At 34.0% G+C, this 72089-nt stretch overlaps 3 protein-coding genes and 1 pseudogene across 4 annotated transcripts; 3 read left to right on the forward strand and 1 right to left on the reverse strand.

Annotated features, from left to right (window-relative positions):
* Window positions 1-9710: 9710 nt before the first annotated feature.
* On the forward strand, window positions 9711-16350 carry LOC125840884 (uncharacterized). 2 transcript variants are annotated; one of them, XM_049519859.1, is made up of 8 exons: window positions 9711-9785; window positions 10454-11319; window positions 12789-12977; window positions 13173-13264; window positions 14721-14780; window positions 14877-14946; window positions 15420-15623; window positions 15766-16350. In XM_049519859.1, exons 2-8 carry the CDS (start codon window positions 10603-10605, stop codon window positions 16147-16149), a joined length of 1716 nt encoding a protein of 571 aa, XP_049375816.1. In that variant the 5' UTR covers window positions 9711-9785; window positions 10454-10602; the 3' UTR covers window positions 16150-16350. The 2 variants fall into 2 exon arrangements, with proteins under 2 accessions (XP_049375816.1, XP_049375817.1); XM_049519860.1 differs by lacking the exon at window positions 12789-12977 and having other exon boundaries at window positions 9747-9785.
* A 1455-nt stretch (window positions 16351-17805) lies between these two features.
* LOC125840849 (serine/threonine-protein phosphatase 7 long form homolog) lies at window positions 17806-19298 on the forward strand. The gene is made up of 4 exons (XM_049519816.1): window positions 17806-18586; window positions 18656-18850; window positions 18922-19206; window positions 19272-19298. Exons 1-4 carry the CDS (start codon window positions 17807-17809, stop codon window positions 19296-19298), a joined length of 1287 nt encoding a protein of 428 aa, XP_049375773.1. The 5' UTR covers window position 17806.
* Window positions 19148-20518, forward strand: LOC125840901 (uncharacterized). Its single transcript, XM_049519876.1, has 3 exons — window positions 19148-19362; window positions 19723-20332; window positions 20415-20518. Exons 1-3 carry the CDS (start codon window positions 19360-19362, stop codon window positions 20501-20503), a joined length of 702 nt encoding a protein of 233 aa, XP_049375833.1. The 5' UTR covers window positions 19148-19359; the 3' UTR covers window positions 20504-20518.
* A 10723-nt stretch (window positions 20519-31241) lies between these two features.
* LOC125840850 (cationic amino acid transporter 1-like) lies at window positions 31242-36134 on the reverse strand (annotated as a pseudogene).
* Between the last annotated feature and the right edge of the window lie 35955 nt (window positions 36135-72089).

A 72089-nucleotide genomic window follows, 5' to 3' on the forward strand; every position in this document is an offset into this window, starting at 1 on the left:
CTAGATATAACATATCTTCGGTTCTTTGGTACATATATAAATTTTCCTCCATTAATTGTTCTAATAGTTTTATATCTTCCATAGATTTTATCCAATATTGTAAATATTCGTAGTTCATTTTAATCTGAATTTATTTTTAAATCATACCATTCTATTCTTTCGAAGTCTAAATCATGTAGGTCTATTTCATACCATTCTTGATTTAATATATCTTCTGATTCGTAATCAATAAATATTTTTTCCCATATTATTCTTCTTAATTCGATTATTTCTATATTTTTAAGTACATATAAGATTAAAGTTTCGTATTTTTTTATCATTTCATCATGCATGTATGTAGTCATGTTCTTTATTATGCAGGTTTTTTATTTCAAATTATTCCTTCCTATCATATTCATAATTGATTAAATTCATATTAGATCATTATGAACTAGATTATATTTATCATGTTTTCCTGTCACTACTAGCATCGTACTTTAGCAGATACTTCCTTCTTATCAGCGCCTCAACTTTGTTTACTCCCCTAAACGGCTTTCCTCGCCTACCGATTTCAACATTAGGATGGCATAGTATAGAAGTTTTCTCCCTGTTTCCAGTGTGCTAATAAACTAGAAATCATGATTCAAATAATTCTAATACATAATAACTAACATAAATTTATTCAATCATATATATGATATTCAGGAATATATGAAATTAGTTCTGCATATTTTTTGAACAATATACCTTTGCCTCTTGCTTAGCCATGCTATCTGAAATATCTGATTGGATTTCAGATTTCTCCATATTAACTTTTAAGTATTTTTATAACTTAGGAGAGAGAGTGTTTTCAAGAAAATGTTTATTACGTTAGGCATTGCCTATCTTCTTATTTACATATATCCTCCCTTATATAGAGAGGAATTCTCACGTTCTACACTACTTACAATAATGTGCTACTTTTACAACATTTTACAATACTCCACGTATACACTACTTAATAATGTACCTATATAGTATAATAATGTGCCTAATAATATAGTATGACACACCATACCTACTACTTATGACACACCATACACTTGTCCACTTACTACACTTATACAATTACTACACTTTACAATGATTTACACAATAAGTAAAAAAACTTTGTCTTTACTTTATCTTTCCACTATTTACTTTAAGACTTTTCATGACTATGTCTTCTTCCTTATCTCTTTTATCTACTACTTTATCTTCTTCTTCTTCTTCTTATCTTCTTCCGTCTCTATCTCATTTAATCATTCCAGCTGGACATCTGGAATTATATTATCTTCTTCGTTGCATTTTGAACATATATGGTTCGGGTATTTATGACCAATTAGCTTACAATATCTGGTTAATAATTCTACTGAAATAAATCCTTCTTTTAGTGCTCGTGTCGTAGGTCGTTCTTCTGGCTTAAGTAGTGATAAAATCCATCTTTGGACTTCATCCATATCTGTTTTCCTTAGCTCCCTTGAATTGGAATAAATCATTAGCTGGTCTCTTGCATAGTAGCTGCATATAGCGTTTCCATTTAAATAATTATTTGCTAGCTCTTGTATAATCGTTGATATACCAATTATCCTTTTGTTGGCATAAAAACTTGGTATCTCTATTTTGCATATCTCTTCTTGTTGTCCGATGTCCTCGGGTATAATCATATCTTTAGTTAGTCCTATCTTGATAACCTGTATTGGAGGTTTTATTTCCTCGTATAATATCTCCGCTGGTACTGTATAGAATTTTATATAAAATAAATTTCCTTTTGTAACTCTTTTGTATGTGACGAATGCTTTGTGTAGCTCCGGTATTCCACTAACCTCTTCTCCGTCGTATGTGTATACGGTATTTAACAGTCCGTAGTTGTAACATGTTCTTACTAAATTAGCGTTAGTTTTTGGTCGTGCAATTAACTTGTTATATCCTTGTAACTTTTGCGTCAAATAATCTTGGTTTGGTTCTTTTGTAGTTGATATGGGGTTGCGGTTTAAATAAGTTTGGATTTTGTGTATATTTTCGATATAGGTCCGTGTGATGTAGTTATATGTCTTTTTCTCATTTTGGTTTTGCAAACTATCTGCGTATGTAGATGTTTGTGGTTCTATGGACATATGTCTAGGTGTCCTTTGGGTAAATGGTTTTATGAATAGCTGGTTTAAGTTCGCATTTTTATGTTGTTTATCACTAACTTGTTTGCTTGTACCTGCAGCTGTATTTAAACAAACATTATGGGTTTTAAGGAGTTTCCCATCGTCTCCTTTTAGCTCTGGATTTTTTCCGTCTTCCGATCGACATAGCTCCGCATTTTTATAGTCATGCTGCTGACTAGCTTTAGACTTCAGATTATCTTCATCAGTCTTTAGCTTTGGTATCTCGTTGTCCATACTATCCACTTTTGTACAAAGTGTAGTAATGGCTTTGAGTATCTTTTCAATTGTATCTTCTTCCTCAGTCTCAGTCTAAGTAGTTTTGTCGTGATAGGTAATCTGCAATAACATTCTTATCAGTTTTCATTACTTCAATTGTAAATGTAAAATTTAATATATTTAATACCAATTTCCTTATTTCTTTTATTGTTACCGAATCTTGTATTTTTCTTGTTAGCCACCATTTTACTTGTGTATTATCTGTTCTTATAATAAATTCGTTATATACAATATATGGTTCAAATGATAATAAACACTTATACACTGAATATAGTTCTTTTCTATTTATTTCCCATTTTATTTTTGTATTATTAAATGTTCCTGAATAATACCTACAATGGTGTTCTATCGTATTGCCATAATATCTGTATTTTAATATTCCTCCATAACTTTTTTCACTCGCATCTGATTCTACTATATAAGTAATTTTTTGTTTTCATCCGGAAAATATAGTTTAGGTAAGTTTTTACATAATAATTTTACATTTTGTATTTGTATTTGGTCTTTTTTATCAAACTGATATTCTATATCTTTCTTTAATTTTTGTTGTAATGGTTTTAAATTCTCTGCTAATTTTGGTATGTATTCTCTTACTTGATTTACTAGTCCTAAGAATAATTGTAATTTCTTTTTTGTGTCTAGTTGTTCATTTGAGTTAATTATTTTTTGTACTATATGTGTTTGCATTTTTATTCCGTTTTTATCAATTTGTATTCCTAAGAATTATATTTGATTTTTCATTATATCAGCTTTCTTTTTACTTAGACTTATACCTGAATATTCTATGATGTGTATAAATTTTTCTAATAATCTTATATGTACATCTTGTGTTTTGGAATGTAATAATATATCATCAATGTACACTACACAATTTTCTATTTGTTTAAAGTAATTCGTCCATAAAGTGTTGATATCTACCTGGCGTTTTTATATCCAAATGGTAATACATTCCATTCATAAAATCCTTGTGGTACAGTGAATGTTGTTAGTTTTTTAGATTCTTCTTCTAGTTTTAAGTGATAAAATCCTGATTTACAATCAAATTTGCTAAAATAATTATATCCTTGTATTTATCTTATCTTTAGTATTTTATTTGGTATCGGATAATTATATGTTTTAGTTTTTGCATTTAAATTTCTATAATCAATAACCATTCTGCTTTTTCCTCTTTTTTGTTCCCTATGTTTATTTACGATAAATGCCGGGCTTGTATGCTTACTATTGCTTTCTTGTATATATCTTTTTTCTAGTAATTCATCTATATGTATCTTAAATTCGATTAAATCATTAAAATTATACTTTAATGGTTTTTGGGTTATTATACTATTATTATCAATTAGCTCAATTTTTATTTTTGTTTTATGTTTCTCCCATCCTTGTAAAGGATCCTCACTATATAATAATTCTAACTTATCTTGAATTATTTTTACTTTATCTATAGAGAATATAATTAATTCTATTTTAGGGTCTTCTTCTTTTATATTTTCTAATTTTTGTGTAATTTTTCACTTCCTTTTATCCATTCTGTTGTTTTTCGTTTTTTATTATTTACTCTTTTTGCTCCTATTTTTTGTTTACACGGTGTTGTGAACACCAGTGTGTTTTTGTTATTATATGTGGGTATAATTTTTCTAAAAATGGCATTCCTAATAGCATATATTTTGTAGTTAATTCAAAGTTATATATTTCTTCTATAGTTAATATCTTATCCCATATTTGTATTTTTATATTTTTTGCCTTATATGTGATCATGCTTCCTTCATTATTAAATCATGTTACTACTATCGGTGTTTTTAATTTTTTCCACTTATTTTCTAGTAAACAATTGTATTTACATATATTAGTTTTTGTGCCCGTATCTATCGTTGGTGTATAATATCGGTTGTAATATCCTTCTATTATTATCTTTGCAAGTATATATATTTTCATATTTTTATTATACTAAAGTCCTTTTTATTATTACTCTTTTATTTTCGTAATTTATTGTTAATTGTTTTTCTTCTAGATTATATGGTTTTACTTGTTCTAGCCATTTTATTCCTAAAATGATATTTTCATTTCCTTGATATATTTTGAATTTTATCACTATTGGTACTCCTCCAATGATTATTTTCTTTTCTGTTGTTTCTTCGGTATACATTAATGCTTTTGGTAGTTCGGGGCATGATTGTTCAATAGTTATTATTTCATCTTCCGTCACTAATTCTCTTGTAATATAGTTTTCTTCTCGTCCTGTATCTATTAATATTAAATATTTTCGTTGTTCCATTATTCCCGTTATGTAGTAATGATGTGGTTTTATATCTTCTTCCATTGATTTTTGTGGGGTTTTATCTATTCTCCTTGAGGTACTCATTTTTTATGATATTTGGGGTATCTCATTGTTTATTCTTTTCGATGTGCTTAGTCTTTCTTTTACTATTTCTAAATCTTCTTCTATATCAATTTCATTATAACTATAATCGTTTTTATCTATGACTGTAACTATTCTTTCAAAGGGATCTTCTATTTTTATTTTATCTATTTTATTTTTTGCTGTTATTTTATGTTTTGTTGTTAGAACATATAAGTTTTTACATCTAGCTGTAAATATTTTACTTCCTGGGGCTAGTTCTATCCCTGACATTCGCCAGTATAATACTAGTGATTTATATATATTTCTGTCATTTATTGCTACTGAGTAGTTAACACTTATTATAAACTTAAATTTTTGTATATGAGGTTACCTCTTACTGCACTTATTATACTTTTTTCTATGGGTTGTATAATTTTATCATCCGCTAAGTATATTTCTATGGGTGTATCTATTCCTTCTCTAAAACATGCTTTTATTAATATTTCTGTTCCTCCTAAATGTATATATTTAATTGGATTTTTAGCCTTAATATCTTGTATTTCTTTATTTATTATTCGTTTATTTATTATTGGTATTTTGGCCTTTCCTTTAGTATATTTGCAATCTATGATATGTTCTCTTTGACTTACTACATAATATTCTTCTTTTTGTCATTTAAACCAGTTTCTTATTGTTCGTATTTCGAATATTTTTGCTACGCTTAGGTCTAATTCTTTTCCTTTTATTTGTTCAAATATACTATTATCAAATATTATTTTCTGTTCTAAAGATTCTTCGTCTTGATGTTCTTCTTTATTTATTATTTGTATGTCTGCTTCAGTCATTTGTTATATTATAGAATTCATTATCTGATTCTATTTCTATGTTACTATCTATTTCATTTTCTGATATTTCATATATGCTATCTTCACTTTCTAATTCATAATCTATGTACTCTATTTGTGTATATTTTTCATCGTCTATTATTATTTCTGATATTTGTTTTTCTTTGGATTTTTAGGTAATTTACAATCTATAGCTATATGTCCTAATTTTCCACAATTATAACAAGTACATTCCGTTAGTTTTCTTTTTGGTCTATATGGTCTTTTGGTTTTGTAGTTTTTGACATAGTATCTTCTTCTTGGTTTTTTATATTTATATTTTGATCTATATTTTTTATTATATTTCTTTCTATTTTTATAATACCTATCCGTACAACCAAATTGAGGTGCTGCTTTATTTTTGCAACATGCTAAGTTTTTTATTAATATTTTTTCCATTTTTATTTCTTCTTTATGTTTTTCACATAGTTCCATAAATCATTGTTGTAAGAATTTCATTCTAGCTCCTAAGGTGTCCGTTAATTCTGCTTCATTCCAACTTTTTATTATTTTTTAATTAAAATGTTCTGGTAATTTTGTAAAATATAATTTTCTTATTTCTTTACTTTCTTCTGTGCTATATGTTCATTTATAATAGTATTCTCTAAATGCACATGTATATTCATCTATGTAACACATATTACATATTGTTAATTTTATCATTAGATTCCGATTTATGATCTTTTCTTTATTTGTTCTTCTACCTCTGTTGTCATACTACTAAATTCATTCCTTATAATTATTTCGTATTTATATAATATTTCCATGGTTGTAGTGGCTATTCCACCATCAATTTTTTTTATTTCTTAAAGTTGTTAAGATTTCACTTGTTAAATTTTATAACCATAATTTTACTGTTCTATAAGTGTTCTTTCTATGTATCCTGGTGCCTCTGCTATTACTATCTTGTTATCTATTAATTGTTTTGATATATATCCTATCCATAATTGGATTGTTTTATTTATATCTGCTACACAGTCTAAATCTAAAAAATCATGTTGTCCAGTTATTGGTTTAGGCGTCCATTTTCTACTTAATCTTTTATCCCATGTAGTTTTTTCTTTATCATATTGTTCATAATTTTCATTATAATATTTTGGATTAATATTTTTTGGGTTTTTTACTCCTGATGTGCTAGGTTTTTCGTCCATGTTTACGTCTTCTGTATTTACTTCTAAATTCTTTGTATTATCTATGTTTGCTAAAAGTTCCGTATATGTTTCGCTTGTTTCCGAATGTTGTTCTAGATCATCGTCATTTATTTCTTCAATTCTTATTTCGGGTAGATTATCTTGGTTATTTTCTTCTAATTCATTTCTAGTTGCAATTTTTCTTTAAATTTAATTATCTCATTTGTTAATTTTGTTTTTTGTTCTTTTTCTTTTTGTTTTATTTCATACATTTCTTTTAATATTGCTAGCTCTTTTTCTAGCTCTATTATTTTGGTATTTTTTACTTCTTCTAATTGTTGTACTTCCTTTTTTGCTTGTTGTTTTATTTTTTCAATTTCCGTTTTTCTATCTATTTCTTCATTTTCTTTTGTTATTCTTATCATAGCAGTTAAACTATCTTCTAGTTTTACCGTTTCTTTTTCTAACATTAAACTTATATTGTCACCTATTTTCTTATATCTTCTTCCTAGGTTAGAAAATATTATCTTTATTTTTAATCCGTCATAATTTTCATATGTTTTTTCATCTATTGCGTATTCTTCTTTATTCATTTATAAATTATGTTGTAGTTTATATTCTAAGTTATTTATTTGTATTTCTAGATATAAAATAGTTTTTCTTTGTGCTATTATAGATTTGTGACAAATTCCTGCGAATATATTATTGTTAAGTCTATTTTGCCTATGTTCTAATTCTTGTCGTTTTGCTATAATTATTTCATTAAGTTTTTGTCTATAGTCGTTATTCTTGTTATTCATTGTATTTTTAAGTATTGAATATATTTATATTCTATTTTAGATATATTATCTATTAATTGATTTAATTTTTCGTTATCAGTCTTTGTGATATTAAGTTGTTTATATTCCAGATATAATTTGTTTAATTTTCTTCTTATTTTTCTTAATTTTCTACTCGTATGTTTCTTACCGTGTTTCTTATTATCCATAGCTCTGATACCATTTTTCGTCTCTTACTGCAAAAAGGAAACTCAAGTTAAGGAGAAAACATAGCCATCATCAAGCAGTAATTCAACGACCTAACATATACTTTAACACGTGTGAATGGAGCACTTCAAAAATCTACAAATTCGATAAGAGCTAAAAATAGCATGAAAATATTTTTTCCCTACCATCATCTTTCCACCAAATGATAGAAGAGAGCAAAGATAAATGCTCGAACTCTTATTTCCACTTCAATCCCTGCAAAAAAATATTTTATTTCTCTCGACATTCAATAACTTGCCAAAAAAGCTTTAATAAAACAACAATACAGGTACACACATGCAAAAGTTAAATTAGAACGATAAAAGAACACACTGCAATGCAACATTATGCAGAAACACACAATAAGCAATTACATTTTGTTTTAATGTGTGACCATCTCACCTAATTAAAGCCTATGTTGTCAGAGAGACATTTAATTACTTAATTATGCTTCAAAACGTCAGTCATTGCAGACCTTTTTCATGGTCCAAGTTCATGGAAATTATTTTTTGATAATAATGGGTGACGGGGAGATTGGAATCCATGACCTCTTGTCTACTTCGATACCATGATGTAGCGTGTGATCATCTCATCTAAAGCTTAAGTTGTTAGAGAGAACACATATTTAATTACTTAGTTATGTTTCCACGCATTTGAAATTCCAAACATTGATTGAAGACAAATAGACTAAGAGCACTAAATGCAAACATTAAGGTATGCGGTTCTTTAGGCAATTTATAGGCATGAAATTTAGCTTGTTAAAATTTTAGAAGAGTGATTCTCTTCTAATCCCACAACATACGGATTCCTTGCTAGTTACTCTCCTCTCTAAATTTCAAGGGTTGCTCTTAGTTTTGATAGTCCTTTTCATCCGAGTACTGAAATTTTTGGCAAATTTGTAACTTTATTTTTGCCCTAATTTTGATTCTCTTCGAATTTTGACCAACATAAAAATGAAAACTTTGTAAACCTATATAACAAAACTTCAAATACATAAATAGGAACCCTATTTTCTTTTTCTCCTTTGCTTACTGCAGCTCTTTTCACTTCTATTCTTCATTAACATCAAAACTTCGTACACCCATTCAATGAAATATGAAAAACTGAAGAAAAAAAATATGAAACTTTAGCATCCATTCAACCAAATAACATAACAGTGAAAAAAATAACAAACAAATACCTTAGAATTGCAGCAACGAGTGTGAGAAAGTTGAAGATGAAGAAAGCTTTGAGCTTTGGTAGATTGAATGGATTTTGATAAAAGGGACGGAAGTGGGCATGGAAGACACCTATGACCCACGTGTAATGAAGTGGAATCAGGGAAATAAATATAATATGACAAAAATACCCTTATTTAATATGAATATGACTGGAAACATACATGTTGATACCCAATTCCACTCACACTACTATAGTAGAAATTTTAACATACTCAAAGGTCAAGGCATTATTTTATTAAATTGGATGTGAATGAAAAATAACAAGAAATGCTAAAATTTTGATTGAGAATGGAACAATTATATATTTCATTAGTTTTTTTTTTTTTTCTGAACCATATTTCATTCGTTTTAATTTGTTCATACTTCTTTTTTTTTAGTATGCTTCTAGGAAAATGTCTATTTTTTCGTTTTTGACAACTTTTTAATTCAAACTTTCCAGACATGCTTAAGATCACAAGATATTTTGATATATTTGACGTATTTTTAATTTATGCCTTTATGACCACATGATTCAAAAATTTGATATAATTTCTTAAATTCTATATTAAATTAAAATAATATATACAAATTGAAACGTAGAGAGAGTATTGATTTAAATCAATGTTTATCTAAAATTATATTTTTGAGCATAATAATTATAATTATGTAAGTTAATTAGGCAAAAAACAAAATAAAATTTGTGTTGACTAGGGAATTACTATTATCATCTTAGTGGGTGTCCTCTCCCCTTTCCATAGTTGGACTGGCGACTCCAAAAGATCTGTAAGCAGTTACTGATTTTCTTCTCTCTGGGTTTTGTTGGTCCCTTTATGCTTTCCCCTTCGCTCAAGTTATATACAAATACAGTGTAAAGTTTTCAAAAGATAGCAAAATTTGGGGATTTTTGTAACATTTTTTTACTTATTTTGATTTCATTGAGTTTTGACCATGAACTATATGGGACATTCTTTTGGTTAAATTAACTGACAATTTAAAGGAGTTTTTTGGCTGACATGTTGTATACTTACACTGGTAATTGGAAATTCTTGTTTGTTAAATGATTGACAAAGTTATCATAAGGAATCTTTTGCAAATATGTGCATAAAGTTTGGGTTTGTTTCAAATTTGGAACTTCCATTGTCGTTTAAAACTTTATGGATGAGTTTGTGGGGAGACAACTGATTGTTGTTAGTACTTTTTTTTAAAAAATTGTTAGTACTCTTTAGTATCATTATGCATTTTTTCTTTTCGCAATGCCTTGTTTCTTCCTGCAATTTAACTACTATTTTGTATTTGGTATGTTTCTGTATTATTGGGTTGATATGTGGTGCATGGACTTCTCATGTTTCAATTGCAGGATAAGTAGCAAATATTTGTAATAAATGTACGGAAGTGTAGTTAATCACAAGCTGCATGTCATCTTGACTTGACTCATGGCTCTTGATTCACAGGCATGGCTTGAGGAACATCCTAACAATATGATAATGCAAAATTCAGAAGGCTTTTGTTCATGTAATATCGGGACATTTGGTTCTGGTTTTGCCACTCACTTATGCTGAGAAGACATCACAGGACTTTGTAGTGTTTGCCGCTTTTGTGCATGAAAGTAAATAAGGGTAGCATGAGTGAGGGCCACTCTTCACAAGGCAATAGGACTAGGAAGACAGAGAGCCAAAGAGTGCACTACCATAAGGATGTCATGCGAGGGAGTGAGCTGTGGACTGATGGACTTATTTGTGCTTTCGAGTTTGTTAGAGGAGACAAGAAATTTGGACCAAAATCTTCTACCAAAAGTTTACCACCTGATGAAATAGATAATGAAATAGTTAAAAGGCCAGCGCGTGCTTATAGATTGGCAGAGGCTCCTGTTCAAAGAACCAACGGGAACAGTTTGCTGGATTCTACCTCTCTTGTTGAGTTGAGAGAACAAGAGATTTCTCCTGCGGATGGCAAGATGGATAACCAAAGCTCTCCTGGACAGAAGCTTTATAATTTGGAAAAAATTGGAGGGAGCCATTGGAGGCCTATTGGTTGGGCTAGGATTTCTGAACTTATCCAAACTGTTCAAGCAGATTTTGGATGGTCCACCCAGCAGTTTGATCTCATTGATGATGAAGATGATCTCACTGTTGCAGATTTAGCCGCTCCGTACTGGGAGCGTCCAGCTGGACCTATTTGGTGGTGCCATGTGACTGCTGGTCATCCTTCTGTAGATGCATGGCTCAGTTATGCCCCGTGGTTACATCCCGCAATTAGTGTTGCCTTAAGAGATGAAGGTCGGCTAATAAGTGAAAAGATGAAACACCTCTTGTATGAGGTAATCTTCTAAGCTTACTGTGTTAGATTTATTTTTGTTGATATCTTCACATTCTTGACAAGATTGACCTTTAGTAGTTTATTTTTTTCTTAACATGTGACGATATGCTTACATATATGTTCATGCTTTGTGTATGACACGTAGAGGTCTTCCTCTTTGAAACCAATGCACGGGACATGATAATTATTTGTAATATCCAGTTAAGCTACCTGACAAAATTTTGTATTCTGTATCTTGGACCATTGGTTATAGGAGAGTGATAAGTTCTGTTGCCATAAAACATTTTTGTTGCTATTGCAGGTGAACTAATCTTTCTTAATGACTAGTGGATTTCATTTGACAATTGTATATACTGATAAGAAAGTCAGTAATTTGATCTATGCTAAATCTGGCACCAATTTTATATCCAAGGCATTCATAATGTTATCTGTGGTAAATTAATAATCTTTGAAATGCGATTAAGGTGAATGATTATGTACTTTGATAAGTATACTGTTTGCATCTTCATTTCATCCTCGATATTGAAAATTGACTACTCCCCATCCCAATTTATGTGAAGGTGTCTGTTGGGCACAAAGCTTAAGAACGGAAGAAATATTTTTTGAAACTTGTGGTCTAAACCAAGGCACATATGTTTATGTGGCTTCAAACCATCTCGTTAAGGGTAAAGTGAAAAGTTTAAAGTTAAATTGTTACTAAATATAGAAAAATGACATTTTTTATAGGACTGACTAAAAAGAAAAGAGCGTCATATAAATTGTGATGGAGGGAGTATTACATATGGATTTTCTCAACCATTCAGTTGTGACTATTGTAATTAGTGATTGAGTTAACATGCATGTTTCTAACCATATTGGATATTATATTATTAACTAACTTCCCGTGACATTCCTTTTCAATTGTTGAAGTGTGTGACCATCTCACACTCCCCTCACGTGCAGGCCTGATTCTTTTTCATGGGCCAAGCACGTGGAATTCTTTTTACTTTGGGTGGCGGTGAGATTCGATCACAGGGCCTCTGCCTGCTCTGATACCTAGTTAAAGTATGTGACCATCTCATCTAAAAGCTTAAGCTGTTAGAGAGGGACACTTTTTATTATTTAATTATATTCTCAGTACGCCCTCTCACGCGCGGGCCTGATTCTTTTTTCAAGGCCAAGCACGTAATAAAATTAATTTAACAGTTTTAGTTTTAACTATTGGATTTGCATTAAGTAATATACCTAATAGAATTCAAAATTTCTTTTCTGCTTCATGCCTCTTCTTCTTGTCATTGTGAACTGAGGATGTAAAGAGATAATAATCTTTTTTCTGAAAACTGGATGTAAAGAGATAATAATCTCATTTGTATCAGTGACAACTGATTGCCTAATATCATAATATAAAAAGCTAAAATAAAAAGGATTGCTTCTTTCTGCTTTCAGAGATGAAGTCATATTGCCATTTTAACACAGGTTGGATTTTATTAGGTCCCAGTAAGGGTGGCGGAAGGGCTGTTATTTGAGCTGTTGGGCCAATCTGCTGGTGATCCATATATTGACGAAGATGACATCCCTGTTGTAATTCGTTCTTGGCAAGCACAGAACTTTTTAGTTACGGCTTTGCACGTGAAAGGATCAGCAGAAAACCTCAATGTTTTGGGTATCACAGAAGTTCAGGTCATCCTTTCTATAGATGCTAAACATTTCCCTTGCTCACGACTTTATATGTTGGTGCAATTGGTCATTTATGCTTGTTCAATTTTACATCCTTCTTATCTCAACTTGACTCTTCTGGTTTGTGGTTGCAGAAGTAGTTTGGATCTAACTCTTAACATTTTTGGCTACTTATATCTGTTGCTTTCTTCATTATAGGAACAACTTCTTGCTGGTGGCTATAATGCACCACGGACAGTACATGAAGTCATTGCGCATTTAGCTAGCCGCCTTGCTAGATGGGATGACAGGTAAGAGAACTGCTCTCTGATGCGAAATAGTTGAACCATCTGGCCTTAAAGAACCAGTGGTTGCAGGAAAAAGTTGAAGCCTAACTTCTCCAGATGCTTTTCTGCATTGTCCCAGCGACCAAAAATAGTCTTGTGTAGGAAGAAACTCATCAAAATTCTTAATGTATCAAGTATGCCTTTCACTTGTGGGCTGTTGCCCTTCCACTTGAGTCTGCGAAAGATCTCTGTCTGAGCCGATTCAACTTAGAGGGCAACTTCAGAAAACCTTGAAATGTGATGGTGCAAGATTCACCTTACAAATTTTGTTATCTTCTGCTCCCTCTGTTTCAATTTATGTGGCGGTGTTCGGATTCCAAAAGTAAAAAATGAGTATGTAAATTTTATTTTTAAAAACTTAAAGATTCTATGTCCAATTCATGGTCAAAATTAAGAAGTTCGATTCTCGAAATCTAAATTGTGACACATAAATTGGGATGAAGGGAGTAATAATTATGAGACTAGAATTATCATATTGCATGCCACAGTGAGAAACTTTCATTCATGTAAGGTCGGACGAGAAGTTTTTAACTCTAATAGGAGGAGTAATTGCTAGGTTCTTGTCACTATATGGCGTGTCATAAATGCAGTTAGCACCTTCAAGCTCATGAAACTAGAACTTGTTTGGTTGCACTCTGTTAAACATATAATGAAGTATAAAAGAAGGATATAATTAAGTAAATAATAGAGTGTTCTTTCTGACATCTTAAACTTTTAGATGAGATAGTCCCACTTCAACATACTCCTTTTAAGGTCCAATGGATATACTTGATTTCAGCTAACTTGACAATTTTATTTGCACTCCTGGTTATTACTTTTATTACTTCAGAAGTTCATATTCAATTAACGTTCTGTCTTCCTTCTGCTCTCTATTATGAAGAGAAGAGGAGCTTCTTCTGCTAGTAGCCACCTATTTTCTCTTGCCCCTTAGCCCTTAGACAAAAGCGGACCAATTTCCACCACCTTCACCTGAGCAGCATCATTATGTGACATTGTTACAACCTTGTAAGACCGCCTCATTTCATTTTTGTCATAACTGCCAATATTCCGTGGGGAAGTTTGCTCCAGTTCATTGGACTTCGCCAAAGGGTACACTTTGTTGCATTTGTCAGCCTGAGGACACTAAAAAGTGCATTTCAATCAATCTGGATGGATCTATCGCTGTTGTCTGCTTCACGTGTTACTCTTCGAACTCATAGTGGGCACTGAAGTGTTCAGTACCTGAAACTTTTCTTGGGGATGTGGGAGGAGTTCTAAGTGATGGGCGACACTGATGTTGGTCACTTTCAATGCATGTTTTACAAACTCTTGAATGATTAACTGCTCTATAAGGGTTCTAAGCATCAGAATGAAGAAACACCTTGACACCATAAAGTGGTTAATCCTAAATCTGTCCTTTTTTGTGCTTATGCATGTGAAGATTGTTTCGGAAATTGATATTTGGTGCAGCAGATGAAGTGGAATTGAAGTTTGTTAACAGGTTCAGGAATCTCATCTCATATTTTAGCTTCCTGGAAGTAATTGCTCTTTCATGTAGCATATTCTGCTATAAATAGATCTTCTTTGCTTATAATAGGAGGAACAAGGAAGATCTGAGTCTCTTAGTAATAATTCTCAACCAGGAAATCAGAAGATTATCAAGACAGGTCTATCTTGCTCCTTGAGTAAATTTTAATTTTTCAAATCTTTTCTAAATCAAATAGAGTGTATCAATCATAACTTAATTGCATATTTTATTGGTCATTTCTTGGTAAATACGCAATGAACTTTGAAGCATGCTTTTTGCTTGAATCATGAAAATTTCTCTCGAGTTGAGAAATATGACCTACTCTAGAATTTGATCTTGTTGTAGATAAATCACCTATGACAGTGTTGGACTTATAACTCAGTTGTATTCCCTTTAGAAGATAATATAAGAAGAGAAATGTGTCATCATAAGAAATCGTCAAACAAAAGAGGAAATTCTGTAGTTTTCAGAATTTCTGAACAATTGTTTTTAGTAAATTAACTCGAAGTAAATAGGGCCATTTATCCTTGTCGTTTTCATGTTTTATTGAGTGTTCAAGTCATACAAGCTGGTGTGTTCTTGAATGACACTGCTTATATGGTGTAAACACAGGTTATCAGAGTGAAATGGTCTCTTCATGCTAGGGAAGAGATTATTTTTGAACTTCAGCAGCATTTGAGAGGAAATACAACTAGAATTCTCCTTGAAGGAATAAGAAAGAGTACGAGGGAAATGATTGAAGAGCAAGAAGCAGTTCGTGGACGCTTATTTACTATTCAAGATGTCATGCAGAGCAATCTCCGTGCATGGTTGCAGGTTTGTTTGATGTTCAATAGACTAGGAGGATTCAACTTCATTCTAATACCAGATGATCAAACTTCATTTTACTAAAGACCCTTTCATAAGAGTTCTGTCAAAAATCTAATGTAATTTTTTGGCCCATCATTCCAATTTCTAGGATAAGAGCCTCAGAGTTTCTCATAATTTGGCTGTCTTTGGTGGATGTGGCCTTGTTCTTACAATCATCACCGGTCTTTTTGGAATCAATGTGGACGGGATCCCTGGAGCTCAAAACACACCATATGCGTTCGGTTTATTCTCAGTCCTCCTTGTTGTCCTAGGTGTCGTGCTTATTGCTGTTGGGTTGCTATACCTTGGTTTAAAAAGGCCTATCAATGAAGAACAGGTCGAAATTAGGAAACTCGAATTGCAGGAGCTGGTCAACATGTTCCAACATGAGGCTGAGACGCATGCACAGGTTCATAAGCATCTCTCTCGGCATAACTTGCCCCCAACAGCTGGTGATAAGTTCATTGAAGATGCAAATTATGTTCTTATGTAATGACTTCAACTGCCCTTGGAGCCATTCATTAGTAGGATAATCAAGACATCAATGGTCAACGACTGCAAATGTTCAACTTTATTGGTGCCCATTTAATTGTAAAATATCTTTCAATCCCTTCTTGTAAATCATGATGGGAATATCACTTAGCAGTTTTCTCTGCTACACTCTACTAGTCTTTTCTGGCGCTTTTTTCTGTCACGCCTCGACCCTGGGCTTAGGTGAGATTGCCATTTGATGTCATATCTTGCTAGGGCGAACCAACTAGCATAACATGATATAGAAAAGTAAGCGGAAAGCGATGAGAAGAGTTCAAACTATAATGTAAAGCCTTCAAAAAGAAATCCATTCATAAGAGTATTTAAAGAAAACTTCTCATAAAATAAAAGTTTGAGTTGAATGATACAGTGACATGAAGACCAAAGAAAAATTTCATCACTTCCTTGAAACTTCTAGACTCGTCTATCCGTGAAATCTTTAACATGACTGAATAAATTATTTATAGGGACAAGCCCTCCACCATAACCATAACATTAAATCAATTGAACAGACTAATTATGCTCCAAGAACAAATGGAACCCATTGGTATCTAAAATGTAGACCATCTTGAATATCAAAGTATGTATCATCTTTCATAAATCATTAACTTTTGTTGAGGAGTTTCTCAAATAACCAACATAACACTATTTGAGCTCATTAGTTCCCATCAATGTCTGATTTGCAGAAGTTTTGACCAAAATAAGCCATTGTTTAAATCAATTCACCAAAATAGTATGTTTTTAATTTTTTTTACGAAACTAGTATAAACGTAGTCCACAGTAACGTTTTATGCTTTATTTTATTTTAAAAAATTTAATGAGAAAAAGACGGACTGCTAACGGCGTTAAATAATAACACGTAACTGGGAATCACGTTTTAACTCTAATACGTTATTGGGAATAACGTTTTAAGCATATATCTTTTAATCCTACACTAGAATAAAAAACCCCCAATTTAGTTGTACTAATTACAGAAGAAAAAAAGGGGAGATTCACGGAAGACCTAAAAAAACCATCTTCTTTCTCCTAACCCACCTTCAGGTTGCAATTATGGTGATAAACAAAAAACCCATCTTCTTTCTCTTACAAAATTGATGCTTAATCTTTACTCGATTTGAAACCCTTTTGTTCTATACAAGAGATTTGAGAGTTTTGTTCGACTACTGAAGATTAGACACACTACAAGAGATTGGAGGTGAAACTTTCAAAAATTTGAAGGACGTCTGCAGATTTGCTTAAAAAAGGGTCAAAAACCTTTGAAAAAGAAGAAATTTTTTGTGATTGAGGTAATTTTGTCATACACTGATATAGTTTATCTTATAGTTGATGAATTTGTTGTTTACTTTTTGTTAAAAAATGACATTTTAGTTTCTGTTTTTTCCCCTTTTTATGAGAATAAGAAATTATATGTACTTGAAACTATTTGAGTGATGATATTCAATTTCCTCAACAGTTGCGACTCTTATAGAAAAGCTTATATTTTAATTGATATGATTGAAAATGTTCGTGGTAAAGCATTTGAGGAAAGTTTCTAAGTTACGTTACACTTGAGTTTGATTTTCTTTGTTAGTTTGGTTCATTATTTTAAAAATAATTACTTATGTATAGGTATTTCTTTTATGGCTGGTAATAATGCATACCAATTGGATCCCGGTCCACTTGATCCGTGTGTATTAACTGGACAACTCACTCATAGGTCACGAGATATATGGATAGGAAATGATAATATGATTTTGAACACAAGGAAATGTGATGGGAAGTTTTGGGACCTAGTAAATGAACATCCTATCCATCCACGAGTTCTAGATGTGATTAAATTATCCGGATTATATGGTGTTTATAGATCTCATAGGCCTGTTATAGATCGAAGTTTAATCACTGCACTAGTTGAAAGATGGCGTCCTGAGACTCATACATTCCACTTTAGGACGGGTGAGGCTACGATCACCTTACAGGACGTGGAGATATTGTATGGCTTACCCGTGAAAGGTAATCCAGTAGTTGGGTATGAGCCACAGAGGTCCGTAGTTGATTGGCAAAATATTTGTCAAAGATTATTAGGTTTTACTCCACACCCTCAAGACTTTAAACATAGTAGTCTTAAGGTCTCTGCGCTTAATGCACACTTGCGACTTCAGCCACGGTTGCCTGACTTGGCAACACAGGATATGGTCAACGAGAAGGCTAGGTGTTATATGTTTTGGATGATTGCTGGTTTAATGTTGGCAGACACATCTGGCGGTCTTTTAAAGCTTATGTACTTGCATATGCTGGAAGATATCACTGCAGTAGGGTCTTACAGTTGGGGTAGTGCAACCCTAGCATACTTGTATCGCTTTCTTTGTAAAGCCTCCCAAAGTACCCAAAATGAGATTGCTGGATTCCTACCACTACTTCAGGTATACCCAATAATTACACTTAGTCTTTATTGAAATTTTATCTAGTTTATAATTATCTATTATGTTTAGATTTGGGCATGGGAGAGAGTTACCGTCCTTAGGCCTCAAATTGTAGCACAAAGAGACGCGAGGAATATTTTCCCTGTTGGTTTACCTAGGGGTCCACATGCTGCTAGATGGTTTGCACATTTTAGTTGGACCGACACTACCAAACATGTGTTAAGAGTTTTCAGGGATGCGCTTGATTCCATGACAGAAGATCAAGTAAGATGTTGTATTAGTTTTCTCTTAACTTTCATATATATTGTAATTGTGAACACTTCTTTTTGTTATAGTTTATTTGGGAGCCATATTCTTCTGACATAATTGAGAGTCTTCCCGAATATTGCCGCTTTGGAAGAGATATATGGCGTGCTAGAGTTCCAATTTTTTGTTGGGATGTTGTGGAGGTTCATTTACCTGATCGAGTTATGAGGCAATTTGGATTGGTACAGGCGATACCATCTCCATTTCCATTTGACGCTACGCATTGTCACCATGATCGTCGAGGAAGACCAAACACAAATTGGGAGTTAGAGCATGCACAATGGTTGCATTTTTGGAACCATATTGACCAATATGTATGTAATGCACCAATCCTTCATGGATCACTTCAGTATGATGATCCCTACCTTATTTGGTTTAGACGTATTACTCGTTTTATCATTGGTAATCCTATTTCGAGTCCTCAACAACAACAAGGTTATGTGCCTAATGCGACGACATACGAAACAATGGTAAGTTTGATAACTTAATTTTTCTTTACTTTAACTTGTCCAGTTAGCATATTAAATTGGTACAATCTGGTTCATTAGCATTCTATCAAAGTTTGTATATCATATTTGTGGATTTGTGGATATAATTTGTCCAGTTAGCATATATATCAAAGTTTTCCTCATATGTTCTACTTGTACTTCATATTTGTGATTTGTGGATATGATTTCATTCTCTCCATGGTGTCCTAATTTACTGGTCTGCCACATTTTTTATAAAAATTGACTCAACATGTTAAAAATCTGATTCCCTTATTAATTTTGCATGGTTTACAAACTTGGTCAACTTGGCTAGCATGTTTCTTAATTAATTATTTTGGCCAGGCACGTCATATTCATTTGATGGTTAATAAAGCAATATCACTCGGTGATAATCCATCAATGGAGGAATTTTACGGATTTCGTGCAATGGTGCGGGATGAAGGATCTAATTGTTTGGCATATGTGCAAGAGGCAGATAGGATTCATGTGCAAGCTAACTATAGAAGAGATGAGCAAATGTCTGACCATTTGCATCCCCCTATTCGTCGGCGAGGAAAAGGTGGTGTTGCGGGTGGGAAGGTACGTGCTGTTGAGAGAGGTCGAGCGCCTATTGAAATGGGTGAAGATGATCAAGCCACACAAGATTTCCAAGCAGCCTCGGATTATGAACCAACAAACACTGAGATTATGCCATACATGACACCACAGACTTCACAAATTTCAAGGGATCCAAGTCTTACATCACTTGAAAATGTATTTGGTAGTAATCAACCTCAACATTTTGACAACGCCCCAAACTTTTCCTCATCGCATGTAGAAGGTAATGAGTTGAATGATTCTAACAATGAAGTGGATGGTGATGAGTTGGAGGATGCAAATCAAGGTGCAAGCCAAGGTGGTGAACCATCGGTGAAGAATAAGCGTAAAAATTTTCCTAAGCTTTGTGGGACTGGTACTTTAAAATCTTCACATTATTCTTTGACATAAGTGTTCCTTTCTAGTTGAATAATTGAAAATTTGTTCTTACTTTTCAGGGAGTCATCATCTTAATCAGCACGGCCAAAAGAAAAAAACAAAAGATAACAAAGTTTCTGTGTTAACAAAGAAAAAAGGCAAAGGATGAATCATGTGGTTCCAAGTAAGCTTATAATTCTTAGTCTTTCAATTGTTGCATCCGTATCGGATTCTTTATAAACTCGTTCTAAATGGATTGACCTTTGGAGGTCATGTAAGTGAATGGACTTTAAATGGATTTTATGTTGAACAATTGACCTGCTATATGTTATGTTTATGTTTATGTTTATGTTTATATCTATTGGCCTTTTGTATCCAGCACGTTAGGACAATTTTCTCCATAAATGGGACTGAAACATATAGTTAATTCAATATTGAAGTTACACCAGTTAAAACTCTAATAAAAGATTGTATATTTGTATTAGGTGGTATTAGAAAGATTGTATATTTGTATTAGGTGGTATTAGAAAGATTTTTTTTGTCTTTTCAGTCTCATTCAATTGTTTTTGTTGTCTGCATCACTTTGTTTCTCGGCTGGTTGTTTGAATCATGGATAAGCAATGCATTTCAGTTGTAATACCCCAGAATTTTCAGGCCTTATCAAAGTTAAACACAAGAATAAAAATGAGTTTCTTTTGATTTTTTTTTATTATTATTTGCCGTTCATTTTCATATCAAAATTGATCAATGCAGCGTCTAATCTTGAGTTAGTATTGATAAGATAACGTGGTTTAAGTGATCACTCTCGCTCACTGTTAGCCTAGTCATGATAGTGGTATGACTTGGGAAAACATTGAATATGAGGGATTGAGATGATCTTTCTAAGAGTTGTTTTCAGTAAAACCAAACTTACTCACTTGAGTTCATTTTCTCTGTTTTCTGGTAATGAGATAGTACCATTTTTCTCCAATGTCTTACTTGAAGTAGCCATGGTAAGCAAACAAGAGATGTTATCATTTTTGTCATTTTGGTACTTATTGATGACATTAGGAAGTTGTGAGTTGGCTGCAACACGCTGGAAACTTGGTGGTAACAGTCTGGACGGTAAGTTGTTGCTAAGGTGAAGATCCAATAAAGGTACTCCAAATTGAGCATGTCTGGCTCCCTGTATGCCTGCAGTGATGTTGTCAGATAAACAACAGAAAGGACTGCTGGACCTGAGGAGGTTGCCTGAAAAAAATGGTAACTGAAACATAGTTACTAATTGTGTCGATTTATTTTTTGGACATCCACTAACTAGTGCTTTGCATTTAGTTTTGTTCAGTGTGGTTTATAGATTGCATCTAATATTTTATTTTATTATTTCAGTTTAGTGATGCGGATCAAAAATGTGTGCCCATGGATAGAGTTTCACCAAGCAAACACTTATATATTACCTTTTTCACATTTGTTTGATGTGAAATCACTTGTTAAAGTTATAAACTTTACAATTTTAAGTGATCAAACATAGTTACTAATTGTGTCGATTTGTCATGAATTTAGATTTATGTTGTTCTGTAACTTGAATATTTTAAATGTAGTCTATGTTATAAAGGTAGTACTTACTAATATGCTCGTGGCATAGGTAATTGTGGCATTTTCTAAAACCACCCCAATTAATTTTGTGTGGGTCAAAAACTCCCACAAATCAATAAGAACCCCTCCACAAAATGACCTTTTTTTTGTAGTGACTTTAGTTTTTGAAATTCCAGCAAAGAACTTCATTTTGGTGGTTAATCTTTTTTCACTTTATTTTAATGGTGTTAAGTATTGTAGCAATATAATAGAAAGATAGATATAAAAATTTAATTATTATTTGCAATATGTTACAGTAGCTAACTCAAAGAAAATTATCATAACTAGACATTGACCCACAATTGGAATTAACACAATTACACTAATAAAAAACTATCCACTTAAACTTAATTACGATTTGGACATCGACGCCTATCATGTCCGGTTTGTCTACATAATCCACAAGCTCGCTCATATACTGCAGCACCACGATCCATCTCATTAGGTATTCTAGTTGTCCTTGACCGATTGAGACGACGATAGAATTCATTACTTTCCATTCTAAAATTAGGAGATGGCCAATACGCCTCATGACCAATTGGTGAGAAGGACCCAGAATATGTTGCAACATAATTCTCTACAGTGAAATGTTCACTAACAAAGTTTCTAGCTAGCCCTCCCATTCTATCAGTGACCTTCATGACATGTGAACATGGAAAATGCAAATTAACCCATTTTCCACAATCACATTTTCTTTCATTAAGTGAAACACAATGAGGATTACCACCATTACCATCAACCTGTATAGATTTAACCTCATATACCCCTGTGGGTATATTCCAATAAAAAACAAAGTGCCTTTTTGAACTTTCATAGTTCTTTTCCCACTTCATTTTGAACCTTTCGGTCCACAATTCATCTTGTTCTAAAAGTTGTTGCGCTTTTTGAGACCTAGGAGTGTACCGTTCAACAGTTTGCTCTAATGAAAGTCTAACCATAGCAGTGACTGGCAAGCCTCGTGCTTTTTTCAACACTCCATTGAACGACTCTGAAAGATTTGTTGTCAACACTCCCTATCTTTTTCCACCATCATGACTAACAGTCCATTTGTCCAAGGGGATTTCCATGAGATATTCATATGCTTCTTCATTTTCTTCTCTAATTTGCCAAATCAAGGATTCAAATTTTCTTACTTGATGGGCTGAAGCAGCCCTCCACATCAGCCTACTAAGATCCTTGTTTGGAAATCGAGATTGAAAGTTGCTCTTAAGATGCCTTATATAATATCGATGAAAGACTCGAGGCTCCTGAAATCGGCGTAACTCCTGTAAACTAGTCAAAATTCCTTTTGCCCTATCAGATATAACACAAATACCTTCTCTATCTTTTATCACATGTGCACTCAAATTCCTAAAAAACCATTTCCATGCCTCTTTCGATTCTTTGTCTACAATAGCAAACGCTAGAGGAAGAATGTTATCATTTCCATCAATTCCAACAGCAATCAATAATTTGATATCATATTTTCCATACATATGAGTTCCATCTACTGAAATAACAGGACGACATGTTCGAAATCCATCAATGCATGACTTGAAAGCCCAAAACACAAATTTAAAAGTTTTTACCTCTAATGAACTAATAGACTCTTCGTGTTTCCATTCCACAACTGTTCCATGGTTAAAGTGTTGAAAAGCTGCAAAAAATTTGGGTAGGTCACTAAACGATTTCTTAAAGTCACCATACACCAATTCAAACGCGCGTTGACGTCCAAGCCACGCTTTTCTATATGTTATTTGATGACCAAATTTTTCGTGAACCTTGGAAATGACATCTACCACCAAAACCTTAGGATTTTTTTGAATTTGATTTAGAATCAAAGATGCAATTAAATTGGTATTTAGGTTGGCATGACCACTAGAAAGCCCCTCAGTCTCACATCTATGATTTTCAATATATTTTCCTATTTTCCAAAGGTTATCTCCAACCTTTCGTCCTCGGAGAAACCACAAGCAACCCAATAAAGTATGAAACTTGCATCTTACAACCCATAAACTCTTGTTTGATGTCACCACCTTGAACTCTTTATTTTTTTCAAACTCCAAATTGTCACAGCTCGTTTTAATTTTTCTTTACTACTAAAAAACATGCCTTTTTTCAAATCTTTTGTGGCATCTTCAAACCAGACCGAACAATACTCCATCTCAAATTCACATGTAGACATGAAAACGTCTTCCTCATTATCCAATGTTCTAAAATAGGGTACATCATGATTTTGCACTTCAGACACATCTCGTTCAAATTGATTAGGAAGATTTATACCAATGTCATTTTGAGAAAAATCTCTAGCATCATTGATATCTTCATCAGATTCACTTTCACCATCATCTTTTGAAGGTTCATCTTCCTCCGAACTTTCTTCACTAATTTCAGCATTTACATCACTATATGGATCAACGTTGGTCTCATTTTCTCTGTGGAAAAAGAAATTTAATTAAATTCTAGAAAAATTATGAACCAACAAACTTTTTTTAAAATCAGTAATTTATACTCTAAAAGGTTATTTCTTAAAAAAAATTAAGGTAATTAATCACAAAAAATATCACTATCTATCTATCTATGCATATTTATAATGTGTAAAATTATGTTATCAACTAATTATATTAAAATTCAGTAAAAACATAAATTTGTTGTTTTACCTGTCCTCATATTCCCTCGGGCTATTGTCAACATGCCTTTGGCTACTTGAACCTTCACCAGATGATCGTTGGTCACACATTAACAATTGTTGGAATGGTGGTTGAGCAATTGGTTCTGCATAATGAGGTTGACTAACCGTGGCAAATCCATGATTTTGAGCCAATAAATTCATGTGATAACCATGTTGACCACTAATTTGAAATATATCATTTTGATTTGTTGATTTGGTCTTTACATACATTTCCAAAACATTTATGTCAATCTTATCCGCAAAGTTTTGAGGTATAAAAAAAAATTGTAGCAAAGATTGATCATCCTCAATTTTAAACTCAATGAACCTTGTATGGTTACCTTGAATCGAACAAGGATATTTTCCCGAAATATCCATTTGAATATTTTCACTAGTTGTACCCATTTTCTCATGCAATAATTCAACATACTTCATTGAAGTATACATGCTAATAATCATTCTAGCACATTCAGTATACCTGAATCCGTTCATTTCAGTAATTATTTTGCCACCCCAATACAAAGCAACCATCACATTATGTTCAAAATTCGCCATTTTTATTCCTACACATAAAAATAAGTCATCTTTTTAATTAATAAATCAGAAAAATAATTTGAAAGCTATGGTACAACAATAACATAATATGATATATTGACTTGACTTATTTAATTCATACCTTAGTGAATATTGTTTCAAAATTGGGCTACACAAACAAAAGCTTGATTGAATATTGTTGGAATGTGTTCTGTTACAACAAGGTTTATTTTATAACCATATGTGTGGTCATTTAAAAAAATGAAAAAGTTGACTTTAACATAGTGTCGTAATTGATAGTCACGATTTAATGTAAAAACGTGATCTACAGTAACGTTTTATGATCTGTAAGATTCCAACATAGTACGATTTGATTCTTAATTTGCAGAATTCGATGACCCGTGATTAAATCTACATAAAACGTTACTGACAGTCACGTTTTATATATAAAACGTGACTGCCAGTAACGTTTTATAATCTGTAAAATTTGCAAGATTCGATTCTTTAATTGCAGAGCCCGTGACTCTCACTTTAGTTGTAAAACATGATCTACAGTAACAAAATATAAAACGTTACTCAAAGTAACGTTTTAGCTCTAATACGTGATTCAAGATAACGAAGTATAAAACGTTATTCACAATAACGTTTTATTTCTGTTTGCTCCGTGAACTTTTGCCTTTTTCCCATTAAATTTTTAAAAATAAAATAAAGTATAAAACGTTACTGTGAACCACGTTTATACTAGTTTTGTAAAAAAATTTAAAACATACTATTTTGGTGAATTGATTTAAACAATGGCTTATTTTGGTCAAAACTTCCTGATTTGCAAGCCACCATATACATTGCTAGGGCATAACATGACATGTGGATCCATAATATTCCCTTCACCATGAGCACATAGAGGAGTAGTCCGACCTAGCTGTATGATCCTTAACCTATGTTGACATGTAATTTCAAATATTTATTATCTGAAATCACGACTTCTCGGTTAATAATAATCCTCACAAAATATAACAAGTGCTCAAAATCAACATTAGCTAGAATGCTCGTAAGACATAGTTACCTCATAAGATCATAAATCATAGTTAGCTCGGGATCTCATAAATCATGTTGTAATATCGTGAAGTTCATACTTGTTTATCATAAAAATCGTATCATAAATAGTAAAGCTAACCTTTGAGAAAAATCATGGTATTTATACTTTTGGTAGAAAATCATCAAAAATCATGGTTTTGAAGAAAATCATCAAAAATCATGGTTTTGAAGAAAATCATGATTCATGCTTGCTAAGACTTCTTGTTGAAAAACAATAGGCTCTTGAGAACAATAACATCATAGGGACTAATAACATCACCAAGAACTCATGAAGTTCGTAAGAAAATATCATGACAATTCATAAGATTTTCAACATAACTCTAACTTATTCATGGAGGGAAGCTAGTAGACATGGAAACGTACATAGGAAGAACAATGATCTCACATGTAAAGGTATCCTTACATACTTTAATCGCTCAAAAGTACTTAAAAAAAGTCTTGTCACGCCCCAAACCCCCAGAGGCACGACTGGCACCCGATGCCTTACTTGACCGAGCGAACCAACTGAAATTAAACCACACTATACACATGGACCGTCAAGGCCAAACTAAACCAAAAGAAAAGCAATGAAAAACTCCATACGTTACCAAATGAAATACAAGGTCATCTAGGCCACTGTTTGAAAACCACAACTAAAAACAAGGCCAACATGGCTACAACCGACTTACAAGACCCACAATTGACGTCTACAAGCCTCTAAGATAATAAACCACTAACTCTTGATCGAGACAGAGAATTGACAAACCCATCGACTAAATAAAACAAAATAAGACTCCAAACTCAGCAACTCCAAAAAGAATGGAGTGTACCAACCATAAGCTGAACTCGGCCATACACATGAGGATTCTTGTCTACCTGATAACCTGCAGGCATGAATGCAACATCCCCTAAAAAATTAGAACGTCGGTACGAAATAATATACCGATCATGTAAGACAATAGAATATAATAGAGAGAGCATAATTGAAACTTAAACCAGAATATAACAACACAAAATAAAAAACTCACTAGAACCACACTACATGCTTAGTTTGTATCCACTTCGTCTGTTCTTGACTCAAATTACATAAATAACAAGAAGTTCGACCATCACACAAAAACCTATCCGAGCCCTCAAAAGCTTGACAGGTGTCATCCACAATCACATGATAATGAATGCAGCGTAACACAATAAGACAACGAAGGATTGAAATTGGAAGCATTCTGTCTGATATCCGTGCTACAAGTCACCATCTGCATTTTGCAGGTGCCACCTAGAAAGAAAGGGAACCAGTGCAATTAATATGCTTGAAATTGATCTTAATTGCTTATGATGAATGGATTTAAGGAATTCACCTTTGGTATAATTTCTCTTTCTTAAATTCTGAGTAACTAATTTTTCTCTGGGGGCATGTGTGCATGATGAGTGTTTACATACATTTGATTGAGTATTGACTAATTGGTCTTAAAATTGATTATAGTGCATGGATCTATTGATTTCTTCGAGTTTTAATTTAAATATTAATGGTTCTAAACATTCTTTGAGCACTCTAATTTTGCTTTTACTTGAGAAAGGAAAGTGAAATTGGGTAAAATTTCAATAGCGAGTATTTGAGGCTAGAAAAAGCTAGATTTGATTTAAACCTCAATGGAGGGCTTGAGCTAGAGATAGTCTAAAAGCTCGCTCAAGCAAATGTTTGGTTTGTTTAGCATTTATGAGTTTTGAAGTTTGAGAAAATCCAAAATAGATCCATTATTGAGTTGAAAAATCACAAGTGTATCTAGAATCAAAGCTACACCCTGTAATTCGTTCTAAGGTATTTAGTAAATATCTATCAAATCGACACCCCATCAAATATAGACTCCTAATCTCTTTAATCTTGGTAATTAACAATTGTGTTTTGTGTTGTGATTGTGAATTGAAATTAATTACTTGATTCAAGTCATTCCCTCCACAAAAATTATTATGTCTATACAATATGCATGCTCTTGTGAATTGATTTTCAATTTTTGATAAGTCCTACCTTCAATCTCGGTGGGATTCAATCTCAACTCGTGTTGAATATATTTTGCATAAAATCGTAGCCACCTCCTAAATCAGAGAATTATTTAGAATTTTATAAACACCATCACAGATGGTGTAACAAGATTGTCAAAAGATCCTTGCTTGCTTAAACTACCAACATAAAAATTTGAAATAACTTTAAAACTTTTTTTGTGTGTGTGTGGGGGGGGGGGGGGTAGGGGGCTGGCAGGAGGGGGGTTGAGGATAGGAGTGGGGTGAAAATAAAATTTTGAAATTGGAATTTTTAATTAAAAAAATACTTAAATTTTTTTTATTTTTTTCGGGTGGGGGAGGGGGGGGGGGGGTCGAGGGTAGGGTGTGGATGGGGTGAAAATAAAAATTTGAAATTGGAAATATTTTTTAAAAATAAAATTTAATTTTTTTTTGGGGGAGGGTGGGGGTAGGGGTCGAGGGTAGGAGTGGGGTGAAAATAAAAATTTGAAATAAATTTTAAAAAAATAAAAATTTGGGGGGAGGGGGCTGGTTGGGGGGGGGGGGTTGAGGGTAGGGGTGGAGTGGGGTCAAAATAAAAATTTGAAATTAGAAATATTTTTTAAAAACAAACTTTAAATATTTTTGGGGTGGTAGGGGGGTTGGGGTGAAGGTGGGGTAAAAAACTAAAAAAACTGAAGTTGAAAAATATTTTTTTAAAATAAGCTTTAAATTTATTTTCAACAAAAAATTGTAATTTGAAGTTGGAGGAAAGTTTAGGAAAATATTTTTCTTAATTTTTGAAGGGAAGTCATTTTCCTTAAATTTGAGGAAAATGGGTTGATTTGGAAAACATTTTCCAAAATATTTAACCCAACCAAACATGAGAACAATGCAAAATAGGGTGCAAAATAGGGTGCATTAGTAGTGCTTGCATTAGTAATGTCTGCATTAGTTATGCAAGCATTATTTCTTATATACTGTTTGGTTTGATGTAGTAGAAATAACAACTTGCATAATTTCTATTTAAAAATATATGTTTACTAAAATACCCTTCACCACTTTATTTATTTGTATACTTCCTTTGCAACAAAGTTCTTTTCTAAAATATCAAAAAAAAATCTTTGCTAAAACATCATTAACTCTTCTTCTTCTTTTTTTTTTATCAAAAATAATATTAAATATTTGTACTATTGCGTCAAAATTTTTTTGTGAAAAGTTGACAAAAAATTTTTTTAATCAAATTTATCGTTACGATAGTAAAAATTTTGATTAAATTATATTGAAATTAGATTATTTTAAAAAAAATACTAAGAGGCCATAAAGCCTATTAAGACACCAACAAATTAAAATACATTGAAAATAAAATAAAAATAAAAACAAAAACTTATGACAACAAAGAAAATGAAAAGATTCTAGAGCTATGGGAAAATGCTAGGAAATGTTTTTAAAAGGCTTTGAGGATAGTTTTATAATTATTTAATCTAATGCAAGTGTTAAAATGCTATGTATTACTAATGCATAGAATTTCTTGGTATTAGTAATACATACATGACATGAAAAAGTGTACCAAACAAGGTACTACTAATACACACACATAATGCATGCATTATATTTCCTAATACACTCTACCAAACGAATAACTTTGTTAGAGCGTATTAGGATAAGGGCAAAGTTAATACATGAATAACTTTGTTATTCATGTATTAATTTTGTACCATGTTTGGTTTGTAAATAGAATCAAAATTATTCATGTATAAATTTTATACAATGTTTGGTTGGTGTGTCTCCAATGTTGTATAAAAGTTATACATGTATTGATTTTATGTGGTGTTTGGTTGTATTTTTGTAATGCCACGTAGCTAATACTTACATAACTTATGAAGAAATCTATGTATAATTTTATGCAGGGTAGAATATGGAATAAGTTACGAGGGTATTAGTTATACATGGATTAAAATAATAAAATTACATATTTACCCTTAATTTGTTTTCTTACTTATTTGTTTGTAAATAATAATGTATATTAATTTACAAAATTAAGGAGTTATATCTTTTCTTTTTTAAAAAAAGGACTTAATCTATTTCTGTAACTTGTAGTTACGTTATCTACCCCCCCACCCCACCCACACACACAACCACCCAAAAAAAAACCAGAACGACCCCCTGGGGTGTTTTTGAGTTTCGTTGTTTTTACACCCCACCCCCGAGGGACTGTTGCATTTTATTTATTTTGGATACTGCTTGTTTATAAGCATGGATTTTATAATTTTCGATTTTTAAAAAAAAAGTATATTAATTTACAATAAATTAAATAATCAATAAGTTATAATTTATGTAATATAATTTCTACATAACTAAATCCTACATAAATAATATCTATGAAACTAATATTTGTATAATTAATACCTACATAACTAATACCTGCATAACTAAACCCTGCATAACTAATACCTGCATAACTCTAACCAGTAATCAAACGGCCCTAAGTGTTTGAGGGTTAGACATACTTGTTGCCTTACATGTACTTAGCTACTATTTTGTGGGCTCATATTGTGATTAACTGTAGTGTTTACTTAATTATGCATCATTAATATAGAGTAGCATCACTAAGAACGGATTGACTCCTTATAACTTTTCAAAATTAGAAACTGAGGTATGTAAGGCTAAAACCTCTTTCTCCTCTAAGGCACGGTCTCATATCACACGTTTCTCCCATATGAGTCAATAAGAACTTAGATTATCGTAACAAGAGTCTTCACATGCTATGTGCCTTAGTTGATCACTTGCTGCCTAATTTTTAGTCAGTTGTCTATGTGACTTGATACGTTCTTATAAGACATCATTTGAGTTGTTCATTTTACATGTTTCGAGATGTTTAATTCCTCTAAATTTTACTCGTTATAGTAAAATATGTATACAATTCAAACATATTGTAATAAACTATAGAAAACAATTCCAAACCTACTTCAAATTCAACACATGTAGACTAGCAATTCAACAACAAAAAGAAAACAAAAGAACAAAAATATGAAATTATTTATTTACTCGAAGCAAGGTGAGCATTTTTACTATTGACACTATCATCAAATTCATAATTTGTATTTACTTCTTCAACCTTGTCCCATTCTGCATTCTTCTGAATCTCCTCATAAGTGGCATGCAAGCCCAAGAACACATAGTATATCAAAATGAGGACAGTCCAAATAGCGAATGAATCCTTATCCATGGAAGCTAAAAGGAAAAAGAATTTATGGCAATGGATGCAGGTGGTACACCCCCAAACCTTTGGGATCCTTGCTTTTGACACCAAAATTCATGTTATCCCAACAGTTGCTAAGAACCATATTAGCAATGTTATACAATATCCCTTCCCCAAATAATAGCAGTGCCAACAGATGATGCTATAATGAGTGCTAGTAAAACAAGAAGCTTGTTTCGATTCTCTCTAGTGGTCACATTACTGACATAGTAACGTCGAACAAGAAGAGCAAGGGCCACAAGAATGAAATAAAGAGTGTAGAGATAGACAAAAGATTTGAAAGAATATCAAGACTTGTAAATAATGTAAGAATTGCACTAAATGTCATCATGAATATAGTGACATTGACTGGTGTTCCAGATTTAGCATCAACATACGAAAACCAAGGGGGCATAATGTGAGTTCTAGAGATTTGTGTCAAATAACGAGCTTGTCCAACACAAATTTACCAATAAAACAGAGGTCATACCTTTTAGATCCCCTGCAGCAACCATATACTTTCCCCAACCTAAACCAACAGCCTCAAATGCAACTTAGAACGGGGCATTAATATCAATGATCTTATACGATTGCATAATACAAAGAACAGAAGCTAGTGCACAATACAATACCGTAGTCAATAAAATAGAACCAACTAGACCAATAGGAATGTCCTTACCTGGATTCTTGGTTTTCTCAGCCATAGTTGAAACAACATCAAAACCAGTATAAGCAAAGAATAATACAGCTGATGATTTAAATACACCACAAGGACCAAATGGCATAAAAGGGGTGAAGTTATTTTTATCGGCATGGATTAAACCGGCAATGATGATGAAGAGGAGGCAGGAGCGGCTCAAACCCGTTGGTGGCCTAATGCCAAAATCAAACTAGAGACCTTAAAAAAAAAAATTAAAAAATTATAAATATTTTTATTTTAAATCTATTTTTCTAGCTTTTTGAGATGCAAAGTTATTAATAATTTTTTTGTAATCAATCTCTTCTAATAATTCTTTTTCAATCAATAATACAAACCACTTAATCTTTCTTGAGACATTGTCGATCTTAAATAAGATTTTATTATTTTTAATTTTGAAAAATTTCTTTCTGCTGAGGCGACTGTTACAGAAATTGTTAACATTATTCTATAAGACAATGTAAGAATTTGAAAAAGAATCAAGTCTTTTTATTTGATTGAGTATCTCAATTAGAGTATTGTCTTCTACTTTTATGATTTCCCTTAACACTTTTAATTCAGAAAATAAGTCGAAACCGTCAATATCGGAGTGAGTATTATGTTTGAAGGAACATTCAAGATTAAAACAATATTTTTAAAAATTCTCATCATCTAATGATCTCAATTTTTTCCCACAAAATAGAAAACCAAAAATATTTTCATATACTTCAAATTGTTCAAATCTATTTTGAAGTGAAAAGATGACTTGGTCTACTATGTATAAGAAGTAATCAACTCTAAATGATTCTTCAAAAGATCTTGTGATTTCATTATCAACATTCTCATCAGATTGTTTTTTCTATAAATTACACATTTCTTATGAAATACAGGTTCTATATAAATCTCTAATGCAATTTCCTTAGCCGAAATCATAGCACTTGTAAATCCTTCTTCTCTATATGTTTTAAAAAAATAAACTAAACCTCTTAATTGATCTATAGCGACATCAGTATGCATATCTTTTGATTGAAAACTTTTGCTAATTGAATTTACAGCAAATAATACATCATATCAAATAGTCATACCCAATAAAAATTTAAAATTTTCAAGCTGAAAAATTGCTAAACAATTAGCTTCACTTTTAATTTTTGGATCATCACTAACTTCTTCTAATTTAAATAAAGCATCTCTTATTTGTGGAGTTTGAAACCTTATTGCTTTAACATTTTCAATACGATTTTCCCACCATATTTGTGACAATGATTTAAGAGTTAAACTAGGTACACTATCTTTTAAAATTTTCCACCGCTTAGTAGACGAAGAAAATAGTGAATATATACGTTGTACCACTCCAAAGAATGATATAGCTTTCGTACAAGAATTAACCATATCACAAAGTACCAAATTTAGATTATGACAACCACATGGTGTATAAAATGATCTAGGATTTATATCAAGAAGTCTTTTTTGCACTCCTTGGTGTTTTCCCTTCATATTAGACCCGTTATCATATCCTTGTCCTCTTAAATTATCAATATCAAGTCCAATACATTTTATTTCATCTAAAATAACTTCAAAAAGGCCTTTTCCACTTGTATCATCCACTTTTAAGAATTCTAAGAAATATTCGGTTACATTTATTGGAGTTGCCGAAATATTTACACTCCGTATTATAAAAGATATTTGGTCTTGATGACTTGTATCTGGCGTGCAATCAAGTATGATAGAGAAATATTTTGTTTTTATAACTTTTTCAATAATCTTGTTCTTAATTTCACTTGCCAATAAATTTATTAATTCATTTTGTATAATATGTCCAAGATAATGATTATGAATTACATCATGTTTGATTCGTCGAATATGTTCTTGCATAATTGGATCAAATTCTGCAATCATTTCAATAAAACTCAAGAAGTTTCCGTTATTTTCTTGATAGATTTTTTTCATTTTCCCCCCTAAACGCCAAATTATTTCTTCCAAGAGTTTTTATGACAGAAATAATTCTTGACAATACATTTTTTCAATGTTCTCTATCTCTATTAATTTGGTCTTGAATGTTTTTATCGATTATTTTATTATTATGCAATCTAAATTCTAAATCAATCCATGAACTCATATTAATAATATGTTGGTTAGTTGTTTCATGATTTCTAAGCTTAGTAGTAAGATTTTTCCAATCTCTACTACCTTCATTAGCTAACTTATTATTCTTTGCATTAAAGATCGTATTAAATAACTTACAACAAAAACAAAATACCTTATTTAAATCTTTGGAATAAACTTGTACATTAAAAAAATAAGTACACAACTTTTTATTGGAAAGTTAAAAAGTAATAGTCATATCTATCACTTCATTAATGCCGTTTGCATTTATTGTCTTAGATCTAATTTTTTTTTTTAACTTTAATCCTAGCTAATTAACTAAAAAATGGGGCCCTTAAAATTGGGGGCCTAAGCCCAAGGACTTTTTTTTAAGCCTAACCAGCCGTCCCTAGAGGAGGATTAAAACATGAATAATGATGCAGTATAGTTGATCCTAGAAGAAGTTTTGGTGCTATTACAAGCAATGATGGAAACTATAAGCCAAACACCAATAGCTATTGGATCTAGGTGATTGTAGCCTTCTGCAAGAGTATTTACAATGATACGAAAATCGTCAGGTTGGTGGCCACAAAGTGTAGCAAAATAGGAAGTCGAAGAACGAGCCATTGCGGCTGAGCCAATTACATATTCAAGAAGAATGTTACAAAGTCACTCAACTCTACCCTCAAGTAAGGAACCACCTAAAAATATTTTAAACTTTTTACCTTAGAATTCTTTTCAAAATTGATAAAACGCAAGCATTTGAACATAAGAAGAGAAAAAACTTACATGTTGATGATCAAGGTGAAGAAATCATGATGAATGAAGCAAGAAAATGACAAAAAAAAAAAATAGTTTTCTCTAAAAATAAAAAAGAAGGTTCACGTTTCCTCTATTTCTTTTCGTTTCCATTCTCTCAATGTCAAGGTACCTTTGTCACAATTACACATTATGTCAGATCTGAGTTCTACAAAATACTCTCCCCTGCCCATATCATGGCTTGAATCTATAATATTAGTACACAAACAATAATATATATAGTGTAGTATTATCCATCCTAATAACCAGGTGAATGAAGCATCTCATCTATTTTACTTCTTCATTAAGCAGTCAGCCCTGTAATCACTTAACTGATATCATGCATTTCTAGTATTAATGTATTAAAGTCTAAAAGATATTCTCACAAAGTTGAGTCCTAGACTAGTATACAAATGAAATGATCATCCTAAATACAGTTCTCAAATTCTTAACTTGTTTTAGACAAAATTGTAAGTAACAAAAAGTGAGTGCGGTACAGTACATAAATATAAACATGTGGGATGATTGAACTGAGGATACTACATTTCAAAGTGTCTTTAGATATGCTCATGGAAAGTGTATGTTTAGAGAGAGATGAACAAATGCAAATTTATTGAGAAATAAATGTTATAAACATGAAGACGATTAATTATTTGATGATAATGCATGTACTTAAAGAAAATGACGTTTGTTCCCTTTAATTAGTCCACTTCAATTATGACAAATTTATAATTAATTTTCTTTATTTGTGGTTTTGAGATTCTTTTATAAAACATCAATCTACTAAACTAGAAAGTAAGTTGAGTGAGTGTGAATTTACATACATACCTACCTACCACTGGAATCTCCACAACAAACTCAGTGTAGAAAAATACGGCTAACATAGTTGAGATTCCAGAAACAACATAAGATAGGACAACTGCAGGACCAACATCAGTACGAGCTTCAAGACCAATAAGAACTCGATCCAAACGTGTCACAACTCGATCTAAAATTCGACCTGGTGTGTTACTCAATGAATTTACATAATTTCCCCAACTCCTGAATGATTCTTTAGGCAAAAAATCATCCTTTAAAATTGAACATCCTCTTCTCCTTACTTCCCCGACATGTCCTTCTTCTAATTCTTCGCCCATTTCTATCCATGTATTTCAAAATAAATATACACTAGCAGTTTAAATATGTGGTACATGATTAGTGTACCTAGCTTAATTCATATAATATATAACATGTTAGTTACCATTTTATCATGTTACTAATGTTCATGAACTTGACTCGATCATACTTTGCAAACAATAGGACTTAAGTAGCAAATGAAAAAGCATACCATCTAATCACATCATACAAACACATGCAGAAAGCAATCAACAAAGTTCAATTATAAAGCATGTCAATAGTTGCAAATGAGCTACAATGCATGTTCAAATAAAAAAAAATAGAATTCAATCACTAAGGCACACACATGTAACAAATAGATACATAATAAAAGAAGAATTTTTTTTTGTTAGTCCTAAGCGTAAGAATAATTTCTTACTTATGACCTAAGTTTATTTGTGGTCCAAGTTTACTTGTGATCCAAGTAATACCATAAATAATATTTAATGAAGAATAAATCTCGTCCATACATCGGTTACTTGATGGGCATACCAGATTAAGTCATAACCTCTATAAATTGGTCCTCCCTCCATCCATTAGGGTTACCACATATTCTCTACATTAGTTCTATGGTTGACAGCTGTGGTAACGTAATGCTAGGGTAAGGAGGTAGAAACTAATTTACGACTAACGCTCCCGCTTTTCTCTGTGATGATGTCTTTTGCATCAGGTATGTGCCCCTAACGATCTCTATGTAAGATTATCGTGTTCAAAATCCTGATGTGTATTAAAGTATTTAATCTTACATGTAGTATCAGAGCCTGGATTATTTGAACTGATAATCCTAATGAATATATTAACTAGTGGCAATAACTGAACTAATTACATAAAAAATTATTCTATCACTAAAAGGCTTTACTGATCTAATATCTCCTGCCTCCGCATCAACTTAATAATGAGATAATTAATTTCTCATTAATTAAACAAGCCTGGAACGTCAGAATTTTTCCTTTTCTTAGTTCACTGACACTTTAATGTTGGATTTAGCCTTTATTATTTATGTTGTCCTGGAAATTTTGTAGCCGTCAATTAATATTTGATTGGACAAAATTAATAGAGTTCAGTGCTAACACCAAAAAAAACCAATATTAATAACCTGTTGGAGTTTAGTGGTCAACACTAAAATTTAGTGCGATGTGTAAATGATATTCCAACAACCGCCCGACTCACTCGATTTAGTTGGCACTAAGCACTGAAATCAAATTATGTTCAAACTTATTGTTGAATCCTTTTGTAGTAGCGTAATTTTGTGCTTGACTATTTAAGGTGTTTGGACTCTTAAGTTAACTAGTTTTTCGACACGTGTGTTGCACGTGATTATCAATTTAGAAAATTTAAGCGAAGATTTGAATAATAAGCTTTGCACAAAATAATATTGCCGATTCTTTTGTGAATGTTCAATGTGGAAACCTATGAAGATGGTCAATGAAAATTTTTATTAGGTAAATGCAATAATGTAAATATTTATTTCAATTTGATGAGGTTCAATCATTTAATTAGTCGTATCTCAGATTAAAAAAATTGTGGTTGAAAAATGAGAGGAAACCTCTCTATTATAGTAAAAAAAGGGTAGTATGAGCAAGCATTTTTTGTGTCTTATCTGAAAAGTCACGACCTTTCCATGAAGTCACAACCCATTGGAAAAGTCACAACTTATTAAAAAAAGTCACAATTATTTAGAAAAGTCACAATTCTTTGGAAAAGTCACAACTCATCGAAAAATCACAACCCTTTGAAAAAAGTCACAACTTATCAGAAAAATCACAACTCATCGAAAAAGTCACAACCTAAGTTAGGGATATATGAATTTATACTACAATAACAATTAAACTAATAAAAGCTTCAACTGACGTTATTATAAGTCATATAAACTTTTATTCGTTGAAAATACTGAAATATTTAGAAATAGTAAATCAGTAAAATAAAAAAGCAATGTTTATATAATAATAATTATTTTGAAGCAAACTTCCTGACAATCTAAATCACATAAGTATCATTGATAAATAAACTCATTCTCTTGTCTTGGGCATCAGGAAAACAAATCGCGACAATTCTCTAACTCTTGAGAAGTTGAATAATTATGAAAAAGGATGTTCAAAAGCATATATCTACAATAAAAATTAAACTAATACAAACTTCAACTGGCGTTATTACAAATCATATAAACTTTTCTTCGTCGAAAATACTTAAATATTAAGAAATAGTAAACCAATAAAATAAAAAGGGCAATGTTTATATAGTAATAATTATTTTGAAGCAAACAACTTGACAATCTAAATCACATAAGTAACATTGATAAATAAAGTAAATTTTTTGTCTTGAGCATAAAAATATAAATCGTTTAATAATTTAAAAAAATGATATTCAGAAGCATATATCTACATCACAAGAGAAATTATTAACAAAAACAAATGAATTTAGACTACATCATGTTAACTTCATATATTAGAACATCACATACTACTGTATATACTAAGAAAAAAATATATTATATCATCATAAATATTTTCCTCAAGTACCCGAGGTTAAGGAATATACCCTCCTACGATAGAACAATTTACTTCATCAGAATAGTGGTACCTCATATTCCGCTAAACTTCGAACTCACTCAACGACAATAAATCACACGAAATTTTTTAAAATGCAAGAAGAAGAAGAGTAGAAGATTTAAAAAATTGTGGTTGAAAAATGAGAGGAAACCCCTCTATTTATAGTCAACAAAGGGTAGTATGAGCAAGTGTTTTTTGTGTCTTATCTGAAAAGTCAGGACCTTTCTAAGAAGTCACAACCCTTTGAAAAAGTCACAACTATTTGGAAAAGTCACAACTCATCAAAAAATCACAACCCTTTGAAAAAAGTCACAACTTATCAGAAAAGTCATAACTCATCGAAAAAGTCACAACCTAAGTTAGGGATATTATAATAATTTAACATTCAAGTTAGGAGTTCATGCTTTTAAGGTAATATAGATAGATGATGTGTTGTTAGCAAAGTTTAATTTGCACAAATTCTGAAAATCTTAATCTTCCCATAATGTAATAATTATGTTTTGTTTTAAATTATGCAATAAATTAAAGTGGTTATTATACTAAGCAATAAATAATATGTGTGTACTTAATGAAAAATAGTTTGTTAGTCACTAAAGTGATCAAACTAGAGAAATTAATGTCTACACATATAATATTTATAATTACTTGATGCATGCATTATGTTTTGTAGTTTGTTAGTTACAAAGTGACCAAACTAAAATGTATAAAATTGTTCACATGCACAAATTTTTATGATATTATGTGTGCATTTGTATTTATATAGTTTCTTAGTCACCAAGTAGTCAAACTAGTATGTTTAAGAAAAAATATGCATTCATAAAATTGTCATTTATCTATGAACGTTAATGAAATGCATATATTGTAAATAAATAGATAAATTGATTTTCACTATTGCTAGAACTTAAGAATTTTCCCAAAGGTGAATCAATCATTCTACGAATAGTGAGCATTATGAGGCAAATTTATATTTTCAATCAAACATATATTGTATATCCAAGATGTCGTATATGTTTGGTTAAAAATATTTAATTGCCTATTAAAGATAAAAAAAAAAGTGGAATTGAAATTATGATAGTGTGTCGTAGTATCTACCCAAAGGAGAATTACGATATACTTTTATCATTTTACTGAATTCACATTATTTTCTGATTTGTGATCATGTATATCTATTTTGCAGTTATTCCTCTTCATTCACATGCTTCATCTATCATTGTATTCAATGGCTTGAATTTCTCTGAATGACATGAACAAGTCCAGTTTCACTTAGGTGTGATGGATATTGACTTGGCTCTGCTGAATGACAAACCTGCTATCATTACTGATAAGATTAGTGAGGATGAGAAGTCTTTTCATAAATCATGCGAGCGCTCTAGCAGATTAAGCCTTGTGTTCATGCGAATAGTTATTGCTAACAACATTAAGATTACTTTCCACAAAAAGAAAGTGTCATGGAATACCTGAAGTTTGTGGAAAAATATTTTCGTTCTGCTGATAAGTCTCTCGCTGGTACACTAGTGGGTGAACTCACGACCATAAAGTTTGATGGGTCGTGTAGTATGCAAAATCATGTCATCGAGATGACTAACATTGCAACAAGACTTCGTACCTTGGGATGAAAGTGGATGACACCTTCTTGGTTCAATTTATTTTGAACTCATTGCCTCTTGAGTATGGACCATTCCAAATTAACTATAATTTTATCAAGGATATGTGGGATGTTAGTGAATTGTCCAATATGCTTACTCAAGAAGAGTCAATACTTAAGAAATGATGAGATCATTCCATTAACCTCATGGGTCAATAAGCTGATAAATAACTTAAAGTGAAGGCCAACAAGTTTAAAAACAAGAACGCACCTGCTAAAGTTCCACATGATGCTCATAAGGAACTCAAGGTTGATGTGTGTCGTTTTTGTACAAAGGAAGGACACTATCAGAAAGATTGCCAGAGTCGTAAAGCTTGGTTTGAAGAGAAAGATACATTTAGTGCTTTTGTATATTTTGAATCAAATTTAGTAGAAGTTCTTAAAATATTTGGTGTCTTGATTCTGGTGCAACTACTCATGTATCCACTATGTTGAAGGGATTCACTACGATCCAAACTACAAATCCAAATAAGAATTTCTTGTTCATGAAATATTGCATGAAGGATCAAATTGAACGCATAAAGACTTATCGGTTGATCTTAGAGACTGGACATCACCTTGATCTATTGCATACTCTTTATGTTCCTTCAGTTTCTAGGAATTTGATTTCTCTTTCAAGACTTGATGTTTCTGGATTTGATTGTATGTTTGGACATGGATGTTTTAATTTATATAAGAATATTATTTTTATGATTTTGGTGTTCTTATTGATGGTTATATAGATTGAAATTTGATAATAATTTTTCTGAACTTCTTACTATTCATCAAAATGTTGGAAGTAAACGTAGTTCACTAAATGAAAGTCCTTCTTATTTGTGGCATAGACGTTTGGATAATGTATCCAAAGAAAGATTAAAAAGATTAGTAAAGAATGAGATTCTTCTGAATTTGAATTTTGCTGATCTTGTTATATGTTTGGATTGCCTTAAAGGAAAGCAAACCAAACATACCAAGAAAGGTACCACAAGGAGCACTCAGCTTCTTGAAATTGCACACAATGATATTTGTGGATCCTTTGATGTTCATCTTTTGGTGAAGAAAAATATTTATCACCATTATCGATAATTTTTCACATTATGAATTTATCTATTTGTTGAAAAATAAATCTCAAGCAGCGGACGCTCTCAAAGTGTACGTTAATGAAGTTGAAAGAAAATTAGATAGGAAAGTGAAAATCATTAGGTCAGATAGAGGTGGTGAATACTATGGAAAGTATAATGAATCAGGACAATGTTCAAGTCCATTTGCAAAATTCCTTAAAGATTATGACATATGTGCATAGTATACTTTGCTAGGAACACCTCAACAAAATGGTGTTGCAAAAAGGTGTAATCGAACAATGGATATGGTTAAAAGTATAATGAGTAATTCCTCATTACCCAAATCATTGTGGATGTATGTTCTTAAAACTGTTGTATATTTATTGAACAAGATTCCTAGTAGTACAGTTTCGAAGACCCCTTTTAAACTGTGTATTGGAAGGAAGCCTAGTTTAAAACACTTGCATGTGTGGGGTTGTCCAGCGAAAGCTAGAGTTTATAATCCACATGAAAATAAATTAGATTCTCAAATGGTAATTGGTTACTTTATTGGTTATTAAAAGAAATCTAAAGAGTATAGGTTTTACTGTCCAAATCATAGTTCGAGAATTGTTGAAACCGGTAATGCGAAATTCATTGAGAATGGTGAAGTTAGTGGGAGTGTTGAACGACAAAGTGTGGATATTAATGAGGTAAGGATAAATATTTTATTGCCAATGAATGTACCTTCTTCCGCACCAATAACATATGTTGTTCCTCTTGTTGAAGAACACTTTAACAATGTTGAACAACATTTGGGTGAAATATTTCAAGAATGAACTAACTCACAAGTATCTGACGCAAATAAACAACAAATAGTACCATTAAGAAAATCGGCCATTTCATATGTTTATGTGATTTATTTGCAAGAGTCAGATTTTGACATTGGAATTAATAAAGATCCGGTTTCATTTTCACAGGTCATAGAAAGCATTGAGTCTGATAAATAGATTGATGCCATGAATGAAGAGTTAAAATCCATGGAATACAACAAAGTCTGGGATCTCGTTCAATACCAGAAAGTTCTAAAATAATTGGGTGTAGATGGGTCTTCAAGACCAAACACGATTCAAATGGTAATATTGAACGATATAAAGTCAGACTTGTTGTCAAGGGATACACTCAAAAAAGAGGCATTTATTATGAAGAGATTTTTTCACCGGTCTCAAAGAAAGACTCATTAAGAATTGTTTTGGCTTCAGTAGCTCATTATGATTTAGAGTTACACCAAATAGATATGAAAATTGTCTTTCTTAATGGAGACCTCGAGGATGAAATTTGTATGGACCAACCAGAGGGTTTCAAAATTAAAGGAAAAGATCAAATGGTGTGTAAGCTAAAGAAGTTAATAAATGAAATCAAATAAGCCTCAAGACAATGGTAAATAAAGTTTAATGATACCATAACATCTTTTGGATTTATGGAGATTACCGTTGATCGATGTATATACCAAAAGATCAGTGGGAGTAAGTTTATATTTTTAATCTTGTATGTTGACGATATTTTACTTGCTGCTAATGATTTAGGCATATTGTGTGAGACGAAAGACTTTCTCTCAATGAACTTTGAAATAAAAGATTATGTGATAGGAATAAAAATATTCGTGATAGATCACAAGGATTATCGGGACTGTCTTAATAAGGTTATATCAAAGGAGTTCTAGACAGATTTAACATGAACAATTGTTCAGCAGGAATAGTTCCCATTCAAAAAGAGGATAAATTTAATCTCATGTAATGCCCAAAGAATGATGTAGAACGAAAGAAAATGGATTCAATTTCATACTCTTCTATTGTTAGAAGTTTGATGTATGTTCAAACTTGCACAAGACTAGATATTAGTTTTTCGGTCAGAATGCTAGGAGGATATCAAAGTAACCCTGGAATTGATTACTGGAAAGCTGGAAATAAAGTCTTAAGTACCTGAAAGAAACGAAGGATTACATGCTCATGTATAGGAGATCCAATCACTAGGAAGTTACTGGATACTCAGATTCAGATTTTAATGGATGTGTTGACACTAGAAAGTCCATCTTTGGTTACTTGTTCCTATTAGCTAAAGGAGCAATATCATGGAAGAGTGCTAAACAATCCGTCATTGCTACATCCATAGTGGAAGCTGAATTTGTGGTATGTTATGAAGCCACAATTCAGTATTATGGCTGTAGAACTTAATTTCAGGACTTGGGGTGTCGATATCATTATCAAGCCGCTGAAAATTTATTGAGATAATACTGCAACAATATTCTTCTCCAAGAATAATAAGTACTTCAAAGGTGTTAAACTTATGGAATTAAAGTACTTCATTGTCAAGGAAGAAGTTCAGAAACAGAGAGTGTCACTTGAGAATATTAGAACTAATCTTATGATTGCAAATCCGTTAACAAAGGGTTTACAACCAAAGGCATATAAAGAATATGTTCAAAGAATGGGTCTTCGTTGTACTTATGATTGATATATTTATGATGCGTGTACACTCTGAGCTCAATTATGTGTTTCTGATATATATTAATGAATCTCTTGTTTCTCATAATGGTGTATACATTATTATTTTGAGATAGGACAAGATAAGTCTCTATGAGACATTATTTTGGATCGTAATATTATATATTTTTATAACTTATGAACCTAGTATGATAAGTTGCTAATGTAGTAGTATATGGAAGGAAGTATGTAACTTAAAATTTATGTACAACCGCCATAACTCGCATTAGTAGTTTGTTATATTATGGTATGTATGATGGACATTATATAATAGATTTATCGTATGTACAACTAATTTTATGAAATATCAATGTTATATGGTCATTGAGCCAAGTGGGAGAATGTAAGAATAATTTATTACTTATAGCCCAAGTTTACTTGTGACCCAAGTAATACCATAAATAATATTCAATGAAGAATATATCTCGTCCGTACATCGGTTACTTGATGGACGTACCAGATTAAGTCATAACCTCTATAAATTGATCCACCCTTCACCCATTAGGATTTCCACATATTCTCTACATTAATTCCATCACGGACGACTATAGTAACGTAAGGCTAGGCAAGGAGGTAGAAACCAATTTATGACTTACGCTTTCGCTTTTCTTTGTGATGATGTCTTCCGCATTAGTTATGTTCCCTAACGATCTCTATGTAAGATTATCGTGTTCAAAATTCTGATGTGTATTAAAATACTCAATCTTACAATAAGACTGAAGTCTACCGAAGGAGATAACTGGTGGAGGAAGAAGATCAGTGGAGGATTAGATAAAATAATTGATATCATTCCATAGAAGTAGAAAAGACAAGTTTACACTATAGCCAACCACGTGCACAACAAACTACTAGCAGTTTTGCTATATGTTGAAAAAGAGAAAATAATGGAGAGCCAAAGAGTATATAATGGTGATATCAATGGATTCTATTATAGTATAGAAGAATAAACTAGTTTTTACAAAAAAAAATATCTTGAAATCATTTTTTATGGAATGAGAAAGACGATGATGGAAAATATCGCTGAGAATAACAATTAAAAGATACACATTTTAAGCCTATTTGTATTAATTGAATTTGGTGTAATTATTAGGATGTTAATTACAAAACCTACTAATTATGTTGTATAATAATTAATTACTAAGGCTTGTTTATTTGTCATAGTGCATTTACAAACATAATATTTGGTGGCACAAATATAATTAGATCTTTTGAATGTTAAAAATAAAAAAATATTTATAAAAAAACTAAATGTTAATATTTGAAAAAACAAATATTACTTTATTTTATCAATTGATAGGTATTATATTAATTTTTAAACAATATTGTGTAAATAAATAAATAAATAAATATATATATATATATATACTACCTTAAAAGCATGAACTCCCAAACTTGAATGTTGAATTACTATAATATCCCCAATTAAAAATTCTCAATTTATTTTATTTAGTAATTTAATTAATTTTATTATATTGAAAGTAGATACCTTTTCAAATGAAAGGATTGTGACTTTTTTCAATGAGTTGTGACTTTTCGAAAGGGTTGTCACTTTTTTGACGGGTTGTGACTTTTTCAATGAGTTGTGACTTTTTCGAAATGTTGTAACTTTTATAAAGGGTTGTGGCTTTTCTGATGAGTTGTGCCTTTTTCAAAGGGTTGTGACTTTTCTGATAAGCAGTGACTTTTTCGAAAGGTTGTGACTTTTCAGATAAGGCACAATTAATACCTATTCATACTACTATTTGGTAGCCGTAAATAGAGGGGTTTCCTCACACTTTTAAACTACAATTTCTTTAAGTTCTCTACTCTTCCTCTTCTTAAAAAATTGCATGTGTTATTTGCAAAAATTGATCAACATCGAAATTCAACGCAATTCGAGGTACCTCATAAGAAAGAGCTGGTGAAAAAATTGTAGCAAATCATTCATCAAATCACACTCGTATTTTTTCTTACCATTTTAGGAGTTAAGAGTAAAGAAAAGTTGTGGGAGAGACAGTAATATTAAACAGATATGAAAAAAGGCAAATGATTTGGGTAAGATATTTCTTCTTTGTTTTTTTATTTTTTATTCTTTTCCCTCAAACGAAGGAGTTTCTTCCTAATTTTTCTAAAACAATGGGTATCAACATAGTCCATTGAATTATTAGTTTTGATGTTAAATTCACTATTTCAAAAATAGATTTTCACTTTTACTTATAATATGATAACATAACCATGATAATAATTATTTTTTAATAGATATGTATGTAAAAATGAACGGAGAAAGTAACGTGTTGGTGGCAAGCAGTGGCGGAGCCAAGATTTTCGTGGAGGGAGTTCAACTTATAAGAAGTAAATAAGAAAATGGAGCAAAACAGATCAGGAAAGAAAAAAATTATCCTTAATCCATTAAATATAACTTGCCTTGTCATGCCGCATTTAGCGTTTCTTCCTACTTTTACTATGCTTCATTGATTTTTAAAAAAAAAATGATTTTTATCTTTAATTTTTTATTATTTTACTTTATTTTGAATTTTAAAAATAAATTAAATTAGTGTTCATTCAATCATATGTTACTTTAAAAATTGTTTAATACTCTTTAAAATGTGTGGGGATTGAGTTACTAATATTATAATTCATATTAAAAGGATAAATAAATGGCATTGCCAATTTTTTGTTCATTTATTCAATTTATAAGGTTTTCCATTGGTAAAAAAAATGAATAAATCATATCAATGTAGTTTACGTCTCTCTAGAATAGAATTGAAAAAATGAGAAAGAAATATGATGAATAACCATGTCTTTCAAATTTATTCGTTCGATTAAGTTTAACTTATCTTTAAAGTTTTTTTTTCTCTATCTCAATTTCAAGTTTAAGAATAATTGACAGTTTTTAAAAAAATTCCTTTGAATTAGTATATAAAAAGAGAGTTACGTAAAAATAAAATGAGCAATGGAGACAAAAATAATAAAATACAAAAATGAAAATAATGTGCCTTAGAAATTTGAAAAAATGAATATTGAAAAGGAGAATGAAAAAAAAAGCTCCTGCCCAAAAATGTTGAGCCCATCTCAGCCTTGCTATTTGATTTTTCAAATGAAGAAAACAAGAAAAATTTTAGGAAAGTGTTGTTGCGCATAATCGAACCCATGATGTCCAAGCGAATTCTTGAACCCCCTTTACCACTGAGCTAGCCTCTTTACATGTGTTTAGGGGGTTCATTTTAATATATACACACATAAAAATAGAATTTGACCTTATATATATCGTGTAATTTTTTGACGAGGGGGGTCGGGTGACCCCCCTAACCTCCATGTAGATCCGCCCCTGGTGGCAAGAGATTTAAATCAAATGGAACACTAGAGTGAATATAGCATGAACATATATTTTCATCTTCCTTCTTCATTATGTATTGTTCCATATAATTTTTCTTTATGTCACAAGATACACTCTTTACTAGCTATATAAAAATTGATAAGAAAATAATGATTGATCATAAAATGTTCTTAAATCAAATTATGATTCTATAAATAATACTTTAAATTTTATTATTGAAAAATTTTAATATTTTATATCATGATACAACTTCTATAAGATACTAGATACTTTCATTTGACAACAACTATATGATATGTATGCGGCTGAAAAAAGGAGAAGATTACAATTCCACAAAGATAAGGTAGAAACTTAATCAAATGAAATATTTTTCACCATAGGTGATGATATTCATATATTAAAATTAAATTATTCTACTGAAGTATATATAATCATCATTCATGATAACAACCAAGTACACTTTTTTGGTAAAATTACCCCTTTAGGATAGCCTTACTCAAATATTAATTGAGTAATAATATTTTGAAAAAGATATGTTACATATAAAATATTGAAATACTTATGGTAATCCTTGTTAGTGTCATGCACATACTAAAATTCAAGTATGAATATTTAAGACAAAAATTGTACTTAAATGATGTACATCATTTATGTTCATAACCTCAAGAGGAAAGGCTATTGATGACATTTTTAGAATGGACATTTTATTCTATTTTTTTGGTTAGATTTGTTTACAAAATTGAGTGAAGTAAGAAATAATATTATTAAAGAAATGTCACTTTCTCTCATATTTAAACTTTTAATGTATTTTGAAATGTTTTAATGATATTTGGTCATTTTGATCTCAAAATACAAGTAATCTATGACAATATACATTAATAATTTAAAAACACTTGTCCTCTGTTCGTTCAATTATAATTATTTACTAAAAATCTCTAATTAAGTAATATTAATTTTATTTTATAACATCATATACTATGTATACGATACAAACAACACACGTGCCGTGAAACTAGTGTATATATATATACCAATTTTACAAAAAATCATTGATATAATTTGTCAATAAATAATATTTTAACTGAATTAATTATTGCAAGTTTTACATGGACTACATGTTTAATAAAACAAATCAATATGTTCTTCCGTAATTTCATAACAATATTCAAATGTATGATAAAAAGTAATCTTTTAATTTGACAATACTTAGTATAAGTCAAGTTTTTTCATAATCTCAATTTAATGACATAATTCATTATAAGTAAAGTTTGTAGAAGACTCATTTTTATATGATTTGGAGGTATAGTTTCAAGTAATTCGAATAATAATGCAACTAAGCAGAATGATGAAAATTAAAAATTAATATGGAAGAAGCAAACTATGAAAATTACATGGAAAAACATGAAAAAATGTTAGAAAATAATTAGTAACATATAAAAGATAAACAATGTAATAAATACATATTTATAAATTTAAAAAATAATTTCAAAACTAAATTAAAATAAAACAGAATAGAACTAAAAAATAATCTACAAGAACATAAAATAAATTAAAAAGAAAAATAAAATAACAAATGATGTTGTAATTACACCACGTAATTACCATAATTTCTCAACCCATACTTAATAAATGAAGAGTATAGTTTCTTCTCTTCAACTACACTTAGTTACATGTTATCCAAGTAATTACTTGGCGATATAAATATGCCTGATATTTTGGCAGAATGATTCGATAGACCCTTCTATTTATTTCGGCTTGTAATCTAGATTCATGTCCTTTACAAATTTAATCTAGACCCTTTAACCTATTCAAAACATATTTTTAAATCCCTGTATCATTGAGTGTAATGACTCGGTTGGTTCTTTTTGGAAAGTTTTGTGAATTTACCATTTTCCCCTCCCAATATTGACTCTAAGTTGTTTTTAATTGAGTTTTAAGAATTGGTTTTGAATTTCAAGTTATAGCATGAAAATTTGGTAAGTTTTAAGTTTGAAAGGCTTAAGTTGTTCAAAAGTAGTTTTCGGTGCCTTTTGGAGTTTCAAGTGTCGGAATGGAATTCCATTGATTCCATTAGTCTTGAAATGTGAAGTGTGCTCCGTGAGAGTTGTCTGTTTAAGATTCTGAGTCTTTTTGAGGATTTGAGATCCTAAGTTGAAAAATTGTGAAAATTTAGCCTTTGGGTTGACATTCATTAATATTCAGAGTTCGGAGGCTTGGATCAGAATTTCGAAAGTTCCATTGGACTCGTAGAATGATTTTAAGCCTAGGTGAGATTTTGATTGATTTTTGAGAGGTCCCGAGCTTGATTTAGCTCTTGTAGGTGTTGTGTTAGTTTCTTGTAGTTTTCACAGGTGTCGGTCAAGGAGACCTCAAATTCATATTTCGACGGTTCCATTGTGTCTAGAACGTCGAGTATAGTTGATTTGCTTATTTGGTTTATGTGTGCGGGGTTCCAAATGAATCTCGAGGGTCTTTTCGATATTTTGAGTGTTGGCTGGTTACTGAGGTCCCATATCTGCTACCCTCGTGATCGCTATAAGGGGTTCACTTTCATGAAGGTTATGATTGCGAGACCCTGATCTTGAAAGCGAAGGAGATGAAAATCTAGCCCTTCACGGATCGCGAAGGGCCTGCTCGCGATCGTGAACTTCGTGAAAGCGAAGGAAGAGTTCTTAGTGGGGTTCGCTTTTGCGACATCAGAGAGGGGTTTTGACCAGCAAATTTTGGGGTTTTAGCCCCATTTTCTATTTTTGAGCTTGGTAAAACCTTGGATTTGATTTTTGAAGATATTTATTGTGCTAAATCATTTGGATAAGCTTTTGTGATCTTAAAACTACATTTCCCTTTAATTATTTATGGATTTTAGCATCAAAATTTAGGATTTTGATTTGCAAATGACAAGGTATTTCAAGAACTCAAGTTCTAAACTATATGGAGATTGTGAACTAATTCTAAGTCCTCTTTTGAAATAGTTTTCTCCAATGAGTTCCAAATGCCTTAGGTACTGATTTCAAGTAAAGCATTTTGGATTCAAACTTCATTTTCGAAATTGAGGTTTTGTTGATTGACCCATTTTTCAAAGTAATTGATGTGGATATTGATGTTTTCGTAAATTTATTGTATATACTTCATTGATATAGATTGTGTGGCTTTGAACATTAATCAGAAGGGGAACACTCAAGTCTTGGAGTGACTAGTTGGTTGAATTAAGGCAATTGATCTCCTAAACCTTGTATTCTACTAGAAGTCGTGTATTCCCTTTATAGTGTGTGTGTCGGGAGTAATAGGGATGAGGTGAAGAGTTAATTGTTCCACTTTATAAATCTTAATGAATAAAAATGGGTTGAAATGAAAAGGAAATGTGTTGATCATAATGCTTGTGAATTTCCTTGTTGTGACCCTTATTGATTGATTGATGAAATGTTTTAATAGCATGATTGTAGACTTGAATTGCTCGAATTGTTGTCTCCCCCTTATGATGTGAACTTGAATATGTGCATTGATTTTTATTCACCGTGGTGAGACATGTGATATAAAGCTGATGGGAAATGGTTTCGGCTAGTCATATATAGTCGATGGGAAATGGTTGTAGCTAGTGATATAAAGCCGATGAGAAACAGTTTCGACTTGTGATATAAAGACAATGGGGAATGGTTTCGTCTGGTGAAATGATATAAAGTCGATTGGAAATAGTTCTAGCTATTGAAATGATATAAAGTCGATGGGAAATGGTTTTTGGCTAGTGACTTGATATAAAGCCAATGGAAAATAGTTCTAATTTGTGATATTGTGCTGAAGATAAATGGTTTTTTAAAGAGTTTGATTCTTGTGATTTGATGCATTTTTATGCTTATGTTTAACCTACTTGTTACTTCTGGTTGGGTTGATTTCTATGCAGATTGTAGTTTGAGGAGGTCTAGTTGGGATGAAAGAAAAACCCAATTTCTAGCTAGTTGTTTTGTTCATTCGATTTCTTATTGGGTACCATGTTGTTGGTAATAATTCCTTACTTCTATATTTGTGAAGGTTTCGAGCCCTGTACTGTGTGATTGCTCTTTCTCTCCCATCTCAGAGACATGTCAGAGAACTGTTGAGAGGTAGCAGTTTGTCATCCTGGTGGGCCTTCTAGCTCTTCTTTTTATATTTTCTTCTATTTGAGAAACAAAGACTTGAGACTTATACTTATTTCTCAATTCTGTACTTTATGTATTAGTGTCTTATACACGTGATAACTAGATTTTGAGATATTAATAGAATGAGTAAGTTTTCCTCTTTTATCTTGTTATTGCTTTATCTTTCCACATTTCTTCTATTTACGCTATGTTGATGATGACTTGTCTTGGTGGGAATAGACAAGTGACATCACATTTATTTTTGGGTCATGACAAATGGTATTAGAGCCCCAGGTTCATAGGTCTTACATGTGTAAAATCCAAGTCTAAATAGAGTTTTGAGGATTAGTACGAAGACTTCTGTACTTATCTTCGAGACGCTATGAAGACTGTAAGGAAACTTCCATTTGTTCACTCTTTCTTATCATGTGTGGTTACCTTCGCTATTGCTGAGTTGCCATGCGTTGTTTTAGTAGATGTCGAGGACCAGAGCTTTTATTTCTACTGGTAGAGGGGAGGCAATCCCCGAGGATGTTATTGAGACCCCAGCTAGGGTAGAGACAGGGCTCGAGATAGAGGTCGTGCTCGTTGAGTAGCACTAGTTAGAGGTTGTGCTCATTGAGCGGCACTAGGTAGAGGCAGAGCTATAGAGGTTTCGCCTGAGCTATAGGTTCAGGTTGTTGAGGAATAGGTTCCTCCTGAGTTTACAACTATGTTGTTCTAGGATACTTTGTTGAGGATGTTGGTTGTGTTAGAGAACTTCTCTCAGAGTGGTGTGATAGGTACACCACAAGGTTTTTAGACAAGGGTAGGGGAGCACATCCCAGGTTAGCAACATCAGGCTCAGGCTCCGGTTATTCTTGTCAGGTGGGTCAGCCACCAGTGGTTCCTGCACCAGCTATTGGTGCACAAATTGCTCTTGAGGTATTTTGACAACGGTTAATCAATAATGTTATGAGAGGTTTCAAAAGACCAAACCACCCTAGTTTTAAGGTTGAAAGAGCGAGGATACTCATGAGTTCTTGACTTTGTGCGATGAGATGCTTGAGGCAGTGGGTATGGTGGATGCTCGTGGTGTTCGTTTTATTGCACTTCAACTCTGTGGATGCGCTAGAGAGTGGTGAAAGACTTTTGTGAGGTCTAGACCAGTTGGATCTCCCCCTGACAGAGTGGGACATGATCTCTAGTGCTTTCCAGCACCACTTGATCCTTTGGAACGTGAGAGAGGAGAGTTGATTGAGGTTTTAGAGCTTGACTCAGGGTCGTTTGTCTATGACTGAGTATGAGGCTCGTTTCTGTAAGCTTTCTAGGCATGCTATGCCTATTGTTCTGGATGAGGTAGAGAGAGTCTGCAGATTTGTGAGAGGGTTTAATTTCTCTGTTAGATCGTGTGTATTTAGAGCAGCCAGAGAGGGGGCATCCTTCCAGTATATTGTGAAGATCGCCGATGAGGCAAAGTTTATGGTCTTGGAGGAGTTTGTGGAGACCAAGAGGGCCTAATCATCTCATCATTTTTGGGTGCCTTATTTGGAGGCAGAGAGGTAGTAGCTATTTCATGCAGCGTGAGCCGGTTCATGCATCTATGCCAGCAGCTGAGAGTGTGCAGTCAACCTGAGGATATTGTGGTTCTAGCCGAGGTGGCCATGGTAGTCCATCTGGTTTGCAATAATACTTATCTGTGTCGAGGTCTTGTTATACTTGTGGGGATCCAAATCATTTGATGACTCACTCAGAACCCCAACTCTCTTATTCAGATACTCCATCTAGGGATTCAACGCCTCCGTCTAGGGGTCTAGGTAGAGGTAAGTCCGGTAAAGGCAGCACAACTTCTGGTAGGGGTGCCAATTTCGTAGGGAGGAGGTAAGGGTTTTAATTAGACTACTATTTCGGCCACTATTATGCTTTTCCAAGGAGGCCTGAGGCCGAGACTTCTGATGTTGTGATCAAAGGTATCGCCCCAATTTGCCATCAACCTATGTCTATATATTTTTATCCGGGGTCTAATTTCTCATTTGTGTCTACCTATTTTTATGCTAAGTTTGATATGATGTCTGATTGCATACTTTTGCATGTTCATGTTTCTACACCAGTGGGTGATTTCTTAGTGGTGGATTGAGTGTATCGATCTTATCTTGTTATTTTGGTAGGGTATGATACTTGGGTAGAATTTATCATTCTTGGTGTTGTAGACTTTGATATTACCTTGGGTATGGATTGGCTTTCTCCGCAACATGTTATTCTTGATTGTTATGCTAAGACTATGACCTTAGCTATGCTGGGTGTTCCGAGAATTGAGTGGACGGGTGTTAGTGGCTCTTACCCTAGCAAAGTTCGCCTGGCCAAACTCCCATAATCCCGATGGGAACACTCAAAGGCTACACTACAAGGCACAACTCCGAAATAAAACCAACATCCGGAACCCGGTATCTCTCGAAATCTTATATCGGAATAGCTAGTCCTTATTAAAATCTTACATCGAAAAGTCTTCTTGTAACCTAGAACACCCTGAAATCTTACATCTAAATCACTAATCCTTTTTAGAGTCTTACATTGGAAATCCTTATCAAAACCTAGCACACCCCGGAATCTTACATAAGAAATCCTTATCGGAACTTAACGTACTTCATAATCTTACATCAGAACAAATAGTCCTTCTTGGAATCTTACATCTAAAGGACAAGTTCTTCCAAAAATCTTACATTGGAAATCCTTATAAGACTCATTAGTCCCTAGAATCTTATATCAAAATGGCTAAAACACTGGCTAGCCCTTCTTGGGATCTTACCTCGGGTCATCTATAATGCTAAATGGTCCTACCCTAGAATCTTATATCAAATTGGCCACATAAATACTTGGCAGCTCCCGGAATCTTACATCAGATCAAGTAGACAGAACCCTAGCCTATCCAAGAATCATAAATCAAAATAGCTACAACATTAGCTAGCCCCTTTCGGTATCTTACCTCAAGTCAGCTATAATGCTAAAAGGATATAGGCACCTGAACAAGTATAGGTATTTACTCACCACAACAATCAATCATAGGTAATAATAGGGCTATATGAAGATCACCACTTAGTATTGAGGGTCGCATCTAATCCAAATCTAATTTCAAAGTACACCCCATGGCTCTGAAAACCAAAATCTAAAGGAAATCTAGCCAAACCTAGGGTAAGGCTCCATAATAACAACACTAAAGCCACTCTATCTTGAGTTTAACTCACGAGAACAAATGAGATATCAACAAGTCATAAAAATCTCAAGAATTACCCAAAATAACCAAACCAAGGCAAAATAAATACCAACAAGGAAGGAGTCATTCTAGATACCCACCCCAGACTAAGCTAATTAGAATGCTAGAACAATCAATAAACAAGGTCTAAGGATAGTACGTCGTAGCCTATCTTGAAGTCGATCACGCGTGCTCCAACCCTCTAAACTAGAGTTTTCCCTTTTAATCAACCTCTAAACGATGCTATGCTATTAAATTAATGATCCTACCATCAATACAATTGTTTAGTCACCTAGATGTGATAAAAATAGAACTAAATGAGCCAAAATGTCATACGTTGTGCTACATCGTTTCATTATGTAGGTTCAGGTACTCAATATCCAGATCACGCATAAATTGATTCTCGAGCCGCATTCAGCAGCTTCAGTGGTGAGTCCTCATATTGCGAGGACAATATATATGCTTTCATTTTAGTCATTATTTTTAGTTTCAGTCTTACTAGTGTTAGCTGGGGGCATGCCCTAACAACACAATTCAGTTAGAGGTTTTTCAGACATAGTAGTAAATCCAACTTGAGTTGTTAAGTAGTTGTTTCAGTTATCACTAAACTCTTATGGTTTCATATTTACATTCAGACTATTTGGGTTTTGTCCCTACACAAGATATTTATTGATTTAGCTTCTGCATAGTTCATACTTTTCTTTGTTATTTTTAGTATGCTTATGATATGCCAGACTCAGGGTTAACTCAGGGTCACTCGTGATCCTAGGTCCCATACATCCAAACTTACACTTTAATTAAGAAGTATAAACAGTCGAAGTCAATTTATAGAACTCAACGTGAGTTGAGGTCGATCCCACAGAGAATTTCTTTACATAAATAATTTCACTGCCGCGTTTATTCAAATGTTGTTATTATTTCCTAAAGAAGGTAATTGTGAAATGTAAATTGGGTTTAGTCGTAAGATCCAAGTAACCAATGTTGTTGAGATAATCTAAATTAGAACAATTAATAGAGCATTGATTTTAAGGTTGTATTGATAAATAAATGAAACCAGGGTTGTGTTTCCTATGACGTTACATCTTGTGTTGATTCATGAACGAGTTTCAGGTAATTCATTCTTTGCCAATTAAATGCGAGTTAGGTGTATCTAACACTTCTCAGTCTTATTAGATAACTTTCCACTTAATTCCTCTTAGTACTAGAGTGTGATTCGATTTTACCCTTGCATAGTTTAGAGTCAAAGATCTTTTCTCTCGATCTCGAACTTTCTCTCCAATTCAACAATTTAACCTAACTTTTTCCTAACTATCAAATTTCTCTCGAACAATTGATTGATACATGCAAGTTCTAAAGTGTGCCCTCATTAGAACAAATGAATAACAAATGTTAAGCTAAGTTATGAAAATATGAATCCCATTCTATTTGTTTTACGAATCTAAACTCAGATTTCAGTCATAGTTCCCACAACCCTAGTTGTGGTGTTTAGCCACTCATGCTTTCAATTGAATAAGCAAATATTTTTAATGAATGCATTAAGAGAAATCACTTACGAAGGTTTGCAAATTCAAAGAACACTTAATATTCAGAAAACCAAAATCAAACTTCAAATCTAGATGCAATGTTAATTGATAAAAACCAAAGTAGAAAATATTTAGAAAGTAGTCGCTCGTTCTAGATATGATGAGATAATTCAAAATTACAACCTAATTAATTCAAATAGTTAGTCTAAAAGAGTCCTACTCGAAGTAGGATTGAATTTTTAGGACTTATCACAGATAGTACGATGACCCATCAAAGGCTTCACGGTCTGGGAAGCCCTCTGTGTTCCTTACTTGGCATTCTTAAAACATATCTCTTCAAAACTTGTCCACTAGAATCCACCATGGGTAGCATCACAGACCGTTATGATGACCACGGCCCGTAAAGCCTTCCGTGGTCTTTACTTAGTCCACCAAAATGTAACTCTCCAAGCCCTTTTCAATGGAAAATCTACACGACCCTTATCACGAACTGTTGTGGGGACCACGAACCATCTGGGATCCCGTGGTCCTTACTTAACTATGCCAAATTCAACTCCTCGATGCCTGTCTCCTGGAACTCCTTCACGACCTCCATTATGATCCATCATGAGGACCACAGCCGGTCTAGGGCTCCGTGGTCTTCACTTAGAATTTGGTCATTAGCAACACAAATTCCAGGTTCACTGCTTCCACTTCACAGGCTTCAGTACGGCTCGTCTTGACAACCACGGCCCGTGATGGGCTCCGTGGTGTACCCTTCAGTATATTCATTTTGCGCCTTTTTTTCAACTTTTCCCGCGCAAGTGTAAACCCGTCTAGACATTCAACAAACACATCAAATCTTATTTAAATACACTTGGTTCTAGAATTAATCCTTAGTTTTGAGCATCGAATGTGCCAAGATTTCACGACATATCAACACCCTCAACTTAGAACTACTTATCCTCAAGTGATGATAAAAACAACACATTTGACTCTCAAACACACAACACCTCTTAATACTTATGCAACAACTATCTTAACCAAAACTTATATCCGAAACCATATATCTAGCATGCAAAGATCAATGTATGACATCCAATTACTCACTGTTGACCATGCTTATGCCCGTGTACTATCAACCAACACAATTTTACTATCAAATGTAATCACAATGTCCTCACATCAAATAAGTACCTCACACATGATAATTAGGACTAAATTCTACGATCACGCTCTCAAAGAACTTCTAACACTAAGAACAAAAGACTATAGGCTTGCCCTTGCTTTCTACGCTCTATCTTTCAAACAACCGGTATAGGATCACTGTAGGACTTTATTAGCTTGTAACATAGGCTCAGGGTAGGGAATGAAATTTTGGTTTTGTCAGTGACTAATACCTTAGCTCTCCAAAGTTTCATTCGCACACAACTTTTTCTGAGGTATTCCCTCCTCTTTCATTTCAGTATAACCCAGCAACCATTATTTTCTTTTTCTTTATTTTTTTATTTTTATTGCCCAATTCTCTTGTTCAAGCGAGTTCTTTAGACTTAGTGCATTCAAGCTGACTGAGTGAACCTTCTTTTTATACTTTTCCTTTCTGCTCGGGTTGTAATCACCCTCAACTTAGGCTTTTGGCCTGAGTTGTGGCATCGTATCTTCGGAGAGCCAAGGATATGATATCAAGCAGGTAAGAACAAAATTAGTTTCAAGGCTCAAATTGGGTTCAAGGGTCATGCTTTTTATTTGATGGTTAATTTTTGGCATTTAGTGGGATTAGCAAAAATAGCGTATTGATCCTTTCCTATCCAGTTATTCTCAGATTTTAGCAAGACTACTCGAGCAAGTTCTAGTTTCTGCACCTAGTATTAGACTTCAAGCAAACCTTACACACACATGACACAAGACTTCATTTTCCGGTTTCTTAGTTCACCAATTTATATTTCAGACAAGAAATGTTCAACCCATAAGTTTGTAGGATGTCTTATAAAGAGCCTAACAATCAAACGTTTAGGTTAAGGACACATTTGTTGGTCTTGCATAGAAAAACAAACCCAATCTTGGCTGCTGCACACAAAAATTTCACAAAACAACACAACACAGAGACAACCTTCATGCAAGCAGGTTGCTCACCACCCCCTCCCCAAACAACAAAACTTTTTCCCCAAAGTAAATAAAGAAAAACAGTACAGGACTGTGAGAAGGGGTCATACCTACGGCTCACTAGGCGCTGGTAGTCAGAGCAGTCTTATTGACGGGTGCACTGTCAGAAACTTGCACTGGGTCAGCTGGACTTGTGGAAGTAGGAGCTGGTATGGCACTGTTGGAGGCTCCAGCCAACAAAGCATCTCGTTGATGTTACTCACGTGGTGCTTCTTCTTGAGCCTTCCTTCTCGACTCCTGATAAACGCTCAACCACACCTTATCCAATACTAGGTGTGGGAGATCGTAATCTAGTATAAAACCCAACGAAAGGTTGGGGTCGAACCCACATGGAGCGCTACAAGTTTGAATTCAGTTACCAAGTTATGAATGTAATATAATTGGTTATAGGAATAGAAATTATCGAAAACATCTAGTTAAATTGCAAGAGGTGACAACAAATGTCAGATGGGGGATTTGATTTGTCAATTAACAACTACAACAAATACGAAAATAGGGGTTTCAACAAGATTAAGAGGAATTCTTGGGATGTGATCGATTATAAGCTAATTACACTATATGGGTAATTGAAATTTAATAATAATTTGCTGAATCATTGTGGCTAGGGTAGACTATAAGTGCAATAGTTTTCTCTCGAACAACTATTATTACGGTTTAGGCGAGTTCTCTCGAACCTCGACAACCTTGACACTACAAAATAGCCTAAAACTCTACATTACCTACTATGTCAAGCTAGATAGGTAGGGATGAGTCAAGATTCATTCTCTCGAGCTGAACCCATAACGACCCACACACTACAATCATCAATCGATAACCTTGTCTTTAGAACCTCTCTCTCAAGCAAGCCCAAAACACTAAGCTAAAATTATATTTACGACTACAATTCATGAATTACTACTCAGCTATCAATCAAACCTACATTAAAATAACATTTAAATCATTAAAAAACAATACCCATAAGATAATTAAGAAAATAATCACATGATCACATCCCAAGAATTGGGGTTTTAGCTACACAACATAAAAAGAGAGAAACAGTTACCAACTATATTAGCCATGAGCTGGGTAAAAGCTTCCAAGTCTTTACAATGGTCTAAATTGAGTAAATTCCAAAACCCACTTGCAAATCCTTCAGTTTAAGCTTCAAAAGCTTTAAAGTCTACAATGGAAACTCAAGAACTCAGAGAAAAAAATCAAAATCTCAAACTTAGGGAATCAAAACTCTTCCCGCCTCTGGAAATTTCATTTAAAATTTTAATTTCTAATTGCCCAATTTTTAGCCTGAAAGACCATTGGGCGAAGTAAGTCGCGGCTCGCCGAACCAGCTAGTGATCCGTCCTTTTCTCCAATCCATCGCCGATTTGCATTGGCAATTTTTCTTCAAGGTTCAATGACTTTAGGCGATCGAGGTTTCCATCGATGAGTCGTTCGGTGATCCGCCGACTGCCCATTCCTATCGCCAAGTCGGTTCTTCACCAGGGCTGGCACAATGGAACTTTAGGCGAGCTAAAGAGCTATTCGACGGTTTGCCGAGTGGTCTTGGCGATCACCAGGATCGGTTTTCTTCACTCCTTCAACTTGTTTGTTCCTTTTTGCCCAACAGTGCCCTTGCCTTGCTCGTTAGCCTTCATAATTGCAAATCAACACTTTCTCATCAGTTTAGAGCATAAATTAGGCATTTGAGGACACTTAAACTATCAAAACAAAGCCCTAAATAAGTCGAAATCTCAGACTCATCAACACTCCCAACTTAAACTTTTTCTTGTCCTCAAGTAAAACTTAAGATCAATTGGTTCAACAAGGATGTTTACAAACAGTGCTGCTTAAGACTCTACATGAATGCACACAATAAGTTAAAACTACACATACAATGCTCAAATGTGCACTCAAAGATTCAAATTGTGACTCACCATTATTGTGTGTACTCGAGCTCACAATGCTTGCTTCAAATGCAAGTTCAAGCTCAACAAAGGTACTCAAATGCCCTCACAACAAAGATGATTCCATATTCACACATAATTTCTCTAAAATGTAAGATCCCGAAATCACATACAACTCTCACAATAAAAAAGATGAACACATACATGACTCCACCCATAGGCTCACCCTTATTTTCCAATAAACATTCATTTCAGCTCACTCAAGATCATAAAGGTCTTTTCAAGGCTTGTAATGGGGCTGAGTGTAAAGGTATGGTCATTTAGGCTTAGTGGCTTCTACCTTCATGAAGTATGGAATGAAAACCACTTTTTCTCCTTCTTTTTCACATTCAAACATGTTCATCATCCACCCTATTATTCAACTAAACATGGATCACTGGATACCCCATTTCTTTCACTATTTTCACACACTTTATTTCACAACTTTTTCTCTTTTTCTGTCCTTTTCTTTTCTTTCTTCTTTTTGTCTTTTTTTTTTTAAATGAAGGGGTTTCATCTTTTTCAAAACAATCCATCAAAAGGGGACTTTTAACACTTCTTGACTTTCCTTCTTTTTCACCACACCCCCAACTTAGGCTTTTGGCCTAAATTGGCTATTTAAACGAACCAATACTTCATGAAGGTTATGGGTGATGGGATAAAGAGGTCAAAGTTGTTCAAGTTTCTTCTAAAGAAAAGGATAGGCTCAAAAGGTGCCAAGCAAGGTTCACACTTCTCACAAGGTTGGCCACAAAGAGGTATATAGTCAAATTGGTTCACTTTTCAAAACTTTCGTCTAAGATAATTTCAATTGCTTGTTTCACTCAATCAATCAGACCAACGGGGAAAATTCTAGGTGTCATCAAGCACAATGTTCAAGACAACCTCACCACACAAGGCATTGATACAATTATCAAACACGAGTTCACACTTTCTAGCTAGCGTGCAATGTTCATCACAAAAGATTTAATGGACAATTGTCTAGTCACAACGAGATGCTAAAAGTTCACATATTTCCTATGTAACTTAGTTTGCCTCATCGTAGCTGCACATTCATTTCGTTCAATTAAGAGCACTATTCAAGTCATCGGTATTGACCACAATCGACACTCAATTTTGCACAAGAACAACCACAATCACACATAGAAGAGGTGGAAATTTTTTTAAACTTGGCTCAAAACCATTTCAACACCATTTTAAAATTAAAACAATGGGCCACAATTTATCAACAATCCCAATCCAACAACCAAGATATATATAAACCAATAAGCTCCAATATTCACAAAAACACAATAAAAATCAAACCAATATTCACAAAACAACACACAAGAGATAGGTATGGAAATACCTCACCCCACCAACAAAATACACAGTTGTCCTCAAATGCAACTAAAAACAAACACAATCTAAAAAGTAACAGAGAAGGAGGTAAAAAAATCATGTTGCCAGGCTAGGCCTGGGTGAAGTCTGCATATCCATAGCTCCCTCTATTTGGCCATTAGTGTTCGGTATGTCAGCATCCTTGGCTCCACTGGAGCGGCCTGCATAGTTCTATGCACCATGGCTCCCTCTAAGTCTGCTAAGTTATTATATACGGTCTCCTCACGAACACCAAGCTGCTCCTCATCTGTCTCAACCTCGGACTCAACAACAGTATCATCATCTCTAGTCTCATCTCTGGTAGTAGTCAGAGGCACCTCAGAACAAGTTGGAATATCTGTGCTCGGGAAATCAGGAATCTCGATCGTACCAAATAGCATCGACAGTTCAGTGGACTTCAACTCGTCTATATCTCTCCTCAACCTAGTAATATCAGCCTTTAAGGCCGTCACCTCATATGTAGCCCTCGGCTCTGCTTAGAAGCCGCGATTCTAACAGTAAGGGCATCTAGTGCCAACTTTTGATCCCTCATCTCGGCCCTAAGTGGGGCCAAGGCAGCAACAATAGCCCGCTTTATCATCCCAGGCATAACGGCCTCTACCCGGGAGGCACACACATCAACATATTGGGCCAAATACCTCATCTTGTAAATCATAGCCTAGGTGATAGGGGGTCGGGAGACAGAAGTAACAACAACAGAAGATTTAAGGGGAATGGGTGCAGCAGGTGTACTTGGGGTCTCAGAAGAAGAAGGTCCAGAAGTACCTGAAGGCCTATTAGCTTGAGGGGGCATACTTGCCTCTATCGGCAACATGTCAACGTCAACCTCCGGGGAAATATCCACCAGTGTTGCCCTCCTCTATTCAGCCTCGTCCCATAAATACTTAGCCTCAATACGTTGGATGTCAGTAGAGGAGGTGGGTGTCACCTTCACATCTGTCTTCTCATCTCTAGGAACACGGGTATATCTGCACAACTCAATGATCAACACTGGGAATGAGAGCGAGGTTTGTCTCTGCTTGGCCCTCATGGCTATCTCCTGCTTAATCAATAACCCAAATACAGCTCCTGGCGAGCAATGATGGACCCTGGACAAGCTGCGTTCGGGTGTCTTAGGATGGACTCGTTCTGGGATGACATAATAGTGTTGTTGATGAACTCGAACCCTGGCAGCAACATTCAGGTCCTTAATCTAATTGGTTAAGGAATAGAAATTATCAAAAACATCTAGTTAAATTGCAAGGGGTGACAACAAATGTCAGATGGGGGATTTGATTTGTCAATGAACAACTACAACAAATACGAAAGCAGGGGTTTCAACAAGATTAAGAGGAATTCTAGGGATGTGATGGATTATAAGCTAATTACGCTATATGGGTAATTGAAATTTAATAATAATTTTTTGAATCATTGTGGGTAGGATAGACTATAAGTGCAATAGTTATCTCTCAAACAATTATTACGATTCAGGCGAGTTCTCTAGAACCTCGACAAGCTTGACACTACAAAACAACCCAAAACCTTAAATTACCTACTCTCTCAAGCTAGATAGGTAGGGATGAGTCAAGATTCACTCTCTCAAGCTGAACCCATAACGACCCACACGCTACAATCATCAATTGATAACCTTCAATGTCTACAATGGAAACTAAAAAACTCAGAGAAAAACTCAAAATCTCGAACTTAGTGAATCAGAACTGTTCCAGCCTTTAGAAATTTCATTTAAAATTTCAATTTATAGTTGCCCAATTTTTGGCCTGAAAGACCATTGGGCGAAGTAAGTCGCGTCTCACCGAACCAGTCGGCGATCCGCCCTTTGCTCTAATCCATCACCGATTTGCATTGGCAATTTGTCTTCAGGATTTAGTGCCTTTAGGCGATCGAGGTTGCCATCACAGAGTCTTTTGGCGATCAGTCGACTGCCCATTTTTATCGCCAAGTCGGTTCTTCACCAGGTTTGGCACGCTGGAACATTGGGCAAGCCAAAGAGCCACTCGGCGGTTCGCCGAGTGGTCTTGGACATTACCACGATCAATTTTTTTCACTTCTTCAGCTTGTTTGCTCTTTTTTCCCGGTAGTGTCCTTGTCTTGGTCGTTAGCCTTCAGAACTTCTAATCAACACTTCCTTATCAGTTTAGAGCATAAATTAGGCATTTGAGGACACTTAAACTATCAAAACAAATCCCTAAATGATTCAAAATCTCAAACTCATCAAATCCTTGTGTGCCTTCTTGTTTTGTTTCCTTTCTTCCTTAGAGAGGTCTTGCGGCTGCTCCTCATCAAACTCCCCGGCACTGTGACATCTCTTGCTAGATTTTCTTTTTGGTAGTTCGCCCCAGAATTCATCAAGACCCTGAGTGGGAGGGGACTCAGTGAAAAGACTCATTATAGATTCCGGGACAACTGGGGGAGGCACAGTGACTGGCTTCTCAGCCAGTTTAGTAATCTCGACTCTCATTTCTGCCAACTGTATCTTCAGCTCCTTCACATTCACTGAACCGGCAGCCTGTAACTGATTCTGCATATGGACCTCAAGTCCATCCATTCTATCTTTGAGTAGTGCCAACTATGTCTGCATCTCATCCTTTAGCCACTTCTCTGTATATAACATATCTCACTGAACTACCTGAGGTAGTCTAATCACAATCTGGTCGACTATTGCCCGGGTCTACCGCTGATCTACAACCAATCTCTCAAATAATGAGGTAGGGATAATGATGCAAGTACATGTAGCCTGTGAGGCTGAAGTTGGTGGTGGTGGTGCTTCTACAGATGGCTTTAATGATTCACCCTGTTCCGGACCTCTATCAGTGTGTGGAATATTGACTAGTACATGGGGTACGACTGCCAGTGGTTCCACTGCTCCGACTTTCGCACCAAAGTGATGGTTGGCGACATCTTTGATTTTGGATGCCGTAGTGAGCTTGTAAGCCTCAACCCATCTGTCTACTAGCTTATTCAGAGGGATGTTTGCTTGCAGACACAGTTTCCCTATCAGACAGGGAAATGGAAGACTGGCTTTCTCATTTAGTGCTCTATCCTGCATTTCTGTTGCGATGATCCGGCCCACATTTACCAAGTAACTAGCCATGAGGCAAGCTACCAATGATGCAAGTGATGGTGAAAAATGTTATCATTAGCTATAGGCCGCAACTGTGCATAGACAACACCCACCAAACTTTGGCCGGAAATGACAGTGAGGCCTTAATAATATGCACCTGTGGCCCCGTAACCCAAGCGGCATTCTTAACCTCTGAAGCAATTATCCCTGCAATCCAACGCATGATCCGATCTCTAGAAGTCGGGTCCTTCATCTCAGACTCACTCGTGATTGTATGTTGCTTACCTTCGAAAAGGCCGACTAAGGTTGGTGGTGTGTAAGTTGGACCATGTAACATCCTATTGATTGTGGCCTCCGATATGTCAACAAATGTGCCCCTCACCACTATAAAATTCAGTGGTCCCCATATACTGGCAAACTCCTTCTGGTCCCTATTTGTAGTTTCAGTATGTGCAGCAAAGTTCATTAGAATTGTTGCATAGGAGGAATAAAATTCACGGGTGATGTGGAGAGAGAACTCCCCATGAGAGTTGTTCATCCATCCGACGTGATGCCCTTGGAAAGTTCTGTGGATATCTGGAAATGCTTGGATATCCGATACCACTACTCTAGTCTCTGGTATGACTGGCCGACTACTAAATTTTCCCGACTTGGACGTAATCCCATTCTTGAAAAAGTCCTCCTACCTGTCCACAGTCCACATAGAACGGTAGCAATTAATGAGCTGCGGTCTCACCACATGGTTAGGTTCATGTAGGTAAACATATTGGATCATTCTGGCCTAGGTGTTGTCATCATCATCCACCTCTTCATCACCTGCCTCTTCATGTGCTCCTATTTCAGGTTCCTCTCCTACCTCCGGTGGAGGTACAATTACATTATCCTGAAAGCCTCCTGCATACTCCTCACTGCTTCCAGAACTGCTACCAGATGCTTCACCTCTTCCGGAACCACTACCAGATTCCTCGCCACTCTCGGATCCACTACCTTCCTCTTTAGACTGGAAATGAGTGTCCTAAAGAATGGCTCTCGTCATTCGTGATCTAGTAGCTCGAGGAGAGTACTCCTCGATTGTAGTATTGATTTGTACCTCTGAGCTACTAGACTCCGATACATTATCACTTTGCATTGGAGAAGGAGGTGGTGAGGGATGTGGAGCAGCGGTCTTTCTTCGAGGCCCCATAGTACCTGATAAGTCAAACAACAGAAAATATTTAATAAACTTATCACATAAAATGACGCACTAATGGATACTTAGACTTCCCTTGTGTAAGTATAACGTGTCGCCTTGCCTTAAGAATGTCATCACCCAATCTATCCTTGGGAAGGGTGACGTAATAAAAAATGAAAAACAAACTTAACTTTAAAGAATATAAAATATATTTTTTTGGTGTTTTTTATACAGAGGCTAACACGGGCTTTGGTGTATACTACAGTCCGTGGAAGCCATCGTGAACAACAAACAGCGCTTTGGTTCAGCAGGGGACTGCACTAGTTATGGTTCACGGAGGACTTCATGGTCCGTGAAGTGAACCACGGTATGTGGGAGCCCTCGTGAACTTAGCCAGTAACTCCTTTCATTTACTAAGTATGGACCACGAGTGGCTCCACGGCCCGTGGTTCCTTCCACGGTTTGTGAATCCCATCGTGGAATTACACTTAGCAACTTCTACAGTGACCTTTTCTCCCAAATGCACACTATGTCAGATTTCAACCATTTTAGCACACAATCACACTTTTACGAGATATTTTAGCACATGTATACTACTAATCTATTGACTCTCACCCAACATTATTCCCATAAGAGCAATATTTGCCTAATACGCGCATACCCACATACAAACAGTTATATTTTCTCAACTTCACCATAGTTTACCAGCAAAACTCACATGGGCATACTTGGCTTATGCAACTTGAACTCAAATTCACACTTAGATCATTATACACACTATTCCCACATAAATAAATCATACCCATACATGAAAACTACCAATTCGACCCAATCTCAACAAACCCACAACAATTAAGTACCATCACATAATAATGCTAAAATTTGACCAAATAATAGTAGTTCTAACTTGTTTATCGATAAGATCAAACTTATAACAAGTATTGAGAGGAACTTACTTCGAATTAGGTCAAAATTTTCACCCAAAAGATAAAAGATCAACTTCACTTCGATTTCTTGACAATAGAGCATTAGGGTTTCAAATTTGTGATTGATTTAGGGGTTATGGTAGATGAGTAACCGTTTAATAGTGCTATCGATCGTTACAAATGGGAGAGAAGAGAGTAAACCCAAATTTTGGTTCTTTAGGAGATATATAAAACGTTTAAAATAACTTTACTTTGTGCGGGTCGGGTCATGTCAATTGAGCACTGGTGGATTATTGTGATAGACTGCGATGGTGCTCGTGATGGGAACCATGGTCTATTAGAATGTCTGTGAGCATTACTTGGGTGAGGAAATTAACCTGAGGTTCACGAAAGGCTAAATGGTCCGTACAAAGCCTGACGAACCGTAAACCCTTCCGTGAACAAGTTATAATTTCCACTAGTTCCCCTAAGGCTACTGAAGATTGAGACAGACCATGTAGTTGCCCGTGAAGAGCACCACGGTCTGTGGTGAAGCCCGTGGAGTCTTCCCACTCCTATCTTTTTAGCTCTTTTTTCCAACATTTTCCTGCATACACCAACACACAGTGACACTATAAAAACAATGAAAATATACTAAAATATAAACTAACTATTACATTTACAATCATGGGTTCCCTCCTAAGTAGCACACAAATTAACGTCGCTGCACGACGAAGGTTACTTGATTACTCAGACTTTATCAAGTTTGCATTCCTTTACTATTTTCACTTCCTCTAGGACTCCCAGGTATGCTTTGATTCGCTGACCATTGACTTTGAACCTCTCGCCCTTGTCATTTTCAAGATCAATAGCACCTGACTGAAATACCTGAGTGACCTTGAATGGCCCAGACCATTTAGATCTTAGTTTCCCAGGAAACAAACGAAGTCTAGAGTCTAAAATTAGCACCAAGTCACCAGGACTGAAGGTCCTTTTCTCACTATGCTTGTCATGATACCGCTTCATCCTTTCCTTTTACAGAGTCAACCTCTCATAAGCCCTTAGAAGAAATTCATACATTTCATTAATCTGATCCAGTCTGAGGTTTGTTGTTTCACTCCAACTGAGGTTCAACTTCTTTAGTGCCTTGTGCTCCAGCTCGACAGACAAATGACATGCCTTTCCAAACACCAAATGATATGGAGACATATCAATAGGTGCCTTGAAAGATGTCTGATATGCCCATATATCATCATCCAGCTTTCTTTCCCAATTTGTCTTGTTGACATTCATTGTCTTTGCCAAAATCACCTTGATCTCCCGATTCGATACCTCCACTTGGCCACTTGTCTGTGGATGATATGGTGTTGCCACCTTGTGTTGTTTAACCCCATATTTAGCCTAAAGTGTACTAAACACTTTATTGCGGAAATTGGAGCCTCTATCAGTGATAATTTCTTTAGGTGTACCAAACCTTGAGAATAGGTTCTTCTTCAGAAAACCAGCGATGTTTTTACCATCATTTTTAGGCAGAGCCACTGTCTCAACCCATTTGGACACATACTCCCTGCCACCAGTATGTATTTTTTCCCGTAGGAGCTCACAAATGGTCCCATGAAGTCAACTCCCCACACATCAAACAGTTCCACCTCCAAAATGGATGCTATTGGTAATTCATGCCGACAAGAGATAACTCTTTGCCTCTGGCACACATCACACCCCTTGACTAGATTAATTGAGTCCTGATGGATTGTAGGCTAGTAGTACCCACTCAAAGTACCTTGTGGGATGTCCGGGCACCTCTATGATGACCACCTACTAGAGAGGAGTGACAAACTTCTAAGATATGCAGCATCTCAGCCTCAGGGATACATCGCCTGATGAAGGTATCAGTACACACCCTGTACAGATATGGTTCATCCAAAAAACATTTCCCTCTCTACAATCCTCCATTTAAGAAAGTCAAGAACTTGGAGCTAGGGCTTGGTTTGAAGGTGGTGTCTTCATCAATTTTCATGGGAGATCATAGCAAAGGTATGGTGGTCTTGATCCTTGTCTAATTTTCCATTCAAGGAGCCAAATCCAAAGTTATTTCAAAGTATGAAAAATCTAGGTTTTCACTCAATCTCATGGGTTCTTCCACCAAATGGTTTTAAAAGGTTTCTAATGGCACTTTATGGTTATATTGTTGTTGTATTGACGATTTAAGATGAAAATACTCCATGAACCCATGATTTCTCTCTATTCCTAGTTTATGCCTTTATGAAGTGGGTTGCTAGATAATGAATGTATATGAATCAAACTTGTTTAAAGGTCTTTAGATTGTTGAAGTATGTCATTACCCATGCTTATTTATGGTGTATTGTTGGTGTATTGGTATGTGAGGCTTATGGCCTTAAAGGCATAGTATGAGAAATTGGAGTGTTATCATGACATTATATGAATGAGAATTCAATGAAGATAATGTGATCATGTTATGAATGTAAAGGTGTTGTTGTAGGTTGTTCACTGGTTTGGTTGCATAATTACTACCTTATTTTCCATGCTCTTTGATTTCATTACATGCCTTCAAGGTGTTTGACAAAATGTCCAACTATGGAGAATTGATGAATCGATGCTTTAAAGTTTGAGTTATGAGATGTATGGAAATCCAGAGATTTGTTGATGACACTCATGAATGTTGATGATATAATATGAAGGATTCTTCAATATAAAGTATACCTTGAATTGGTAGGGCTTATGCATCATTTTCTTGTATAAATGATTATATTGTTGATTGTTGAATCCTTGGATCGGTAGGCTTATGGCACCCTTCCACACATGCTTATAATGAACCTTGGATCGGTAGGCTAATGGCACCCTTCCATTAATGATAAGTAATGAACCTTGGATTCGGTAGGCCTATGGCACCTTTCCATAAAGGTTAATGATGAGACTTGAATCGGTAGGCCCATGGCACCCTTTCAAGAGGAGTTAATGAGCTTTCCTAAATGTACCTTGAATCGGTAGGCTTATGGCACCCTTTCATGTGTTAAATAATGTACCTTGAATCGGTAGGCTTATGGCACCCTTTCATGTGTGATGATGTCAAAGTAATGAACTATTCTATGGGAATGTAGGCTAAGCACCGAGCGGATTTGGTTAGATGGAAACTCCCCCGACAGTTAGGCATGAGTTTCAATGATCGTCTACCTTATCCCATAAACTATGTGCCCGCATAGGAAGCTAGTGGATCCATTAAGCTATATATACCGGTCTTCCTTAGGCAAGTAGACCACCTCTTTTCGGTGTGGGGATTCATGACACCGGATTCCATGACAAGCTCTCATGGTCTATGTCGGTTAAATGCTTACTTCCCATCATGTGAGATTTCATTATGGTTTCTTGACAGGTTCTACAAAGTGTAGGTAGTAGTATGGGATGCTACCTATACATTGCATGAGTAGGCTTGGAGAGGGTCATAGTGAGTTTCTCTAAATCCTAATGACTGTGACATGAATGTACCCTAAATGAGGTTATTAAAGAATGTTGGCTCTTAAATGCTTAATATGTTATGCATGTTATACTTGGGTTATATTACGAGTTATTTTCCCTTGTCATGTCTTAATTAATGATATACCTCTTATGTATGAATATTGTGCAAAGGTGAAAGAAAGGAATGATAAGTTACTTTAAGTGACTTAAATGTGGTGCCTTAGTATGGATGGTGGTATGGGACGTCATCCATACATTGCACGAGGTATAGCATAAGGGTTTCTTGAGGTGAAGGTCCAAGGTAAAGGTTTTCATGTTGATATTGTTTAAAGGTGATATTATGACTTACTTGATGTTATGCTTGTCTTGTATATCTTTTATGCTATTGTTCATGATATTTCAAAAAGGTGGCATAATGCATGGTTTCTAACTAAAATGTCCCTTTTTAAGCATGTTTTGCATGGTCATCATACTTAGTACATTTTGTGTACTAACCCATATTCTTCATATTTTTACTATAAGTGTAGGTTCCGGCAAGTGATCCCTCCTAGCTAGTTTGAAGTGTTGGATTGCTTTCCTCCAAGACTTGGTATGTCCTCATGGATTCGAGGACAAGACTTTTAAGTTCTTTTGTTCATGTAATAGACTTCTTTTGATTGTAAAGGGCCGTGTCCCTACTTATGTTTTGCGACTGTGTCTAAGATGGCCATGTGAGACTTAGACTTCCGCTGTGTGTTTTTAAAGTTGTTTTAAGAAGTTTAAATGTGTGGATGTAAATAAGTTTTTTTAAAAATTATTCCGCACTATTTTCATTATTGAATGCAATGAATGACTATGTGGCTTGTATAAGACCCCTTCGGGGTCGAGTACGCCTTGTTACGACTTGGGGGTGCTCTCGGGTCGTGACAATCACTCTAGTGCCCAGCAAGTATGCCCTAAATTTCTCAAAAGCATATACCACAGCTAGTAGTTCATGTTCAATAATAGTGTAGTTGCGTTGTGCTATGTTTAGCGATTTGTTGGCATAGTAGATCGGGTGGAAGATCTTGTTGCGCTTCTGCCCCCAACACAAGTCCCAAGGCAGTACCACTAGCATCACACATCACCTCAAATAGTTCTGTCCAATCTTGGCCAATGATCACTGGAGCAGAGATCAACTTCTCTTTTAGGCACTTAAAGGCTTTTAGGCATTCATCATCAAAGGCAAATTTCACCTCTTTCTCCAAAAGCTTGCACAATGGGTGTGCAATTTTTGAGAAATCCTTGATGAATCACCTATAAAATCCTTCATTCCCTAAAAATATTCGAATACCTTTCACACAAATAGGTGGAGGCAACTTTTCAATCACCTTAATTTGCTTTGTCTACCTCCAGTTCCTTCTGCGACACCTTGTGACAGAGGACTACACCTTCTTTTACCATGAAATGGCATTTCTCCCAGTTAAACACTAAATTAGCCTCCTCACATCTCTGTAAAGTGCTGCTAAGATTCAACAAACAATCATCAAATGTGTCACCTACCACAGAGAAATCATCCATGAACACTTTCAAATTGTCCTCTACCATGTTCGAGATGATGGACATCATACACCTTTGGAAAGTTGATGATGCATTACATAATCCAAATGGCATTCCTTTGAATGCAAATGTGTCATAAAGACATGTAAATGTGGTATTCTCCTGATCTTCTGGATTAATTGATATTTGGTTATACCCAGAGTATCCATCTAAGAAATAGTACCACCCTTTTCCAGCCAGCCTGTCTAGCATCTGATCCATGAACGACATTGGGAAGTGATCCTTCAAGTTCCACCTGTTAAGCTTCCTGTAATCCATGCAAACTCGCCAACCAGTGACTGGTCTTTGGGGAATCAACTCGTTCTTTGCATTGGCCACCACTATCATACCACCTTTCTTGGGCACACATTACACTAGACTAACCCAATGA

The sequence above is a fragment of the Solanum verrucosum genome, unplaced genomic scaffold (assembly GCF_900185275.1).
Source record: "Solanum verrucosum unplaced genomic scaffold, falcon-dt-bn FXZP01000194.1, whole genome shotgun sequence".
NCBI classification, from domain to species: domain Eukaryota; kingdom Viridiplantae; phylum Streptophyta; class Magnoliopsida; order Solanales; family Solanaceae; genus Solanum; species Solanum verrucosum.

Bases quoted from the DNA above. Each gene is read 5' to 3' on its own strand.
- LOC125840884 (XM_049519859.1), top strand. From the start codon at position 10,603: ATGAAAGTAAATAAGGGTAGCATGAGTGAGGGCCACTCTTCACAAGGC. The intron at 12,978-13,172 runs GTCATCCTTTCT...TCTTCATTATAG, and splicing joins TGGGTATCACAGAAGTTCAG to GAACAACTTCTTGCTGGTGG. The intron at 14,947-15,419 runs GTCTATCTTGCT...GTGTAAACACAG, and splicing joins TCAGAAGATTATCAAGACAG to GTTATCAGAGTGAAATGGTC.
- LOC125840849 (XM_049519816.1), top strand. From the start codon at position 17,807: ATGGCTGGTAATAATGCATACCAATTGGATCCCGGTCCACTTGATCCG. The intron at 18,587-18,655 runs GTATACCCAATA...TATTATGTTTAG, and splicing joins GATTCCTACCACTACTTCAG to ATTTGGGCATGGGAGAGAGT. The intron at 18,851-18,921 runs GTAAGATGTTGT...TTTTTGTTATAG, and splicing joins ATTCCATGACAGAAGATCAA to TTTATTTGGGAGCCATATTC.
- LOC125840901 (XM_049519876.1), top strand. The intron at 20,333-20,414 runs GTACTTTAAAAT...CTTACTTTTCAG, and splicing joins TCCTAAGCTTTGTGGGACTG to GGAGTCATCATCTTAATCAG.